Raw genomic sequence first — 70,250 nt, forward strand, 5'->3', positions numbered from 1 at the left:
TCTCTGCAAAGGGGCAACCCTGGCTGAGCTCTGAAGTGGCTGTGGGTGTTCCCATTTGTTTCACTATTGTTCCCCGATCACTCGCCCCATTTTAAATAGAGCTTTGTTTGGTTATTTTTGCAGCCTCGAAATTAATTTTGGAGAGTGTCTCATTGTAAGCTTTCAAAAGGATTATGCCTGTGTCTGCCCAGCTCTATAATTAAGTCTCTTTGAGATTTCCACTTCCAGCAGAAACAAAGCTCTTGAAATAAAGCCGGCAGTTTAGGCAGCTATCAGTGCATTTTGTCGGCAGTGCAAAGGATGTCTGAGAAGGGGATGGAGGTATTTTCTGCCCATCTTGTGGCTATGCCGGCAGCACCGGGGTTTGGGGCCAAGCAGGGACCTTTTGCTTGGGATGGCAGAGGCTGAGGATGCTGGAGGGTGTTTAGACTTGCTGTAACGTGCTGCAGGACCTGGAGGTGGCTGGTGTGGGTTGTTCTGCTTTGCTTTCAGTCTCTTTGCCAGTGTCCAGATACAGGCTTAACTTTTGTCCTGGGAGTCCTAAGAAGAGACAAACCATGGAAGTGCAACCTCTGATCCTGTGTAGGATTTGTGTCCCAGAGCACAGCTAATGGGGTTTTGGGTGCCTCAGACAGCACTTGGCTCATTGCTACAGGAGAAACCTGATGGTACAGGCAGTGTAAAGACAAAGCTGGTGTCAGGGAGCAGAGCAGTGACCGGCTGTGCAAACAGAGGAGGCGGTGGTGGGTGGCTGGGAATGGGGACTGAGGTGCCACTGCCATCTGGCAGGCACAAAGCAGTTCATCTGTCCATGAGGGATAAAGCCCCGGAGACAGGAGAGAACAAGCCATGCACAAGAAAGGAAAGAGCAAGGACAGAAGTGAATGAAGACAAACGTGTGGAATAAATTGGGAGGAAAAGCTGGGTTCAAGAAATGCAAGGGGTACCCCAGAGCAGGATGACACTGGGGTCCCGTGTGGCAGAGGGGTAGTAAACTGGGTTGCAGGCTCAGCTGTCCTGCAGGGACATTGTCCTTTCCCGAAGTCTAAGCGTTTCAAACCACCTGCTTAGCCCACAAAGCCATTCCCTCTGGCAATATCAGAGCTGCTGTGCTCTGGAGACTGGGATTAAATACATGAAGCACTGCCTGGGATGGTGTCCGCCCCTGTTTTATTAGCTCCAGCTGATTTTTATTTGTTTGTACCAGCCTTTCCTGAGAGATCGCTCGGACTGTCCCTGTGTCCCTTTCTTTTCCAAATGCATGTACAGTGGATGGGGAGAGGGGCCTTCAACTGGTCGATCCATTGCCTTCCTCCACGCTTGCTGACTCTCACAGTACCATGGGCAGCTTTGTGTTATTTTCAGATGCTTTCAAGCCCCGGCTCCTGGAGGCCTATGATTATAACAGCAAAGCCTTTGGCCTCTATGACCATGCAGAACGGACCCATGTGCATGCCAAGGTCAGAAACTGGAAGCCAAAGGAGAGGTATTAAGAGCAACGAGGTTTATTTGTAGCTCTTGTGCCATTTTAGTGCCTGATTCATGGGTTTTGTTTCCTGATGCATCTTCGAAGTGCTTGGACTTGACTGCATTGCATCTCTGCTTCTTCAGCCAGCAAAGCATCATATCCAGAGCCTGTCTCAGTCTTGTCTGGGTGTCAGAACTGTAAGTGTGGGTTGGAGCTCCTGCAAGTGTTCAGCTGGCCACGCCAGCACCGCGTCCAGGCTTGAGACCCACTGCAGAGCACCCCAAGACCTCTGCCATGGACTCTGTGTGGCCCCAGCCCTGCTGTGTGCCCATGCTGTGCACTGCCTGCTGTGATGGCTTTCCTCCAATGCTCTCCACAGCAGTCTCCCCCATGAGGGATGGTCCCTGAGGTCATTACAGCACTGGATGCGGGGGGATACTTTAGAAGGGGGCAGTGACGTTCCCCAGACCTCCCTTCAGACAGGGCACAGATGCGTTTTTCTCCATGCCTGGAGATGCCTGGGGATCACCAGGACTTAACTGCCATATCCATCTCCAAGGGGCAGCACATCCCTCAGCATCCCTCAGGATAAGGTCTATGCTATTACCAGGCTTGCAGGTGATGCTTCGAGCCTGGGCCTGGGGGTATTGCAGTGATTTCACTTGGGCTGAACTTCTGACTGCCTATCTCCTCTTCTCAGGACCAGGCTGCCCCATCAAGGCATGAGCATATATCTCCTTTTGGGCAGCATGGACATGGTGGGGCTTGGAGAAGCTGGCACCAAAAAAAGTGTTCCCTGGGAGGACCTTGCTTTGCATCTCTATACAACCCTCATCCCTAACAGCTTCGTAGCAACCGTGCGCCCACCTTAGGGAGCAGGGACCTAGTTCCACTTCAGCAAGATGGAAAACAGGAAAGAAGGCAAGCACAACCCCAGCCTTCTTGGATAAAAGAACATTAATGCCATTAATATCCAGCAATCAGAATTTCTTAGAGAGAGAACAGTGCTGCATCCCCTTCCCTCCTGCTCATCCCCTGCTTGTTTAATGAAAATCAGAGACAGCCATTAAAGAGCTGCTTAGCATTTCAATACGTTTAATATCCTCACTGATAAGGGAACGATGGATATTACCAAAAGGCCTTTCTTAAACTCTCCCCTTCTGCAGCCGGTGCTCCTGGCTTGTGTTTGTCTCAATTCCAATTCCAAACCATCTCCTTCAACGAGGAAAAATTATGATAAGATTATTTTTTTTAATATAAAGGATATTAATACACAGCATTTCTGATAATGACAAGGAAGAAAGGCATGCCAGGCCTCCCCAGCCTTGACCTGAATTAATTGGGCACTGATTGCTCAGCTGGCCAAGGGCCTCCCACAGTTGTGCCTCAGCGTGACTGATGCCGAGGGCTGACCCTCTCCACTGGTGTTAATGGAAGGAACTGGGCACCCGCCTGCAGTAACGGGGAGGGACGCAGCACCCTCTGCCTGGTCATGGTGACGGGCCGGGTGGGATGCTTGGCCATGGCATCTCATGAAAGATGCTGGCTCGACGGCTGCTCTGTTGGGGAAGAGGCCAGGTGGTGATGGGGATACTGGTGAGCCCCAGAGAGCGTTGGGGCAAGCGGGGAGGGCACCACTCCGCCTGCCCCTCAGGGCAGGCACCTTGCCAAAAAAGGGGCCCGATACATTCAGAAAATTAAAATCCAGGGCACTGGAGAAGGAAGAGCCCGGTGCAGGATGCCCCAGGGGGCAGGGAGGAGGTGATACGTGGTTCCTGCGATCCTCAACCTTGCTGCCCAGCAAGCTGTCCCATCCCTGATACAGCACGAGGAATTACGGTGATTCTGATGTAGCATGGATATTGCTCCAGATGACCTGATGCATCTGTGTAGATAACTTGTTGGCATGTTTATATAGTAGGTGTCTGTCCACATGCATCGTTACACAGGGTGCACTGAAGTTCACTGGGAATTACTGCTAACAGGTCAGGCCAGGGCACCAAATGCAAGTTTTGCTGGTGGATGCCACAGCCACATGAAAGTGCAGAGGGGGATGTAGCACCTGCATGGGTCCAGCACCCCCCTCCTGTCCTGCTGCTCCTGGGGCTTTGCTGGGGAGGCCTGAGGGGGAGGGCTCAGGGCAGGGGAGCAAAAGCGGTAGGACCCCGACTTGTTTAATCAATCCCATTTTTATGGATTCAGGGCTGTTGCCTGTGCAAGAGATGGAGGGGGTATTGTGCATGGCCATCTGTGTGTGGAAAGCCCCCCAGGACTCCTGTCCCCCCACCCACAGGGGCGCACTGCTTTGCCAGGAGTGTTGCCTGTGCTCAGGGCTCAGGTCATCCTCCTCCTCCTCCCACAGACACCTTGTGAGTGGCACAGGGATGTACATTTGGTTTGGGAGAGGGCACCCATGTCCCATCATCTCTTGGCACTCTTCCTCCTGTGAAAGAGATGTACAGCAGGGGACAGACGGATGGGCAGGCATCGGGGGGTTACAGACACCTGCAGCATGGCTCTTGTCCCTGTCCTGAGCATCCCCTTCTCTGCAGGGGTGGGAGGGGGGGTTCTGGGTCTGCTGGTGGCCCATCACTGAGTGGCATGTGTCCTGGAGATGGTGCAATTACCTTAATGACTCTGCCACCCAGGCTGCCTGCACCAGCCCTGACCCAGAGGTGCCTCGCCCTCCAAATGCTCCAGAAGACCAGAAGTGCCTGGACATTGCTTTCCTGGCCAGGGAGGAGCAGGGTCACCAGAGGCAGGCAGGGCTGCCCTCCCTGCTAGCTCAGGCATGGATTTGCTCTTGCAGGGCTGTGATGGGCAATCCCTGGGTGCAAAGCTGGGTGAAAAGGGCAACAGCCACTCAGGTCTGAGCAGCTGAGTTAGTGAGGAGGCTGTGGTCTCCCTGGTAAGCGTGCAATAACCTGGATTGTGCTAAAAGGGGTTGGGGTATAGCCAAGCTTGGCTCCCCTCCTTTGCTGATCCTCCCTGAGCTGCACTTTCCTCTATCCGCAGCATCTATAAATATCCTCCCCATCTCCGTGACAGACAGGTGCGGGACCATGTCTGAGGGACGTGCCGATGGCAAGAGACTCACCGAGGTTGGAAGCAGCAGCACGCAGTGAGATGGGGGAGGCAGCTGGTGGGTGCACGTCGTGCCCCATCCGGCTCAGGCCAGGGAGAGGTGATTGGGAGCCTGGGGAGGGATGCAGGTGGAGAGAAGGGCCAGGAAACCTGTCATGATGCCCTCCATGTGTCTGGTTCCTGGGCTGTTTGGTGTTCCTGGAATGCCTTGTGAGTGTGTCCGCAGCTGCATGTGGATCCTGGTATGGAAACAGTCCGTGCTCCAGACAGGAGCATCCCAGGATCTTTGAACAAGCATTTGCATCCCGTACCAGCTCACACACTCCTGACAGTGCCCAGGCTCCAGGCACACATCCTAATTATGCACGTGTGGCACATCCTGAATGCAAAACCAAGCGTCCAGTGAAACCAGGATGCCTGCCCCTACCTCCACACCACTTTGTTGCTCTGCGTGCATGCACTACGTTACGGTACGCAGTTCACACTGAGCCAGCACAGTCCTGCGCCAAGGCTCAGCACCCTGCTGCACCCACCACAGCACACAGGCACCCCAGTACATGTCATCCTCTCTCCCCAAAGCTGACAGTGTATCTGAGAGGCCTCCCGTTCCCTGGGAGGAATTTGGGGCACGCTATTCTGGATTCAGTGTGTCCTGGCTCCTGCAAAGCCATTTTACACTCTGTAACAGTGCCCAACAATCACAGCTTCTCTAGGATCTCACGTCACAGCAAAGCCAAAAGCTATGGGGAGGTGCAATATCTGGTAGCCCTGGGCATCTCTGGAAGACCTGGAGGACCCACATTCCTGGGATACGTGGGGCTGGGATGGCACCAGGGGACTGGAGTGCCCGTGTGGGTGCCTGGGTTGTGTTGGAGGTTTGCAGGGTTAACCTCCACGTTAGAGCATCACACTGGGAGTGGGCGTCACTCAGTACTGCAAGTTCAAAGCCGTCTTCTGCTTCCCCAGAGGTTTCTTTCCAGAGCTTGGGACCGAGATGGTGGCTGTATGGATGGTGTCCCTTCAGCATGCCTGGCTCTGCTTGGGCACTGGGTGACAAAGAGTTGAGGGATCCCCATCCCTGGAAGTGTTCAAGGCCAGGGTGGATGGGGCTTTGGGCAACCTGGGCTAGTGGAGGGTGTCCCTGCCCATGGCAGGGGGGTGGAACTGGATGGGCTTTGAGGCCCCTTCCAACCCAAACCATTCTATGATTCTATGATCCAGCACCAAGCTGTGACAAGCCCTTTCAGCACAGGGTGGTTGCTGGGTTGGAGTAGCAATGCAATATCTGGCCAAAAATGAACTCTCCCACCAGCTGCAGGGGTGCAATCATCAAGGCATCAGTGCTGCTCTGGGGCTTCCTGGTGGCTTGGTGCTGTTCAGAAACCATCAGCCCTGCCCCCTTTGCTCCAAGGTCCACTGCAAAGACCACTGCTTAGCTGCACAGCACCGCTCAACCTCTGTCAGCTGCCTTGGGAGCTGCTGGAGTCCTCCCCAAGCCATGGCTGTGTCCCTGCCTGAGCCTCTCTGCAAGCCCATCCCATGATACCACTGATGACAGGATCTCTCCATCGCTGTCTCTGGACGGACAGCTTCCCAGGCCGGCAGAGCGAAAAACCTGGAGGAATCTGATGCCCTGGGCTGTTCCCAGGTCCTGGTGATGAGTGGTGCAGACATGTCCCTGCAGGCATAATCCTCATCCCTTCCGAACGCGGAATTGTTGCCACCGCGTGCTGTGAGGCGGGCAGGGAGCCCCTTTCACCCCAGCACATAGGAAGCAGCTGGCAGTGCCGTGGGTGCCCAGCATGGGGTCCAGCATCTCCAAGGAACACACTGCCTCCCTCACATGCCTTTTCCTGGGGTGAGTTGCTGGGGGCAGGGGAGTGCTGCAATCGCACCTCGGTCCCCTGGCCTTGAGTGCATGGAATACCCCCACTGCACGTGGCATAGGTGGGAGTCAGCATCTGTGGTTACCATGGGCAGGTATTAGTGATCGTTCAGCATTTAGATGGGGAAACAGTCGTGGCCGCTGTAGGGGGTCTGTCGACAGATGCCGAGTGTTTAATGCTGAGCAAGGTACTCACCCAGCTCGGCAATTCTGGCAGCTCCAAACAAGAGGGACGCAGAGGCTTCCTCAGCAGGGCTGTGGGGAGGATGCTCTGTGCTCCCGAGGCAGGCCAGACCCCCATCACAGGGTCCCCTTGCCCGGCGCCTGGCCTCGCCCACCCTGGAATGACCGCTGTGTCCTCCCTAACTCTGCTTTTGAAGGGGTTTGCCCTGTCTCAGGTGGCCAACGCGGCTGTAAACAGGCTGGGTGTTGTGAGCCCTGGCCGTGTTGTCCCTTGCTCCTGCTGCCCCAGCTCCAGGGTGAGCAGGGAGTGTCTGTCTGTCTGTCTGTCTGTCCCAGGAGGATGTGGCATGAAAAGCATCAAGGGGGACAGGTTCTGCCTGCCTGCCCGCCCCAGCCCCAGCCATGCAAGGGGAGCACAGACAAGGGGTTTTCCTCTCTGTGCCCACTGGGACTGAAGAGTAACCCCATCCCCTTCACGCCTGACCCTGAGCGAGCAGGGAGCTCTCCACCGGATCACAGCTCAGGCCGCAAGTTTGACTTCAGCAGCAGCCGGACGAGAGCAGCGAAGAGGGATGAGTGTGAGAAGCAGCGGGGGCTGCTTGAGCGTCGTGAGGGAGGGAGGACGGATGGCAGGGGGGAGTGGGAGCCCGCCGTCTGGATGCTCGGGCTGGGTACAGCGTGCGCGTATAGTGTGGGAAGGGGGGCTCACTGCAGAGCCCACCCACCCCATTGGCTTGCGAGCGGTGACAGGCAGGCTGCTCCCTCCCTGCCGAGCCGCTTGCCTGTGTGGATGCGAGCAATGTGCGCAAAGTGCCTTTGCATTAGCCAGCGTGTGTCGTAGCTCTGGGCGCTCGCTCGCAGAGGTGCTGGGACGACCGAGGTGGCCCTGTCCCGTGCCTGGTGGCCCCGCCGGACCATGGCATGGGCACAGAGGGATCTGACATCCTCACTCTCCATTGTCATCGCTTTGGCTGCCTGCCTCTCCGCCACCACCAGTGAAGGTAGGAACCGGGGTGGCCCTGTCACGACAGGGCACTGTTGGGGGGACCCGCAGGATCTCTGCAGCGTTTGGATGCATCCGTATGGGCTTGCTGGGTCTGGTGGGCTTAGCTTTTCCCTGCTCCCAGGGGAGCACAGCTCCAGGTTCCTGCCTGCCTGAGTTTGCTGATCCTGGAGCTTTTGCACCGGAGGCTAAACTTCAGAGCTGGGCAGGAGGACTTGATTTCTGCAGCAATGCCTGCCAGCTCTGCCTGGCCTCCCCTGCAAGGGCTCTGCTGCAGCGTGCAGGGGTGGCTGCAGAGGGGACAGGGACGCAGGCACCAGCTCAGCCATGGTGATCCCCATCACCAGAGCTGCCGGCAGCGCGGGGCCGTGCGTGCTGGCCGGGCGGCGTGGGCTGTGATGGATCAAGCGGGTGGGCACGGGAAGGCATGCAGAGGGTGCTGGAAGCTGGAAGGGCACTCAGGTGGGAAACTTGTTGTGAGGGAAAGGGCTGGAAACTTCTGAAGTGGGAAGCAGGGATGCAGCCAGGGACCATCTCTCAACATCTCGGTGTCAGCACTGTCAGGCCTGCTCCTGCCACCCAGACGCTCCACACTGCTGCCGGCTGTGCTCATCCCTGGCCCTTGTCGGCAGTGCAACCCTGCTCCGGCATCCTGGGCCCCCCTTGGCTTCAGCAGCGCTGCTCCTGCTGCCTGCCACCCACCCGCTCGCCTGCATCCTTCCACACTGGCAGCGGTGGCATGGCTGCTTCCCAGGTCTGCTGATCTTCGTCACCCGGAGATCTGCCGTTCCCACTCCTGAGTGTGTCCTTGGCACTGGCAGCAGCATCCTTCCTCCCTTCTGCTATGTCTGAGAGCCGTGGCCAGCACGGCGCAGCCAGCCCCCGTGCCAGTGTCCCTATCTGGCAGTGGCAGTTGCATCCCTCCCTTCTCCTGCCCTGCATCCCTGACGCCCTTCCAGCCAGCCGAGGCCCACGGGCTGGCACCACAATGCCTTGTGCACTTTGCGACACCCCGCTGGGCAAGGTCCCTGCTTGTGCTGCCATCTTCCAACACTCACCCCCACCTTCCCTCCCACCCAGCCCGTCTTCCTCACTTGTATTTCCCGTTTCCAGCTATTTGCTGGTCCTAACCCTGTTTTCTGCCAGCTGTCTGCTTCCTGGTGCTCATCCTGCTCCTTTCCCCACTGGTGTTCCTGCCCTTGCAGGGGGGATGCATTGGGTCTCACTGCTGGGGACGGGCTGCGTAGGTGCAGAATGGGAGCCCAGCACCCCGACACCTCCAGTCCTTGCTCGCCCTCCACTCCACGGTGTAGCAGCTGCCTGCGTCCTGAGCCCTGGGCTGAGTGCTGTGCAGGATGCTGCCCATGCTGCCCCAGGCTCTCGGCTAACCCTGGGCATGGGTGAGTGAGGCTGGGGCCTCTTTGCTTTCCTCCACGGAGGAGATCGCTGGCTGCTGGGGTGGGTTTTATGGCATCTGTATGGACAGCCAGGCCCCGGACTGCTGTCTGCCTGTCCACAGCTGGGAAAGACCTGAGTTTCCCGCAAGACTTTTTGCAAAGGAAAGCTTTCCCCGACTTGGGCAGGGGGGTGCATGGGGCTGGGGGTCAGCCAGGCTCTGGGGAGGACCAAGCAGGCTGGATCTGGGTTAGACCAGGCAGAAGGTGCTGGGTGGCACCACGACAACGCGTGGGATCCTGCAGAAAGCTGGTGGTGCTCTGTCCGCCACCCCAAGGATGCTCGTGCCTCCGCGGGTACTGGGGCACAGCTCTGGTGGCACAGGGCAGCTTGGTGCCAGCCAGGCCCCACGTTTGGGCAGCGGAGCTGGGGATGTGGCCGCAGGCTCCTCCAGCAACCACATCTCAGGGTGCTGGGACAGGCTGGTGGCAGCGTCCGTGCCGGCGCAGTTGCGGTGCAGATTGTTGAGCACGCTGGCATGGGGATGGGGCTAGAAATGTGGGGAGATGCTGCAAAGTGCAGCACAGCCCTGGTGTCTCCTGCACTCCAACTGTGCTGGGCTTTGCTACCCCGTTTCTACAGCGTGTGGCACGTGCGGGCACAGTGTGGGTGTAGCAGTGGTGCACTAAAGTGCCCCGCTGCTGCCGACTGTGACCTCTGCCCGCTGCCACAGCCACGGGCTGCTTCTGGCCGTGCATCTCTGGCCGTGCTACCCAGCAAGCCCAACGCTCGTTTAAGAGCTGCGGGGTAGAAAATTACAGCCGCAAAGCAAATTTAAGGCCGGTGTGTGCTGCATTCTGCTTGTGCGTATTGGGAGGCAATTGGTATATAAAGACATGCATTAACCTGAAGAAACGGCTTCAGTCTGATTTTCTTCCTGTTCCAAGAGCTCCCAGTGTCTTCCTCTTTCCTGAAAGATTTGTTCCAAGAAGTTTTGAGCTTCTATTTTTTATTCCTTTCAGTCTTGCATGCAGTGAGTGTCCTGGAAATGGGAGAAAAAGGGAATCGCCATTCCATGGGAAATCCCCACATTTCAGCGCTGCAGCCATTGCGAAATGCATTGAAAGCCTAAACTCAGATATTTTCTAGATGGGTGAAAATTCGCAGGATGTGGAAGATTTTCATTTGGATCACTGAAAAAATTTTGTCTGAAATATTGTTAAATTCCTTTAGAGCAGGGAGGTAGAAACATTATTTTCAATAATATGAAGATAGTGTGATAGATTCAATATTTACACTATTACACACCAAGTTGCATAGGCAAAAATAGTCAAGTGGTTATTTTATATGACACCGTGAAGTGAAGTTGGATAATAAAATATGAAATATTTTGTATAGAAAGAAAATCAGAAGAGTAGAAATTACCACATTTTGGGCTTGTCTGGGGGGGTGACAAAATTGTATTTTCTGCTAGAAAATGGCACGTCAAATGCTGCTGCTGGGGTCTGCTCCCTCTCAGGTGATGCCTCTGGCTCAGTTCTGCCCTCCATCCATGAGGTGGGTGACCTTCCTCCCCATCACAGCACGGACCCTGTGGCCCATGGGTGAGCTTGGGTGCTAACTTGGCAGGGAACATGGTGCAGCAGGGAAAGGAGACCTGGAGACATCTCCCCTGGCTTTTCGGGGCACATAGAGATGGCCGAGGGAAGCAGCAGGGGATGGGTAACAGGGTGATGTATGGGGAGCGCACTGGGGAGGATGCAGAGCTGTTGACACAGGGATGCTCGCCTTTTCCCTGCACCATGGGGTCGGTGATGGAGATGTTTTCTTCTTCCCCGCAACAGGGATGGGGCGCGGGAGAGACCAGGGTCCTTGGGAAAACCCAGTGGCTTGCTGCCTGCCGAAACGGGGGCCAGAGGAAGGGTTTGCGGCAACCTCCCCCGCTAATCTCTCGATTGTAATCTCATTAATTGCCCCTCTGCTCAAATAGAAAAAGAGGTAAAAACTTGTCTGTGTGTTTATTCAACACCACTTTTCTACCCCTTCTGTAGCAATGATGAAGTCGGGGCTGCGGGAGAAGCCAAGGTCTGAAAGGGAGAGGAAATAGGTTTTTCAGTTGTAAAAAGGCTGTGAGGATGCCGTGTTCCTCCCTAACAATAGGAAACAAGAGGGTTTAGGTATACAGAGTTTTGGTGACAGGGGATGGAAAAGCATTAGTTTAGAACAGTGAGTTGATTTGGGCTATGTTTGAAAAAAAAAAATCATTTTTGGGGTGTGTAATTTTTTGACTGCTCTCAAAATGCTGATTTTAGGTAGGCTCATGGGGGATGTCTTTCTCATCTAATTTTCATTTATGTCCTTCTTGTATTAATAGCTTACAAAACTTCTGGAAAACCAAACCCCAAAATTTGCAGGAAAATAACACAACAGCATGCAAAATGCACCTACTCTGTGAGCGTTTTTCATTCTCCTTGAATTCTTGTTTTCTGAAATTGTGAAGGGCTTATTTACAGTGAAAATAAATGGGCACCCATTTTGGTGATGGTGGAAGTAGATCTGATGAATCCAAATTTAAGTACAACTGAAAACCTGATGAATTACTACAGGGACGAAGGAATTCCCTATTTTTTTGATTGCTGAGAAATGATTAGAAAAATATTTTACCCAAAAGAAAAAGAAAAAGAAAAAAAAAGAATTAAAAAACAACGAACCCCAGCCCCAAAGGATGCTTAGGCCGGGGGGAGGCAGAGAGGCTCGTCCCATGCATCTCGCTGGGGTCGGTGCCTGCGGGTCCGGGCAGGCAGGACTCCGGGGAGCGCCGGTTTCATCAAGACATCCTGACACCTCTGCTCTTTGTTTCGGTCAGGTCCTGTGTTTCCTACGTCCTTGCTCGCCTCGCTGGCAGCCTTCGGTGCTGCCTTTATCTCCGGGGGCAAATCCATTCATATGATAACTCTATTCATACCCTGACAGTTTTTGATAGTTCATTCTCCTAACCCCAGTGTGTTTGCATGACCAACAGTCAAAATTATTCCTCTGTCACAGAGAAACGATTAACCCCTTCGGCCCTGGTAGTTCAAAAGTGAGCGGTGGGATCACGGCGTTGTATTTTCTTCAAAAAGAAACAAAAAAAACCCCCTATGTCCTGCTTGTGTAAATGTACTGTACTTAAGGTCATAAATAACCACATAAAGGATGTAACTCTTTTACGGATCAGGTCCAGCCGCACCAGTAAAGCCTAATTAACTGTGTTTGGCCCAGGGATACAGTCTGGAAAGGTATTCAGCATCTATCTGAAGATGTCGGCAAAGGCAGACCCATCCCTGCCTTTAATGATCCGTTCCAATGGCTCATCAGCCTCAGCCTTAAAAAATTGGACCCCTCTTTTCCCTAATACAAATTTGCCTGGCTTCACCCTCCAGCCATTTGTTCTTGTTAGACTTTTCTTGCTAGATTAAAGAGCCCGTATTTTTTTGCTGTGAAAGTACGCTGAGTGCAACCGGGTGCCTCGCTCCCCTTGTGGGCACGAGCAGATCGGGCTCTGCAGGTTCCCCTCTCTCTGTTTTTTTCCTCCAGCCCTGGTATCACAGCTGTGCCTGTATCCTCTGCTCTACCTCCAGTTTCTCATATTTAAAATGCCTTAACTATGCATGTGAGTGGCAGCAGTACTGTCTGCAGATGGACAGACCAGCTCCATCCCGGCACCAAGGGCACACACAAGTCACTAGAGCCGTCCTCCGATGTGATACCTTTTGTGTTAGAAAATACTCCTGTGCAGTTTTTAAGGTCTCTCATGATATTTCATTACCGGTGGCATGAGATATTTAGCCTGTCCCCTCAAATGTTTTTAGTATTGGTATTTTTGTCCATGAAAATGTTCCGGCTTAGAAAGCTATTTTTAAGAGAGCAAAGTAATTGCCTTTAAAAGAAATTAACTTGCTTTAAAAATGCCACTGGGGTAAAAACAGCTAAGCATGGTTTAGAGTGGCCAACTGGTGTGAAAGCAAAAGACGTCCTCAGAGAAGGTAGGGGAAAAGCATCCGACAGCCTGAAAAACTGCCATCCAAAGCCCCTTCAGAAAATCCAGATAAGTGAGTACATTTGCAAAAATCCACATTTCTCTAATGAATACTCCAGAGAGGATAAAACTCAAATCTTTGCCAGGACTGCTGGGATGCAGGAGTCAGTGGAAAGGGCAGGGTGTCTTTTTTGGGGTGCTGCAAGGTTTGTCCCTCTGATGGACTCACAGGCTACAGGCACAGGTCTCCAGCACTGGGTCCACCTGAGTCGCTGTGAGTGGCATGGGAAGCGGCTGGAAGCGACACCGGGGACTCTTGATTTTGGGTGAGAAATCTGCAAAGTCCCAAACAGGCAGGAGATAACTGAATGGGCGTGTGGTGTAGAGGTGGAGAGATGCTCTGCGATAAGGACCTGGGATGGCATCAGGGGCTTGCCTGGTGTGAGTTTTGGCTCCCAAAAAATGTAGATGAACTTGGAAACCTCAGTGGCTAAAGCTGAAGAAATGCATTTGTGCCTATTTTACTATACGAAACAAATGTGAGAAAAGAGGAGAGGGAGTCAGGACTGGTGTGGTCCCAGAGGACCCCAAAGGAACCACCAGCACAAACCCCTCTGGAGAGGGCTCCCATTTCCCCAATCTATACCACACAGGTTTTGCTTACCACAAGCAGAAGGGTGTATTTTGTGTTAGAAAACTCTCCTGTCTAATTTTTAGAGACTGTCATGATATTGCATTACTGGTAGCATGAGATATTCCCCATGTCCCTGCCGCTTGGTGGAAAATGGGAAGTCCTGGTCCAGGTGAAGGTCCTTTAGCTGATCTTCAAGCTTCTGGGTTTGGGGACACTGGTCAGGGATGCGAGCGGCTGTCCTTTGCGTGTGTGTGGGTTGGACACATTAAATCTTGCAGGGCTTTAGCCAAACGTGGTGCTGAGGGGTGGCTGTGCCGGCTCTGCTGATGGACGGGTCCATGCCATCTTGCCGTCCCTTAGGCTGGGGACATTGTGGTGGAAAGGACCCGCATGGCTCCCATGGCCAAATCCAGACCTGGGCACATCAGCTCTGCAGAGCCATCCTCCAGAGCTGCAGGGACCTTTCAGCCGCCCTTGGCTCTCCCCAGTGCCAGCCCCCTCCCCAGCCTCGCCGCGGTCCTGCTCCTTCCCCTGCTCACATCGGATGTTTCCATGGAATTTCTTGCCTCTCTGACCTTTCTCACCGCCCCCATCCCCAGAGCCTTCCCACCTCTTCCTCTGGCTTCTGCCCTGAATTACAACAAGCCCAGCAGCCCCTTGAGCCCGAAATATCTCCTTCCCCACCGGCACCTGGACTAGGAACATGGAAACATGTGCTCACCCCTCGCTCTGAGCCTCGGGTCTGTCCCTGTACACCTCGTCCTCAAGCCCTGGGACAGCCCGTGGGTTTTCAAATTTCCAGTCAATTATTTATGTCCAGCTCTGACCATGCACAGTTTGCACTAAAACCTGTGTGTGTGGAGATGCACACCGGTACCACAACCCCCTGCCCGGTGGTGGGTAGTGTGTGTGCTTTAATTTGGGACACCTAAGCCAGCGTGCCCAATTCACCCTGGCTGTCCCACCACACACAAGCATCAGGATTCTCAAAGTAGGAAACATGAGCATTTTACATCTATATTTTCTCACCTATATTTCTGAGAGGGAACATTTTTTTGTTGTTTAGCTTTTGATTTTTTTTTTTTTTCTGGGGAAAAAAATGCTGCCCTATAATTTCAAGGTTTTTAGCCTTGGAAATACTTTATTCAGGGTGTTTTGTTTTGTTTCATTTTTTTACATTATTTCATGACATCTCAGTCCTACCACAGGTTATGCTCTTGCGCTGCACATTATCTTACATGATATCATGCAGGGTCTGGTAGGATCAGGTTGATCATTTTATTTTTAAAACCTGAACTGCGGCTTTTTGTTAGCACTGATTGAACAAACAAGCTTTCTTCCTACATCAAAGTATCTTCTGCTCCTGGTATACTGAAAAGGGGTGACCCTCTGGGCAGTCCTTATGGGCATTACCACTTCTGATGCATTACAAAATGATATAAAATTAAATATAGAAAGTTCACAGCAACAATCCGGAGGTCTGAGAAGAAATCCTGAAATGGGAATTAGGGCACATCCAAAAAGCAGCACTGCTTTTTCACAGCAATTGTTTGAAAATGTTTCTTTTTAATAATTTATTTTTTTTCAGCCTGATTCTGGCATTTCCAGAAATGTGGAAATCCCACGTTCCTGCCAGATTTGGTGATATGTTTTTTATCTACCCGCAATACCTTCCTAAATTTCCTCTCTGGGCAGCCAAGGCAGCGGGTGCCGATGCGAGCACCATCCCTGCTGTGTCCTTAGTACGTGCAGCCTCGTGGACAAGCAGCCGCTCGACAAAGCCTGGCTGGATGCGGCCGCTTGCGCGGCTGAGCACTGCTGAGCATCGCCCCACTGCCGCGGTGCCGACCCGCATCCATGGGGCACATCCCCTGCGCACAGCTCCCACATGGGAAGAACTGACCTCCCCGCCAGGCTTGCTGCTTTCACCTTGAAGCCCCAGTTCTTGGCCTCGTGTGTTGGTGAATAAATGACTGTTTTTCTTTCTTTTAAGATAAATATTGTTCCGGGGAGGGGGAAGCTGAAAGCGAAGCATCCCATCCCGTCCCCCTGCAATGCTCCGAGGCCAGTAGGACACAGCTTTGTTGCTCAGCTTTGCCTCCCAAGTTGGAAAGGTCACGGCTGGCTATTCAGCAAGCCCCTGGATTAAACGGTGGGACACAAATAGCTGACCCACCCCGGCCCCACCTGCCCCTTCAAAGTCCTGCCTGCGCTGATGGGAAATGAATGCCAGTGGCTCTTGTCCCCCTCCTCTCTGGGAGCCTCTCCCTGCCCCTTTCCCATATCCTGACACTCTTCCCGCTGCGGATAACCCTCCCTGTGTCCTTCCCCCACCGAGTCAGGTTGGGGCTGTGGGGCTGGTGTGGGGTGTGCAGACCCACATGGGGCTGTGGGGGCTGAGCCCGCTGGTCTTTGGGTAGCAGGCAGCTGGAGTGCCTAACCGTGCTGATAAGAGTTTAATTATCGATGCAAAAGGCGTTGTTGCATGGGGGGGAGCCTTGCTGTGAATCTTGGGAGGCCTTTGAAGTTGTGATGGAGAGGAACTGAAGCCCAAGGGAACAGGGCTGCTCCCACTGACCCTTCCTCCCCACGCCTGCGCTACAAAGCCCCTGCCTAGGAGGGAGACGGCAGAGTAATTAGAGTGAGGACCACAGTGGGTTAACAATTAGCGAGGGAGCTCAGAGCCCTCTTTGGTCCCCCACTGCTGTCCTAGAGGCCGGGGTTCAGCGCATCCCTCACCGTGTCACTCCTGGGCTTGTCCCACCGCCCCACCATGCACCCACGGGTGGGCTGAGGGTCCACAGGCTCCCCTGAGCTGGGCAGCCGTGGATCCCACGGCACCCTTCCTGAGCCCGGGATGCTTGGATGTGGGACCCCAAGGTGCCCGTGCCTCTGTAGGGATGTAATACATCCCTGCAGGAGCCACGGCCACCAGCACAAGTGTAGGGAAGGGTTTCTGAGCATTCACTCTATATATACAGATATATGGACCCAGGCAAAACGCACATCCTCTGAATGCTAGACCCTGCTTTGGCTTCCTCAATCATCCCAAGTGATGTTTAGAATTTGGTAGATATGGGTATGGGTACAGATACAGATATAGATATATAGATATAGATATAAAAATAAAGATGTAGGTATAAATAAATTATACTTATATATGTATACATCATATACATACACCTAGTCTTCGACTCCTGCATAATCTGCATCTATGAGATTGCCATGTGCACTCCTCATGCAACATTTACATTGATGCAACTTTATAAAGGAGCAAGTAGGTCTGCCTTGCATGAGGCTCCGTCTCAAGACCCCAGTTGGTGCTGGGGAAGCGACCTGCTTGCTCCTAGGTGCTTCCATTTGAATGGGCAATCAGGCTTGACAGCTTTTCCACCAGTGCGAGAATTTCCCCTGACACCTCCTGGTGTTTTGGCTCAATACGCCGAGTCAAAGCCAAGGCACAGAATAGGGAAAATACAAAATGGTGCTCGGAAAACAAAATGGAGCTTGCAGTTTGAGATTGATACGTGCAGACAGTCCATAACATCAAACAGAATTGCCCAGCTGTAGGAGAGAGGTCTCCCAAACCGGCACATTTTCTGAGAAAGGTTTCAGCTGAAAGGGGTCCTTTGTGGTGGTCTCACTTGCCCCCCGGCATCAAGGGCGGGCTCTTTCTGAGCATCGCCCCTGGAGAAGTGACACAGCCAGGAGATCACCTGCAAGGGGCTGGACGGGGCACTTGTCGCATGCGATGCAGCAGGTTCCCCTGCTACAGGCGTTGGTCTGTAGCCTTTCCCTGAAACGGGCAGTTGGGTTTCGGGAGGTTTTGGCCTCCGCATATCTGAGCATAACATGTAATAGTGCTGCTATATGGATGCTCATATCTACAGATGTGTGTGCTATACCGTAAGTTAACACAAGAGCTCTTGGACACGCAATGCCTTTGTATTTGTGCAATGCTCACTGCAGTAGGCTTAATGCGCAGGACTCCTATGCACTTGGCTGAAACACCGGCTGAGGAATAAAAGAAATATCTTGTCCCTCTTCCTGCAGAGAGACATGAGCAATCTGCTGCACAGGCGTGTTTGCAGGGAATGCAAGCATGTCTAGTTATTTGTGCACCAAAGCACCCGAAAGGTGGGCTCCTTTGTCTGTATGAAGTTGGGTGACACCCATACGATCCATATGGTGAGATGGGGTGTAGCAAGCTGTCTCCAGGTACCATGCACCGCTGTGCAGACAAGCCTGGGGTATGTCCCACCATGCCTGCTCTGTTCTCAGCATCGTTCCCCACGGCGTGATGCTCCAGCTGGACCCCGGTCCGCGCAGGCTCCTCGTGCTGCTTGAAGAGCAGCGAGAGGCAGCCACGTCCATCGCTGAGCATCTCAGCGTGGGAAAGAGGGTGCAGAGACCACGGCAGGGGGGAGAGAGGGTCTGCGAAAGCGGTCCCCTCTCTGCAGCCTGCCTGCTGAGGGTCACCGGGACCGTGCTCCTGCACTGTGAGCAGGAAAACTCCCGAGCCCAAGCTCCTGCTGGGTGAATTACCCAGGGAAAATAGGCAGAAAATCTTCAGATTAACAATAACAAATAAAAATGGATTTGAGATCTCTGAGGTAATTACTCCGTGCTGAGGGCAAGGGGCCTCTTTAGCAGTGGGAGCAGCACCGTGCAGGGAGTGGAGGGGCTCAGCTTGCTGTTGGGCCAATGGAGTCACATAAGAAACCCTGGAAATTCTTTCAAATTGTTCTGCTAACATTAATAAATGCCTCAAAAGCTCCTAATCTGCTCTGTCAGGAGCATGACGTCCGGGCGTTTCACAGCCAGCTCACGTCTCTGCTCCTCTCTCCCCCTCCTCTCTCTTTCCCTGCCTGGTAATAGTAAATGAAAGTGGCACCCGTTCCTCTGGCTGCTGGGACCAGCGTCACGCTGAGCTCAGCCTCTGCTGGGGCTGGAGCCGCTGTCCCGACATGCCCCATCCCTGCTGCGACAAGCTGGTGCCTTGCACCAAGACCAGCATCCCCCCACAGCCCTGTGAGCAGCTGAGATGCAGTACTGCAGCAGGGATGCTGCACCAAGTTGCCTTGAGGTCCAGTTTGATCCTGCTCGAGGGTGAGGAAGAGGAGACAGCAGGGACACAGCATCCAGTGTGGACTTGACCTTGCTGGGTGGCTGCAGGGCAAAGAGCACTGGGAAAAGCTGGAGGCACTGGAGATCCCTGAGGGACCCTGGTGCTGATGAGGGGTGATGAGGCATGGACACGCTGGTGTCGGTGCAGTCACTCCCAAGGGTGAGGACACCTTGCCGGCACCCTCTCCCAAGCCTCCATCCCTCTGGACCTGTACCCTGGAGCTGGGGATTGGGCTCCTTCCTCAGGTGCTGAGGAAGTTGGGGGAGGATATCAGGCAGTGGCAAGGCTCTCTGCTGCCTGATGCTGCTGGATCTGGGTGTGCGGCTCATGGGCAGTATATGACACTCAGGGGCAGCTCACCCTGTGCATGCAGTGATGTCACGGCATCCCACTTCCCCTCCCTGCTAACACTGCACAGGTCTCAACGGGAAGCTCCTGAACACATTCAAAGGCATCATCACCTCTCCCCACGCAGAAGCTGCTCCCCTCTCCTTGCAGATTTGCCCGTGTCTCCTCATTAATCTGGGCTCCTGGTGGTGGCAGGGCTTTTGAAGGGTTGGCTTTGATGGACCTGCTCAAGCAGCCGGTCCCCCACGGCCGGGCCTCTCCAGTGGGGTGTCAGCCAGGACCATGGGGGATCACTTTGTGCTGGAGCCGGGCACCGCAGTGTGTAATTACAGCGGCTGCTGGAGTGCAGACTTCAAACTGGTGATGCTGGGAGGGATGTGAACCTAAAGGGCTCAGTGGAGCCTCTGGAGGAGAAATGTCCAAGCGAGGAATGATGCTCTGATTGCATCAGTGTTGGCTCAGGATGGGACTGGTGGACAACCTGATGTTCAGAGTTTGTTTCCCCAGGTCCTCCTTGCCTTGCATCCCCTCTGACCTGCTCTGTATCCCCTCTGACCTGCTGTTTGCAGCCCCCTCTCCTCCAAAAGGACACATTGCTCTCAGTCCTATGGCCAGGATTGATACAGCCCAACCCAAACTCTACCCCAAACCAGTTCCGGGGAGCATCATTTGTTGCCATCCCCTCACTCCATATCTGCCTTAGCTGCATCCAGGCAGGTCCCTGGCAGCAGCTCCATGGATTGATGAGTGCAGGGGACACTCAAGTCAGTGGGGTGCAAGGAGGGGTCATTTGTGGTGGCTTGGTTTCTTGCCCTCAGGGATGGGGACAAAGCTTTCTGACGCAGCATTTTGCTCCTGTGTTTTCCAGTGAACTTGCTAGACACGTCAACAATCCCGGGGGACTGGGGCTGGATGACTTATCCCTCGCACGGGGTAAGTATGAAGCGGCTGTTGGTGCATGGGGGACCCCAGTGGGACAGGTGACCATGGGTCACTGTGGGTAGGGTGAATGGACATCTCAGCCCCAGGCTGGTGCCTTGGTCAGTGCTGATGGGTCAATCATAGAATCATAGAATCATAGAATGGTTTGAGTTGGAAGGGATCTCAAAGATCATCTAGTTCCAACACCCTCCACTAGACGAGGTTGCCCAAAGCCTCATCAATGAGACCATGTCTGTTGGGAAAATGTCAGCCTGAAAGACTAGCAGTGGGATGCGGCCAGTTTGGAAATGTCATTTAACTCTCCATGTCCCCTGGTAGGGACCAGGTTGTCACCAGGTTCTGAGCTTTGAGGGAACTCAAAAGCTGGATTGCCCTATGGGCACTCACGTTGAGAAGCCTCTCATTCCTGGCTGCACCGGGGGAGCATCAGGAGGAACAGTCCAAAATGACTGGGAAGCTCTCAACCACTCTCAATCAGAGTTTGCTGTTGGAACTGGGCAGGAGGGTCAGGGGACCATCCCCTGCGGATGGTTTCTGAAAGGGAATGGGGATGTAAATGCACAGCCTTGCGAAGTGGCTGGGAGGGATGTCGAGGTGGTGACCCCCACCGAGCCTGCCATCTCTACCGGCTGGATCCTCTCCTCACGCTCCCTTCACTTGCATTTCCATGTCCAGGTTTTTCTGCAGCAGCAGCAGCTTTCTGGAAATAGCGAGTTTCAGATGGCAGTGGTGATCTGGCTGTAAGGATTTTGCTCATTTGTTTGGTGAACAGAAACAACCCCATAAATACACACAGGACCAACTGCAAGGCACAGTGGAGCCTGCTGCATGCACAAAACGTGCAAAATTGGGGTGCCTACCTGGCTTTCGCTGCTGTGTTGGTTTTTCATGTCCACTCTTTTTTCATCCCCTCTCTGAACTAAATGGTCCTAATCTTTTCAATTCCGCCTCCTACAGAAATCTTCCCAGGCCTCTAATCATTTTCATTGATCTGTTGCTTAAGACTTTCAGTCCCCACGCTGTTTGAGCAGGAGTGTTCAGAACTGTGAATTCATAATAATAACAACGATCAGATTTACATCAGACATTATCATATAAGTAAATATATTAAATAATTAACTCAGCTCTAATTTTAGCAGTTAGCTGTTGCAATGATGACTATCCTGGAAATGTAATAGATTCAGAGGTACAAGGTCAGAGGGGACCGCAGAGCTAATGTGATGTGATCTCCTGCATAAATACAGGCTTTTGGACCTGTCAATCCACTCGCATCTCAGAAAAGCCCAGCTTTTAGAAAAAAAACATCCTTGACTACAAAATTACCAGTGGTGGTAAATCCTCCAGGTCCTGTAGTGATGTTGTTAACAGGTTGCTGTTAAAAACCCATCCTTACGTGGGTTTGCCTGGCTTTGGTTTCCAGCCACCAGCCTCTCTTCTGCCATTGCCCGGATGAGGGAGATGTTGTCCTCTTCATGGTCATGCACAGGCTGCCCTTGGTAATGTGGATCCCTGCCCTGTCACCCTGCTCCTGCCATCTCATGCCAGCCCCGCTGCCAAGTCCTGGCATCCTGGAGGGGCCTGATGCATGTTCAGGGGATGAAGGACCAGGGCTTCCTCTGCTCCCCTGGGAGGGAGGATGTTTCTGGGAGTGAGGGCTGTTTTCCTTTGTCTGCTTCCACTGCTCTGCCCTTCACCACATTCTAAGCAATTCCTGCCCATAGTCAGACCCTCCACTGCTCGCAGACTGCCCAAGACCCTCCTTCTTCTGGATCCTCCACCATGAGTCCAGCTCTCCAGATGCCTGTGTGAGCTGACCGCATCCCCAGACCCATTGCTAGCTGTCAGACATGCAGCTGGCATCCATCACATCACCTAGGTGATCTAGGTGAAGATGAATCCACCTGAGCTGGCTGTCTGGGGGACACATGGGCATGACTGGGCAGGGCCTTGCACTCCTGAAGCAGACAAGGGATTGAGCCCGCAGGTGTCTCTTTCTCACCACATCAGGGACTTCCATGACCAGTTAAGATGCAGCATCTGTATTGCACATCTGCAAATCCAGGGGATGAATCCTGAGTTCCAGCCCATTAGGGTGCTGGGGCTGGCTCACAGGGCAGTCACCGCTGTGCTGCTCTCTTGCACTACAGCAGATGCCCAGCAGCCCTTCACCAGCAGCCCAGCAACTCCTGCATCCTAGTACATGTCTGAAGTCTCCACGTTATTAGTGATATTTATTAAAAAGTTAATATTGGATGCCAAAATAAAAAACAAAAAGACTTGTATAATACCTAACACCAAAGCCACCTCTTGGACATGCTGCTGTGTAAGTGTAAAAGTCATGGGGTAACACCACCCTTCACTTACCCTGTGCTTTTGCCCAACTCATGGCCTTGTTACTGAGAGTGCAACCATATGGCTGTGTGAAAACCGTCTTGAACACCTTCAAGGAGGGTGCTTGGGTTTCACTGTGAAGTTCTTGCACAAACAACTTTGCCTATCTTTTTCCAGCTGGATGTTTTAATGGCTCCTCTGAACACTTGTCTGGACTGTGGTTCTTCCTCCATGGGCCATTGCATCACATCATCCCAAAAGAGCATCTCATTCCCTTACTCTCCTGCTGCTCCTTCAGCTCCAGGTGCTTTTTGAGCAGTAAATTTGCACTTGGATCCAGTTGCCATCACCGGAAAGGAGGTGGGATAGGGTGCTGGTGTCTCAGAGAAGCTGCTATGGCACACTCGCTCTCGGTGCCAATGGTTTGGCACTGAGCAGATGCCTCCTGAGCAGCCCCTACAGCAGGGTTCAAATCCAGGTGGGAGAGATGCCGGGTGTGATCTCTGCTCTGGGAAAGGGACTGAGTTTGCTGGTCACCATCTCAGGAGTGCTGCTGGTGTCCCTGGGACTGTCGCTGCCCGCTGCAGCGTGCTGTCACTCTGGCAGCCCTTGGCTGGGTACAGCCCAGTTGCTGGTGTACTATGGAGGTGGTGTGCTGTGAAGCCAGATTTTATTTGAGGTCCCTTATTTTTGCTGCTGTTTCCTTAATTCATATATTCCTGCTGGAAAGAAGGTGGCAGTGCCCCCCACCTCCCCGTGCTATCCTCCCTTGCTGCCTGCTGGCTGTCCTGCCTGAGCTGCAGCTGGAGGCTGCGCTGGGTGCCGGGGGGTGCAGGATTTCCCCACAGTGTCTCTGCTCCGTCCACGAACAGACACATCTGTCACAGCATCCTCCTGCCAAGGGACAGCATTGCTGACCCTGGCTCCCCAGCTGAAGTCGTGTTTGGTTTTGCTTTACCCACATCTTCATTCCTCTGCCCTGTGTGAGCCCAGGGCCACTGCAGGGGTGACAGCGGGGAGGTGGGTAGCTCTGGCTGGGTCTTTGCATGGCACAGAGCCCTAGTCCCCAGCCTGAGGAGCTTAAGGAGGGGACTTGTGTCCGCTACCTCAGACCCTACTGCCCTACAGCTCGCTTTTCCAGCACCTGCAGGTCCTGTCCCACCTCTCTGGGGCTCCTGGGGAGGAGAAGAAAAGGTGACCATCTCAGAGGTTTCCTCTTCTGGACTGGGAGATCCCAGAGCTGCCCGCACAGCCAGGGCAAACGTCCAAATCATCAGCAGGGCAAAACTGGAAGGGTTCCCCTTGCTAAGTCCTTATGTTTTCGTCACACCTGTGGGCAAGGTAAACTCGCCTTACAGGAAGGATTTTTTCTCTCTAGGTTTGCTGTGTCCAGCAAGAGCAGAGGAGCAGGGGGCTGGGAGCAATGGGCACAGTGGGGGTCAGCAGCACCGTGGCCCTGGGGAGTGTCAAGCCATCAGGGAGGCATGCGTGGCCTGTTTTGACATTTCCTCTTGCCAGACAATTAACTGAGGGGTAATTGGCTGTAATTGCCGCTCAGGGGATTAATTGTGTCCCCCCCCCTCACCTCCACCCTGGAGACACGTGCAGGAAGCAGAAGGGTCACCAGGAGCATCCCTGTCCCGCAGGCTGCGGCTCCTCTCAATTATAACTTCAAAGGGCTCCCAGGAGCTTTGCAGCTCGCTCCATCCCCAGAACAATTCCCTTTGCATTGAAAATTAAACTCTTATCAGCGCCGTCAAAGAGGCTGCCCCTTCTCCTTCTGTGCCTCTGGTTTCCCAGCTCTCCCCAGTAAAACGCCCCAGTGCCCCACTGCCCTTCTCTCCCCTCTCCTTGCTTGGCATGGGAACTGCTGGATCAGAGGGAGCCTGATCGGCCCCTTTGCAAATTGCTTTTCTACTGACTAATTAAAACGCTGATGAGATAAGTCAACATATTATTAATAATTATTGTATCATCTACTTTGATTTACAAAGTCAAACAGAAAATGATTTTGTTCAGACACAGGGTATCTAAGGAGCTTGAATGATGCCTTGCAAAAGCTAATTATAATGGGAGCACCTTGAATGCTGGAGAAGGGCCCCCCATGCTGCCCATGGCCTTCCGTCTGCCCCCCAGCAGCACCTCCGCGGACCGACCCCCCAGCACCCTCTCGCTGCATGGGCTGGGGTCAGCCCAGAGAGCTGGTGGGTATCTGCCACCCGGGCAGCTGCCCCAACGCCTGGCATGCTCCATGTTGGCTTTGCTGGTGGGACCTTCAGAGGTGGTTTGCACCTCCCCGTCTCTGCCCCTCCACTCTGGTAAAGGGACGAATCCTGAGGCCCCTGGGCACAATTAGCCAAGAGTGCTCTTCCCTCATTCTGCAGTAGCTTAGAAAGAAAACTGGCAGAAAGGCACCAGATTTGCTTGAACAACCAGCTTAGAGCATGGATGACACATTTCTGCCCGTAGGATGGTCTCTCAGCAGTGTTTGCACATCAGGGATGGGGATTTCACGCTGGTGTACAGTGCTGTTGCAAACTGCCCTATTTGCAGAGCAGAGCCGGGTCCCGCTTTGCCCCAAGCCCACGCTGCAAAGACCCTGTCCCCAGTCCAAGCTGTGCTAGGTGCTTGCCATTTCAACCCCCTTCAGGGTCGTGTCTTTCTCCTCGGAGCACCAACAGATATTGGGGCTCTCCCCTCTGCCCAGGCCATGTCTTCTGCCCTCTGTCACTTTGATGTCCTTGTGCCATTTCTTGGGTTTCTCTTCCAATCTGGAGCCTCTGCCTAGATCCAGGAATGCCAGCAAGTTACAGGGCAAGCTGCAGCGAAACTCTATTTCTTTGAAAAAAAAAAAGATGCATAGGAATGGAACATTGGAAAATAAAGATTTAGACTAGTAGTTGAGATAAAAGCTCATCTCCCAGTGCTTGTTCAGTAAATGTTGGGTTATTGCTAATTCCCCAGATGCTGGTCACTACCAGGAGTTAATCACCTGCCGTGAAGCTCAGGGTAGTTAACTGCCTGACAAATCCCTCCTTAGCCACAGCAGTGACTGATTTCATGGGGATTATCTCCATTAATGCCTCCCATCTAATGATTTATAGCTGCAATAACGTCCCTCTCTTTTTTTTCCCCTCTCTCAGTGACAGTGGTGTGAGGGACCTGGCAGCTCTTGGGAGTGAAGGAGAGTGCTGGATGTCTCAGCGGTGGCAGCTTTGCCGTGCCAGGCAGACCTGGTATCCCTCCTGGAAGCCATCCCAGGGCTGGGGAGACCTCATCCCTTGGTTCCCTCCATGGGCACTGCAAGAGTGGTGGGAGGCTGAGATGCTGTTCCAGGGGGACCGTGGTCTCTCCTTGCGTGTTTGCCTCCTCTGCTCCTCCTCATCATCCTCCTCCTCCCTGCTCTGCTGTGCCACACAGGCCCTGGGAGACTTCTAAGACCTTGCTCAGCTGCCCAGATATCTGGTGTTTGCATCTTTTGCCTTTCATAATCTGGCAAATTTTTTTATAACTAGTGTTGACTTTAATTTAAACTATTAGGCAAGCCCCTGAATACAGATGCAATCATGTCCGTTCCCCCCTCAATGTGTGCGCTCACCACGTTAATTATGATGTCCTCATTTCCGTCTCGCTAGGGGATCTTATCGCAATGACGGGGGCTGGGCAGAGCTTTGTTTAATAAAAGCCACTTCAAACTGTCAGCCGAGAGCAGGCGATGTGGGGAGGCTGGGTGGGTGCACAGTGCCTGCGCTCTTGAACTGATAGTACCCAGCATCAGAGACTCCTCTGCCTGGCCGTAAGAGCCTGTAATTAAGGTGAAATAGAAAAACCCTTCAAGTCATGGGGATTTCTGAAGTGAGTCCCTCCATCCCAATTCCCCGCAGGTCCTGGGGCCTGGCAGAGCTCATGGGACCTGTGTTGCATTGTGGCACGCTGGGAAGATGCAACTGTGGCATCTAACCCAGCCATTCAGGTGGCCTGCCTTCCCTCTGTGCATTTCCACCGACGGCAGAGCACTCGTCCCATAGGCCAGTGGCACAGGTGTGGTGTTTTGGGCTAGTCTCAGACTGAGGTCCCAAAGCGCTGCATATGACCGTGGGAAAGAGCTGACAGTTCAGCTGCTGAGCAAAAAAGCACCAAGTTTGAAAGAGTGATGCTGCAAACCCTCCAAGTTCTCCCCTGTGGTTGATGCCAACCATTGCTGGTGCTTGGAGATGGGCATTTAGTTCCCTGCTCTCTGCCAGCAGTGAGAACGCTGCCAGCTCTGGCAGTGCCACAGGGGTGTGGGAACACTGTGGTCATGAGCACCATCTCCTCTGCCAGATTTGGGAGAGAAGTGAATGTCTGGAGACCCAAAGCAACCACACTAGCTGGAGGCCAAGGCATTTTGGTGCACACAATAACCTTGTATTTTCCTTGCCGGACATTCCTAGAGAGCCCTGAGCCCTCCAGACGTTGCAGAGGGAGCTCCCATGCATTGCAAGGAGCATCCCTGCTCGCCACCCTCAGCTCTGCCCTTGCCCTGCGTGTCTCCTCCCACGCGCAGCTCTGCCTCACTTCCCCCGGGGAACTCAGCAGGGAAAAGACAGGAAACAGATGTTGTGTTAATTTGTGCTCGATTAATTTCGACAACGACTTCCACACCCTCCGCAGCACCGCAGTGCGTGCGTACGTTGATGCAGGAGCAGGGAGCTGGCTGACTCCCACTGGCCCCGGTGCAGGGGTGTGCAGGGAGCTGTGCCGTGCCTACTACTGCACACATTTCAGGGCACCCCTGTACCCCTTGGTCACGTGCAGTAGTGTATCCTGGGTGTCACAGCACTTTCTACAGGCTCACCTCTGTGGTTGGGGCAGCTGAGGCATAGTAAGAGGGATGCTGCTGCTCACCCCTCCAGCAAAGCACACAGGTAGCCTGGCCGCTTCCCATGTTGTCTACCCCAGTGTGGGGATGCAGAGCAGGTTTTCAGTGATCCTAGGATGAACCTGGGCATTTCTGGAACTCAGAAGACAATTTTTTTTAAAAGAACCAGAAATATTTTTCTCTCCTGGCAGTGGCTTAACTTTGACACCCTTTGGCAGCATGTTCCCCTCTGAATGAGCTTTTGCTGAAGTTTGCACCTGGAGCTGCTGCCCTTTCCAGGTTGCTTTAAGCTCTTTAGGAATGAGCAATTTCCTCCTAAATGCAAGATGCTGGGGGAGTTTTGAAGATGTACATCACCAAAATGACTGCTCTGATCACCCCAGCACTAGCAGAAGGCACAGCAACCCCAGGAGCTGCAGGCTGAGCAGATTAAATGAGGAAGGACTTTCCCACCTGAAAGGGGAGAAGGGAGCGGGCTGTCTTACAAGTATCACTGATAACCCCTTTCCAATATCTCTAATGCTCTGGAGGTGTGATGTCCACATTGCAAGGCTGTCAGGTGCCTGTCACAGCAGATGTGCATCCTCGTCAGCTCCCAGAATCACAGGGGTGAAGTCTTCAGGCTCACCCTCTCTGAGCTGAGCATCAGGCTCCTTCTGTCTGGGCTGCTGTTGGTTTTGTCTGGTCACCACTCACATAAGAAAACACCATTTTTGCCCCGTCAGAGCAAGCCCAGAGTTTTATTTTAATATACTTGCAATGCTGCTTAAAAGATTTGTCTTCTTGCTCTGTGCACCGCTGCTGGAGCTTTGCTTGGCTCCCCCAGCCCCTGCCCCAGACAGCACACAGGCAGGCAGGGAACGCGTGGTGCCAAGGTGGGGTGTCCCTGCCAGCTGCCTTTGGCGGTGCAGGCAGAGCATGAGGAAGGTGAAGGCAGAGGGGTGCTGAGGCTGTGGGGGATGATGGTTTGGTAGGCAGAGCAGCAAATGCTGCAGGGGTGCCAGTACCTTCCCCAAATTCTGCAGGGCTGCACCTGGGGCTGCCCCTCACAGCTGGACTTGGGTATGGTGGTGGGACCCAGGCATCTTCAAAGTCTGTTGCTAAGTCCAGGGAAAAGTCAGAGGGTTTGATGTACTCCTCTGCTCTTCTTCCTCCTCATCCTTCTCCCATAAGAAAAATTCAGGGGTCCCAAACCCAGCACATGGGATGTGATTGGAGTGCCTGGTTTGGACAGGGTTGTGAGCTGAAGAGGTGGTGGGAAGCCCCCAGAGAAGGGAAGGTCTCTGGGTCCTGGTGAGGAGTTGGTGAGGTTGGAGAGGGTGCAGAGGGAGACATGTAAGGCAAGAGTGAGACCCCAGAAGTGTCCTGTAGTCCCCAACAACTAAATTCAACTTGTCCCTCAGCTATGGAGCTCATTTGTATCAAAAAATCTCACTACTTCTCATCAGTTAAAATCACTTAGCATCCCTCCCTTAGATGATGCAAATGTCCCTCTGAACTCACCCTGACCACCCCTCTATTGCAATCCTGCTTGCTGAAACCTGCTTTTGCCCAGCATCTCCTCCCCAAGCTCCCCCTGCTGCCACCACTACACTGAATTTTAACCCCAGAACTGTCCAGCTGCAATCCCCTGGGCTCCCAGAGCCAGCCCCCAGTCCAGCCTTCAGCTGGGCTGAGCACTGTGGGCTCACACCAAGGAACAACACTAACCTGGTCTTGCCTGGGAACAAGGGGGCTCAGAGCCCCCATGAACTCCCGTTTCTTCCTGGAAGTCCTGTGTTCACTGCATGCTTACCCTTCACCCCGTGGTATGCACCCTGAAACTCATTCTCCAGCTGGAAAGCATCCTGTTTATTTCGTGCATGGAGATTGCATGAGCCAGAAGAGACCCAGGTGAGCACCACACAGGTGTCTTCCTGCTGCTGCTGCAAATGGCAGGTTGAGCATCATGAAAAGGGACTTGCAGACATGGTCTGGAGGGTTTGGAGCTCTCCCAAACACACGCTGCCATCAGTTTCTGCCATCAGATCAGACTCATTCAAGCATTCCCACCTGCGAAGAGGGGTGCACTTCACCCAGCTCTGCATCAGGGTGGGCTGTGAGAGCTACTGCCCAAATCAGTGCTGGGTAAAATCTGCTCATCCTCATTTTCCCTTGGCCTGTGGCAGCAGTGATATCTCGTCCAGCCACAGATGCAGGAGCAGAGGGAGTTCATCCCGGGGTGGGTGATGGCACAGAGTCTTGCATGTCCTGTGCTCACCCGGTGTTCAGGGACATCTGGAATGACCTGCTCTCTCTCTGTCCCGCAGTGGGATTCGATCAATGAAATGGATGAGTTTTTCAGCCCCATCCACACCTACCAGGTCTGTAACGTCATGACCCCCAACCAGAACAACTGGCTACGGACCAACTGGGTTCAACGGGATGGCGCTCGGCGGGTCTATGCAGAGATTAAATTCACGCTGCGGGACTGTAACAGCATGCCGGGCGTGCTGGGCACCTGCAAGGAGACTTTCAACCTCTACTACCTGGAGTCTGACCGGGACCTAGGCACCAGCACCCGGGAGAGCCAGTTTTTGAAGATTGACACCATCGCAGCTGATGAGAGCTTCACCAATGTAGACCTGGGGGTGAGGCGCCTGAAGCTGAACACAGAGGTCCGGGGCGTGGGGCCGCTGAGCAAGAGGGGTTTCTACTTGGCCTTCCAGGACATAGGTGCTTGCATTGCCATTGTTTCGGTGCGGGTGTACTACAAGAAGTGCCCGGCAATGGTCAGGAACTTGGCATCCTTCTCTGAGGCTGTGACTGGGGCGGACTCGTCCTCCTTGGTGGAAGTGCGGGGAGAGTGCGTGGGCCATTCGGAGGAGAGAGACACTCCCAAAATGTACTGCAGTGCCGAGGGAGAATGGTTGGTGCCCATCGGGAAGTGTGTGTGCAGTGCTGGCTACGAAGAGCAGCGGGATTCCTGCATGGGTGAGTCCCTGCTTCTTGCTAGTGGTGCCTGCAAGGGAGGGATGGCTGCAAGGGGCTCTTGTCTCTTTGGAGAAGGGCTGAGGACAGAAACCTGCTCTCAAAAACTTGGACAGCCAGCCTCTGTGGAGGCCAAGGTCTGCCCAAGCCTTTGCTGGCCAGCTTTATGCTTCCAAAATGCGTCACTGGTACCACTGGCGAGCTCCTGTGAGCCTAACCATGACAGATCCTGGTGCACAGGGCACGGCTTTGGGATGGGGACTGGCTTTGCAATGGGGGCTGGCACTGGGACAGGGTCTGCCCTGGCTCCATCTTTCCTCACTGTGGAGCACGTGGCCCAGAGATCCCAGCTGGTCCCCAGCAGCTCTGGTTGGTGCCGAGATCTCCAGTGGTGCACTCCAGCAAACCATAGCCTGGCCTCTCCAAAATGCCCCACAAAACGCTTCCCTGTGGCAAGGGGTTTGAAAGCAAGGAAAGCAAAAAGAAAAACACCGAGCTTTTATGAAACAAGGTTATTGCGTCCATCCATCACCCCTCCCCGGGGCTGCTGCAGAGCCCTGCCATCCGAGGGTGCAGAGAGCCTTCCCGGGGGCCCTCTGTGCTGCTGGGCAGACTTCAAGCTGCCGACTGTACAAACTGTGATAAGGAAGCGGGGTGACCAGCAGCAGCCGTGCACCAGGCACAGGGATGTGTGTGTACAGAGCACGGCGCTCGGGGCTCCCCGTGAGAGTCCTCTGCACAGATTTGTTTGCTCTCGGTTTCTTTATGGGACGTGTGTAGGGGAGCAGCACAAATAAGAGTGTGGGGCTTTTGTTTGAGTTTCGTTGAAACGTCAAGTGGAGCATTTGTCTTAGGGAGACTTGACACAAGGTTAGGACGTCCGATGCCAGACTGGAATGGATCCAGGCGCTGCTGGGACCTGCACTGGCCCCGGTGGGTCCCCAGCTACGCAGACTGGGAAGGACGGGCAGAATAAATGCTTCTATCCAAAAGTCCTCCTGTCTGCAACCACTGATTTGAAAGTCATCCTGGGATAGATCTGATAATTCAGAAAGGGTCGTCTTCTCCCACGTTAAAGAGGGGATGCAAAGTGTGCACAAGGCCGCCTGGACAGCTGGATCCCAGCCCCATGACTGCAAGGAGCTGCGAGTTGGAGGTTTGGTTCAGAAGGGCCAAACACCCCTTCCCTCCATTCCCCTCCTGCAGTCCCGTACAGCAGACTCTGCCCCAGGACATCACCACCCCAAAGGCTGGAGGCAGAGGGAAGCCCCAGGGTTTGTGTTGTGCTCAGCCTGTCTCATTTTCCTGTGTTTCCTTGGACATGTTTGTCTCTCTCCTGGGAGAAAGGCTGTGTGGGAAAGCTCCTTCTCTGCCCTCCTGCCCTGTCCTGGTGGGATTGTCCCACCCATCGGTGTGGCACAGGAGGAAGCATGGTTCAATCTGCCTCCCTGGATGGGGTGGACAGAGGCAGAAGCTGGCCCTTCTGCAAGCAAATGGACTCAAACCCATGCTGCTCAGCCAGCAATGCTCTCGCGTGAAGCTCTCCAGGGCTTGTGGCATTAGAAGCAGGACAGAAATGTCACTGGACTTTCTCTGACCTCAGTGTTGCCTCACCTTCCTGCCTTCCCTGTCCCATTTGTCCTCAGCAGCTCCTGGCACAGGGCGTTTGATAGCCCAGCATCAGCGATCATGGGCAGCACCTCCTTCCTAGCATCTCCTTTGGTGGGTGTGGAGCTGGAGTACATATATTTACACACGACAGCAAATAGATGCAAATCTCTGATCTAAGCTTCTCGTGCTTGATTGGGGCAGAGTTCATTTTTCACAGTGAAAAGTGCCTTTCTGGAATGATTTATAACCCCAGCGGATCTGTCGGAGTTGGAAATTAGCCGTTTTAATTGTCAGGCGGACAAAAGCAGGATTCCAGTGGCTGTCGCCCCAGCAATTTTTCATTCTCCGTCACAGGGATGAGATGATATAAATCACTCCTTGTGGCCCTAATAATCTTTCTATAAATATCAGGGAAATTCATTTTTTGCTTGGGGGGAAAAAAATTAGAGAGAAGATACTTTGCCTCTATGGCAGTGTTTAAAATGTGATTCCAAATTAATTTCCTTTCGCCTTTCACAGCCGGACGCCTTATTTGTCAAAGCTAAAGATGTTTGAACAGTGGAGGTTTCTCCCCCTCCTCTTTAACGTTCATTTTTCTAAGGACCTGCCAGAGTGATGGAAGACAGCTCAGGAAACCAGATCATGGCCAGAGCTGTTCCCAGCCCTTTGGAGGAGAAGGAAGGCTGTGCCACAGAGCTGGGAATGATGGTGTGAGGTGGGACGGGGTGGGGGATGCGTAGGAACCCAGGGAACTTCTCTGCCTCTCATCCCTTTTACTCTCAGCCGTCACCTCGGATGTTCCTTTGGGCAGGAGGGTGGTGGTGGGGATCTCTGACCCCTTGCACTTACCTGGGCAGGAGGCACACGTTTCATCTTCTTGTGATGTCCTGGTGTTTGCCCTAAGGATGCCACTTTCCATGGGAGGCGGGGGGCAGATCTCAGCCCAGGGTCACCAGGGTCAGGACCACGCTAAGGTTGCCAGCCAGCCTGGCATCAGATGTGTCACAGCCCTGCATCGCACAAGACATTTGTCCCTTACATCTGTCTGATTTATCTTCAGAAGCACAGGACCCCCTTTTCCAGCTGTGGCTGAGCATGGGTGCTGCAGTGCCTTACTGGGCAGAAACCGGCTTTGAGCATGAATTGCCACAGCTGCTGATGGGGTCCTGGGGTCTGCTGGCTCCCAAAATTCCCATCTTCTAGTCCCATGGCATCTTCTGCCACAGCCACCCCAAGGATGAAACCCCTCGGTGTCTGTCTCCCGGGGCAGCACAGCCCTGCTGCCCCACTCGCTTTTCCCCTCCGGTTTCAAGACTCTGAAGGACTTTGCTCCCCTCATCCCCCATCAACCACAGCCGGCCTCAGATCTGCTGCTCTTTCCTCCTTGAAAGGTATCAGTCCACAGCAAGACACGTTAGTATCTCTTACACACAGCAAATAGCAACTGCTCTGCCTAAATAGCAGAATAAGCAATAGCGTAAGTGAAAAGGATCTGTCCCAGCAATTTATCAGATAAGACGACAATCAGCATAATTCACCTTATTTATATGCAGCTGCTGTACAGGACAAATAGAGACCCATTTCAATAAGGTCAGTGCAATTAGAGAAATGAGAAGGGAGCACTTTAACCCTGGGTCTGCTTCTGTGGGAAGGGAAGGAACCCACAAGCCACCTCCTCAAACAGCCGTGAGGTTGAGAGCCAGGACACGTGTACCATGTCCTGCGGATGGATGGAGAAGTGGACAGGGAGGCTCAGGCAGGTGAGGACAGTGGCTCTTTCCCCACACTCCTCCTACCAGCCCTGGCCAGGTCCTCTTTGGGGTGGCTTTGGGACCATGGCCCTTGCATCGGGCCTTTTGGAGCAGATCTGAATTATTCCTTGGGCTGTACCTGTCACCAGCTTTCAGTGAGCAAAACTGGAAAGCTGGGGTAAAAGCTATTTAGCTGATCATAAGTTGTACATGCACAGAGTCGGTTTGGACCATCGGTAGCAGTGCCATGGCTACGGGTCACGGTGCTGCTCCCTGGGAGCTGACACAAACTCAGCCAGCCAGCCAGCCACCAGTCACGGAGACCTCCAGGAGCGGAAAATCTCCCAGGAAGCTTTTTCTTTAATGAACAAATGAAAAAGGGTAACACAGAAGGGACAAGCCCCCTTCCTTGCTGTCAGAGCAGGTGGATGAGCCTTTGGCAGAAATGCAGATCCCAAAGAGCATCTTTGCAGTATATCCATGGGTTTCAGGTGTGGGACTTGCTGTTTAGACATTTTTTGTTAAAATTTGGGACCAGACAGCTTAGCCTCCGGGTGTCCTGATTGCTCCGGCTGCTTTCCCTCTGCTCGGTGCTTAGGGGCTTCAGCTTGGCTGTTGCCTTTGGCTGGAAAACAGTGATGAGGGAGCAACAATTAAGCAATTAAGCAATTGCTGCTCCATCAGCCCATTTGCACATGAGGACGGGTGTTTGCAGCCTGCCAGGGCTGAGCGAGGACAGCTACTAAAGAGGGGTCTGATGTGTGTGGCTGAATGAGGATCTGGCCCCTGGGGCAGACTTTACCCAGTTCTGCTTAAGCCATAAAAATGTCCTGGGTCCTCTGGACAAGGAGAAGAGAGCAAGGCTGTCACTGCTGGGACTCTCTCCCCACCAGCTCCCAAACTGAAGGAGAGATGGGAATAGGAGAAGGACTGCTGGCCCCTCATGGACAAACCCCTCTGCTGCTGGGCTCTCTCGTGCCTCCTGTGGCACACGGCTGGTGGAAATGGATCTGGAGAGTCTGGTTAGCAATCTGGAAGCCAGTTATTTTTTTTCCAGTTGGTGGGATTCATGCTGATGAACCAATCAGCAAATTTAATGTACCTTAAACCTTCCTTGTGGGCAACTTTAATTGAGCAATTAAAGCACCACGGCATTGCTAATTAAGAGGAGAAAATACCCAGCTTGGTAATTATGTGCTTGTGAATACAGTTTTGCATCCATGGACCTTTATGAAGAAAGTCAGTGGAGACTTTCCAGCTGATGGGGCAATGGGAGGGCAGAGCTATATGGTGTGAGCGGAGGGAAACCCCATCCGGCTGCACCCCATCACGCATGTACCGTGCTGGTGGGCACAACCCTAGCCACACAGGGCCAGGGTAAGCCCTGGAAACACTGGGGGACGAAATGACATGGGGGAAGCCAGGCCAGAGACATGGACTCCAGCTGTGCCAGGCTGCATGATGACCCCTGACCACAGCAACAAACCTTTGCAGCCGTGTGAACAGATGTGGTCCAGAAGCTGATGCTGGAAGGGGAGGAAAGGTGGAGGCATGTGACCTGCTCTCCTTGGGCTTGGACATGAGGGGACGGATCTCTTTGCCCAGTGTACTGCAGGTGGGGATGCTGCTTGCCCCTGGATACCTGCCCAGGGAGACCACAGCCTGTGCTTCAGTGCAGAAGGGTGGAGAAGCATGCAGGGATGAGGAAAGATATGCTAGTGAGTTAAGGGAACCCACCAGACCCTTGCTCCATTTCCGTCTGTCCCCAAATTCCATATCCCTTTCAAAGTCTGAGATGCTCTGTGAAGCCTCAGGCTTCTCTCCCCTTTTTCTGCTAACAGTGATTTTTTTCCCCACCCGTGTAAGAATATCACAGAGCAACCATGGGCTCCTTGTGTTGTCTTCACATGAAACAGCCGATTCAGGCTGCTCATTTGGAAGCAGGACAGTCTTGTCCAAGCAAACTCGCTTTTTCCTGGCTCTGAGATACACAGGGCCCCCAAAAACGTGCCTGGGGGTCACACATGCCTCTGTCAACCAGCAAACCTGGGATTTCGGGGCACCCATTACCAGGCTGGGCTCCACCTCCCTTAGGTCCTGCCTGGAGGCATACGTACCATATATCAAGGTGATAGACAAATGTGTGTCAAACTACCCTGTCATTGCAACTCCAAACAAACTTGTTGGAATATGCCTTGTGTTTCTTTGCAAATCGGTGTGGATTTCAAGGAGACTTTCTACGCAAGTCCCAGTACATGCATGCCAGCTCGGAGCCGCAGGCTTGGTGGCTGTGTTGCACCTCAGTGACGCCTGCTCAGAGTCCCCTGTGCCTGCTGGCAGGGTACCAGGCTGTCGTACCCAGAACTAGGCTGCACCAATGCCCTGGCTGCCTACCACTGAGGGCTTCTGCTGTGAGTGTACCAAAATAAACCTTTCAAGGGCAGGAGCAGTGATAGTTTCGAAGATGCGCTATGGGAGTAATGCAAATGTCCTTTCAGTGATGCCAGGCAAGAAAATCAAAGAAACTTAGTGACTCACAAGATTTTCATTGTTGGTTTGCAAGCCAGTCAGCTGCATTGTAAAATACAGGCAATACCGGCTGGTAAGATTATATCTTCTTCTGTTTATCCCATGCAAAGCCCTGCATCCAAAAAAAAAAAAAAAGAAAAAAAAAACCCCAACAGTTTGTTTTCCAAACCACGTAAGCTAGGACTGTTCAGGATCCAGGTATCAGACTTCAGATGGCAACAGACTGCAAAGATGTGTCAGAGAGACAAATTGCTGGCAAGGTTTGGGATGGACATCAGGAAAAACTTCTTCCCCTAGAGGATTGTCCAGCCCTGGGATGGGTCACTGGGGAGGCAGCAGGATCTCCTTCCTTGGGGATTTCTAAGACCAATCTAAACACAGCCATGAGCACCCTGATGTAGTATTATGGATAATCCCAGCACTATCAGGAGATTGGGCCAAGCACTAGAGGCCCCTTCCACGGGTGCTGCTGGGATCCTTGGATTCACTTGTCTTGTACCAGGGCTTCCATCTTACAGTCCCAGACGTGGCTGCTAATTAGTCTGTTTGGATCCCAGGTCTGCTGGGCTGTGTGTGCATAAATAATTTAGCACAGTGAGCATGTTGGGGAAGGCAGGGTTCAGGACAAGGTGATCTCAGTATCTTCAGCACCTTCACTCCCTCTAAAACTCAAGCAACCGGCCAATTGCATTTACTAGGAAAACATAACAAAACAGTCCTCCAACATGTAAAACCATTTCTTTTTTTTCTGGTTAGGAACAAACAAAAAGGACAGAGATAACTGCAGAGCTGCCCTTTCCCCACAAACAGGAAAATATGGTTTTTGTCCCTGACTAAATATTTTATTGTTTGCCAGTTTTCCTCTGAGCTTGTTGTGTTTAGCCACTGACACAGATGAAGGGTGAGAATGATGCTAGGCTAGAGTTCAGGGTATTGATGGGGATGAAAGAAATTTCATTTGTGCTTGGTAAGTCTCTGCAGTCCTTAAGTATTGAAGAGCAGCTGGACTGTAATGGATGGATCTGGTAGCATTCAAAGACCTTCACCAATTTTGGAATGTGTTTCTTTGATTTGAACTCTTCTTTTGCACAGAGCTTGGCCAGGTTCAGGTGATGAACACAGGTTGTTGTGCTGAATTACCAGTGTGCAGGTGCCTGGGAAGCTGTTGGGGAGTTTAGAGAAACTGCAGGGAAGACCTGGCATGTTGCACCAGTGCTTACACTGGAGATGGTGCAATGCAATGGGAATTTGGGGACTTTAAATTAGCTACCAATATATTCAGAGGCTTGGTGTGATTGCCTTGCATGGGGAAGATGTTCATTATCCCACAGAGCAGTAGGACTGTGCCAAAATTCTGTACTTGGCATGAGGTCCAGATCCCACCCATGTCACCGCTTCTTGTCTGATGACTTCTTTCCCTTCCTGAAAACAAGATGATGCTGCTGACACTTCCCCATGAAGGAGAAAGGGATCCAAAAGCTGGTGGTGCTCAGCTGTGTGGGGGCGAGGGCTGTGCTGGCCCCTGCCATGCTCTTCACTTGTTTCTGCTGGAGTCCTGGGCACCCTTATTTGAAGCTCACCCACTGTATATATCCATAGCCATATGCATGTGGTGAGAGGGATCACATACCCTTCAAAGCTGCACACTCTTTCCTGCAGGGGCGAGGATCAAATTCTTGGTGTTTTGTGTGTCCTATTCTTCATTTATCCATCTTTGCTCCCTGGAGCCTTACAGCAGGGATGCGGGGTTGCCTCCAGCACTGTCATCCGCAGGAGTGGCTCCCACTCAGCCCCGCTCCTTCCTGAACACAGCGTTTTTCTGGTTTGGTTTTGGTCTGGTGAAAACTGTACTTTTTTCAGAAGCTTTGGATAGTCCTGTCTAAACCCCTCAGACAAGACTGAGTTTTGGGAACAGCTTTTTTTCTAATTCTAGCATTAGGCTGCCTGTTTGCATCTGACTCCTGCAAGCTGTAGCGTTTCCCCAGATAAGCTTTATAAAAAACCCTTCTCTCCAAGAGCGTGCCAGGCTGTCTCACCAACAGAAGTCTGCACAGCATCACCTCAACTTCCCTCCTGCAGAAGGACATTTGCACCAGGCAGCAGAGCAGCACTCCCGGCAAACTGGGATTTGGATGTTTCCTGCTTTTTTTTCCTCTCTCTCTCGGGTCGTTTTTTGTTTGTTTGTTTGTTTTTTGTTTGGTTGGTTGGGTTTTTTTTAAAGATGCAGGGAAGAAGAGCAGGGCAAAGTCAGGGGTGCATTCAACAGTACTGATTTCAAAGCAAGAAGCGAGACCTGCTGATTTTCCTATGGCAGTGCCATGCATATGTCTAGTTTGGGATGCAACCAGTCTGGACCACCATGGTTCCAGTTTGCTCAGCACTACAAGAGGAATTACTCCACCTAGAAAAGCAGGGCCCCCCCTATACTGGTGGCCCTTTGCTGCACGTGCAATTTGCTTGCAGCCCGATGTGTAGGGTTTTGCTAGCTTTGTAAAATCTTTGTGGGCGAAAATTCCCCCGTTCCCCTTTCTGCAACATCCTGGGGTGTGAAGGAGTGTGAGATGGGTTGAAATGTGTGAAGAAGGGCCAAGTAGCGGCGAGGTGACATGAGGTGGAGTCTGGGGTGATATGAGACAAGTTCAGGTGTGTGTAGAGTGGTGTGATGGGTTGTAATGTAGTATTGGGGGTGGGAAGGGTTGTGAGCTGTGCAAAGGCGGTGCAAGGTGTGAACTGGGCTGTGTGAAGGGCTGTAAGGTGGTGCTCAGGGGCTAGAGGTAAGGCAGTGATTGGGGGTGTGAGACAGTGCAGGGGCAAGCAGCACACAAAGGATGCAGAGAACATCAGCAGGGCCGTGGGGCGATGCATGATCTGGGGACCAAGATTTTGCCTGAGAGAACCAGCTCAGCCATCCCCCCAACCCACCCCAACCACCGACCGAATTGGAGACAGAGCCTGGGCTGACCTGGACTGCAGGGAAAGGGCAGCACAGCCTTGCAAAAACACAAGGTTTGGAGCAATGAGGCAGATGCCTCTTTTTAAGACATGACTGTGAATAATGTGCTTCTGTTTCAGTGTCTGTGTCATGTGCGAGCTGAGACTGGAGGCATCACTGAATTGAAAGGAGCTGGGATTTGTGTGTTAGCTTCTCCCGCAGCCTGAAGGGCTCTGGAACTGGTGCCTGTCTCTGGCTGTCACAGTGGCTGTGACACCCTTTTTTCCATCTCTGTCTCTTCCCAGCACCACCAAAGGGAGGTACATGGCAGCTCTTCTGGTCCTTGCTGATGCTCAGCTTTGTTGCAGGGTCAGGGAAGGGGGCAATTGATGGCACCGGTGCCACGGAGCTGCCCCATGGCACCGTCCCAGCTGTGCCCTTGCCCTGCCTAAACCTCCTGGGCTGAGGATGAAGCCGAGAGGGAGTGACACGGGGTCGATGCTCACATTTGCACCCTATCAAAGTAGCCCTTGGTGGTCCCACCAGACCTCCTGCAGAGCACTGGTCCCAGACGGCAACTTCAGACTAAGAGCGACTTGTTCCCAGCTAGCGTATCCTCGACAGGTTCATCTATCATCTCCCAAGCTCTGCCAGCTTATTAGCAGATGTTGTCCCGTCCCCAGAGGACAGAGAGGGAGGGAAACAAATGGACCGAACTACAGATGGCTGGCAGAGCCCTCCCTATGATCACTGTTTCTGAGACAAGCCTGCTGCTCAGGGTCCCCTTGGGCAGGCGATGCGTGAGAGATCCAGGGCTGGTGGGCTGGGAAAAACAGGCAAGATGTGCTGTGCAGGGAGGATATCAGTGGGAGCCCCATGGTATTGACCCCAACAGGCTAGGGTGATAATTGGGGACCTGCAAAACCACACCATGAGATGAAACTGCAAGGACAGGCAGCCTTGGCTGGGTTTTGCAGGGGGAATGGCACTGGGGACAGAAGGAGGTCACCAGTAGCAGGACTTCTGGTGGTCCACAAAGAGGCAGGACTCAAGATCCTCAGACACAGAGCAAAGGTATCAATTGCATAAAATAATAATAAAAAAAAGAAATCCCCACCTTCTGCAGGACTCCTGAGGGGGCACTTCTGGCAGGTGGCAGTACCTGGTTGCAGTGAAGACAGCAGGACAACAGTTCTGCACCTCCATGGTGGGTGGCTTCAGATTTCGGTGGCTGCAGTGTGTGTTACTACCATAGCTGTGGAGCCCTGTAGATTTTAGACCTGGTGCTTTTGACTGAATTTTTCTCACTGGACACTTCTCTGCTGGTTTGCTCTTCCCAGAGCTAACCCAGGAGGTCCACATGTCATTGGCTTGGCATGAGAGAGCTCAATCCAGAGCAGGACATCCCTGTCATCCTGTACTGTAATGATTCCATGTCTTGTGCACGTTCTGAGTTGGTGCCCTGTCTCCCATGCCTGTGAAAGGCTTTGCATGACTTCCATCTAAAGCAAGCACCGAGACACACGGAGGTGCGTGACCCCATCCAGAGCACGCCTGCCCAGCCCCAGTTGCTCTCCAGGTCTCCTCACGTGCTCATGCTGTCCAGGTGCTGGGATGTGGCTTTCAACAGCTCTGCCCTGGTGCACAAATTCACCTGTAATTTGTCATTTAGGATAATTTTCCCCCTGAGTGCATCTAAAATAATTGTGAATCATTGCTACAGGTAATTAATGTGGGTTGTTGGGGTTTTTTTACAGTATTAAATGCTAAGTGATTACAATTGCTTGGTGCAAATCTGCTACGCTTCGTGTTCCCTTCCTTCCTGCTGGCCTGTCTCTCCATACCTGATACAGCACTGATTTCTCTGCCCTTAATTAAATATTGGTGGGGGAACCACTCCAGTGCCTCTTGAATCAAGAGTCCCTGGTTGCTGGTTGCTGCATGGGTAGAGATGACGGTGGTTTGCAGGTCTAGGGGAGATTTACACAAGTTGAAGGCAGCAAATCCCGACATGCATGCTGCCCAGCATGGACGGTGGGGCTGTCCCATTGCTCTGTTCCCATCTGGTAGGCCACGCTCATGCCATGTCTTCGTCCTTTCCCACTCAGAAAAACTGGGAACTTTTCTTTCTGAGACATTTGGGTGGGTTTTTTTCTGCAGCTGGCTACCTTCCAAATGTGTCTCCATCTGAGACTAGGGTGTAACAGCACTCGTCTTAGTCTCACACCCAAAACCAAGGGGTTGCAGACTGGATGGTGTTGCAGCATTGGGCAGCAGGCATTCGGTAAAGGCAGAGACTCCCTGGCTCTCTTGGAGTGTGGCATCACAAGGACCAGTCAGCACCAGAACTTGGCAAACATCCTGGGCTGGCTGGGGACAGCAAATCTCCTCCCCAGCTCTGCCTCCCCTGCTTTCTCTCCTCTTCTGATGCCCTTCAGGAGGTGAAAGGTGTCGAGAGAGAGATGGGGAGGAAAGCCAGCCCCAAGCTGCTGCAATGTCCTCATGAGTCACATCTGCCTTCCCTTGCATCCCCAAGTTTGGGCATTTCTGTTCCTTGCTCTGATGTCCTCTGGGGAGTGGAGGACCAGGAATTTGGGAACAAACTCTGGAGCTTCTGGCCTTTGCTTGTTCCAGCCTGCTATACCAAGCTGTGATACCAACCTGTGGTACCAACACCTCTGGCACGTACAGCACATCTACATCCTGCTGGTGGTACTGCTCCCCTGTCTTTAAAGTAGCACTCAGTGCAGAAGTGCCACAGAAGCTGGGGACAGAGTCTGAAGAGGAACCAGCAACACACCAGGATGTGTGTGGCCGGAGCACTGCCTTCAGCCGCCATTGCTGGAAATAGTTTGGTTATGAAGAGGCTGTTGTATTACTGTGCAGCGTGTGATACGTGAAATATGTTGGTAGCAATCAGTCCAGGGAGATCTGTGGCAAGGAAAGGGGTGTTATTAATAAGAAAACAAATCATCACCTAGAAACAGAACAGACGGACAGCACGAAGGGACCCAAACCTCTGGGGATGCTGGATTGCAAACAAAACCCTTCTACATGCTTGGAAGTAAAAACTGAAGCTGTATGCAGAGCTGGACACTCGGGGTAAAGATGGGAAAATGTAGGTATTACTACCTCAGTAGGAAAAACCAGAAATGAGTCAGAGCTAGGAATAATGCTTGAATCACTGGAACTGGTCCTAGAAGTACTTGATGAATATGGGGACTCAGACAGAGCCCGTTTCTCCTTACTTGGAATTGAAATCTGCAAGACGACAGCTCCTTCCACCCCCAGACAGATACCTGACATGCCACATGTCACTCTTGAGCTAATCGATTTTCCTAATGAGATACGAGTTGTTTGTTTGTGTGACAAATGATTCACCCCAGGGGCTGCTGGGAGAGGTGGGGGTAGGACGGAGCAGACCAGTGCCAGCCCCGGTGTGGGATGAGCGTGTGCTCCTCTGCACAGCCCCAGGACCAGGAAGAGGCAGAGCAACTGAAGGCAGGTCGTGTTGCCAGAAAAAACTCAGGCTGACTCATTTGGCCTTGCTGTCCCTCTGCAGAGAGCAGGCAGCGTGTGTGCACTGCCATTTTGCTGCAACATGAAACAAGAGAGGGTGTTTTCCTTTGCTTTGTGCGAGGAAACTCATCGCTTCATATAAACAGCACAATTGGGGCTTGCAGAGGGATGTGGTCCATGCCACAGGTGCAGAGCTCTTAATTTTTTAAACCACCCATATGGATGCTCTTGAGCACCCAGGCACATCCAGCACGAGTAGTGTGGCAAGCACTGTGAAGTGATGAGTGTTGTTTTCTGCATAAATGACAGTTCTTAGAAGGGCTTACAGGGTGATTTCCAGTGCTGCTCAGTTTGATCTTCGCAGTGCTCCCTGCCCTGGGGCCAGGTGGGGCCCAGAGTGGGGGCTGCAGTGGGGAGAGCTCTGGGCAGCAGGCAAAGGTGCAGGAAAGCACCTTGAGCTTTGGAGGCAGCTCACAAAAAGCAGAGGCACCCAAGTCTGCTTGTGAAACAATGGGGAATGAGCACCAGGATGGCAGCAAGCACACCCTGGGGAGTGAGACAAAAGCAGTTTTCGCAGAGCCCATTTTGCAGCTGGACAGTTGAGGGGGAACTCACCCAGGCACTGGGAAGAAGGGCTGGTTGATGCACTGGGACAGGGATGAGAGTGGGGTCCAGCTTTGCGCTGGAGGGATTTGCCAAGCTGTGGGGTGCTCCTCATCCAGGCGCATCCCTCTGACCTCCTTTGCAGCCTGCCAGCTGGGATTTTACAAGTCAGCACCTGGGGACCAGCTGTGTGCAAAGTGCCCCTTGCACAGCCATTCAGAGAGCCGGGCAGCCCGTGTGTGCCGCTGTGACAGCAGCTTCTACAGGGCGGTGCAGGACCCCCCCTCGGCCGCCTGCACGCGTGAGTACCCTGGCTGCCCAGGTGCCCGTCCGCACTACAGCGGGGCAGGTATCGCGTCTTCAGACACCGCAGATGCTCCCTGGCTGAGCCCAGCATGCACCCTCACCTCTGTGCATGTTGCCCAAGGCGCTGTAGCAGCCCTTCAAACCCCAGGTCTCCCTTCAGCGCACGAGCCGAGACCCCTTTAGCTGCACTCCGTCACTGCCCTCTGTCTCATCCTCGTCCTGCTGCTCTCCAAACATCCCTGGCCTGTCTCGGAGGTCTGCTCCCCTCCCAGGGCTCTCTCTTGCAATGGAGCAGGGCGAGACCATGGCTCTGCCAGCGAGCTCGCCCGCTCACGCACCAGCCAGCGTGCCAGCCACTTGCTGGCTGCTTTCCTTTGCAGAAATACCCATGGAGGCCATGGGGCAGTGCAAGTGCTGCTGCACTGTCCCTCGCTGTGGGTGGACTGTGGCAGCAGGCTTGTTATATGGTTTCCTCTCAGCTCTCTGCAATAGGCTGCTTCAAGGGTCCTGATGCTATTAAAAGGGGACAACAGCATCCCAGGAGGAGTCCTCCTCTCTGCAGTTGGTCCAGAAGGGCAGAAAGGCTGCTAGCTGAAGCCAGGGTGAAAGACAGGTCAGCAACATCTGACTTGTGTCCCTAGGGGATGTCCACACAAGATTTTTAGTCTCCCCAGGAAATGTCAGTTTACCCTTCCCTTTAGATGAGCAGGTCCAGCTCTCCACCCTCCAGCCCATGGACACCTTGCTTCTTCCCCCAAAAGCTTCATGCTTCCCCCAGAACAAACATCAGCTCTTGCCCACCTGGCCCTTGCCATCCTGATCCAGAGCACCTTACCTCCATGGCATTTCACCCCAAGACCTGTCTGTGTCTTTGCTGTCTTCTCTTTGGAGCATTTCCTCCTCTAGGCAGCTCTGTCTTCCCTGTAGTATCGCTTGCATGCACAGGTACATGCTGCCCAAGGTGCATCTCCCCATGGGTCCCAAAGTGCTTCAGCAGCCCCTGCTCTGCCTGAACCTCTGCTTCTTTTCCAGGGCCCCCCTCTGCTCCTGTGAACCTCATCTCCAGCGTAAATGGCACCTCGGTGACACTGGAGTGGGGCCCACCCCTGGACAAGGGGGGACGCGCTGACATCGTGTACAACGTGGTCTGCAGGCGCTGCGCGGGGGACGCTGGCCAGTGCGAGGCGTGCGGCAGTGGGATCCGCTTCGTGCCCCAGCAGATGAGCCTGGTGCAGGGAGCACTGACGGTGACCAACCTCCTGGCCCACACCAACTACTCCTTTTGGGTGGAGGCTGTCAACGGCGTCTCTGACCTCAGCCTGGAGTCCAGGAGAGCTGCAGTTGCCAACATCACGACAAACCAGGCAGGTAGGAGGAATGGACACCCCCCCAGTCTTTGCCTGTGTGGGTGATGCTGATGTTGCTCCAACGTTGCTCCAGCCAGTGTCTGCAGGAGCCAAAACCTGCCCTGGGAGCCAAGGGCTGGTTTGGTGATGGGCATGGGACCCCCAGGAGATGTAACCCCTATCCTCTCTGCTGCTGGAGGTGGGTTCAGGGAGCCAGGTGGGCTGGAGACAAGCTGCTGCCCCGGGCAGCTCTTGCCCTTCTCTGGTTCATGGTATCCTTTTTCATCCTCCTTTGCCTCCACTTCAGCCTGCAGCTGCTGGTGGAGGCTCCTTTTCAGCAGGAGACAGGGGGCACAGAGAACACTTGTTTATTGACAGGAACACTAAGTGGAGCATGAATCTTTCAGGCTGTTCCTCCAGCCTTCTGTCCCTTCCCAAAGGGCCAAGCAGCAGTTCATGCTCTGCTCTGAGCTCACACCAATGCCAGCCCCTGGCAGGTGACAGCAACATTTGCTGGTAAAAGTCTCTTTCATGCAAAATCCCTTGCAAAGGGATTGCAAATCTTTGCAAATCCCTTGCTGTAACATGCTCTTTCCCCAGGAAATACTTCTGAGCAATGCTGTAGCCCAGGTGGGCCAGGACCTCGCTCCAGGGTCACCTGGCCAAGTCCCATAGCAGAGCCCAGCTAAGCCCCTTTCCATGGAGCACGCTGTAGGCAGCGGGGACGGTGCAGGGACTGACCCTTCTTGTTAATCCTCCCGGTTGGAAACGAGCCTGCAGGAACTTCCCATGATGCTGAGCCCCTTCTGCTCTCATGGTGATGGTGGCAGCAGGAGAAACCCGGGGAGCCTTGCTGGGTTAGCTCATGGCTGGCACGAGAACAAGGCTCTTTTGTTACTAACGCCTGCCCGTAGCACTTCTTCACCCCTCCGCCAAGCCCACGTGGAAATGGCTCACTCCTGCATGATCCCTCCAAGTGCTGACGAGCAGCGTTAACCTAATGCCTCGGAGGGGGATGCTCTTGGGAAGTGCTGAATATTCCCATTTCATCCTCTCTGCTGGGAAGTGGATGCTGAGCAAGTGCTGTGAAACCAGTGGGGTTGGGAATTTGATAGTGGTTGAGGTTTAGCTGCCATGCCTGTGTGGTGCTCCAGCTGCTGCACACCACAGAGCATTCCTGCTCACCACGGGGGGCTGAGGGACCCCTGCTGCACTGCACAGGGTGGCTTCCCCATGCTGGGTGCTGATCACTCCTGTGCCCCCAGCCCCGGGCAGCCAAGCAGAGCAGGAGCAGGTGAAGTGGAGATGCCCTGGGGCTGGTTGGAGAGAAGGTGCTGCATGTGCCTGTGGCGTTTGGCTGATGCCCTCCATCCCACACTGTCTCAGCTCCCCACGTTCCTGTGTCCTGACAGTGATTTCTGCTTCTCAGAGGAGTGGGCTCAAAGATGAACTGAGCTAAAACTGCTGCCTCTCAGTCCCTGGGTGCCCCACTGCTGCTGCAGCCCCTGTGGGGGCTGTGCTGGTCTCTGTGCTGGTCCCGCAACACACCTGAGCTGCAGCCACCACAGACAGCAGCTCCGTCTTCCCCAGAGCTGCCACATCCCATTTTTCATCCAGCAGTTAGGGTCATAAGTGGTGCCTGACCCCTTCCCATCAGTTGGACCCAATGGTTGGCACTCTCTGGGGTCCTTTCAGGGGGGATTTTCCCTGTGAGAAAAAAGTGGCTCCTGCAGCTCTGGCAGCTCCAATGCAGGATGCCAATTTGGACAAGGCAGGTACACAGACCAATTCACAGCCTCCCAACGCAGGCCCAGGCAGATGACAAGTATCTCGGGGGAGGAGAACACCCCCAGGGCACCTTTTAACTGATGCTCAGTCCCTGATCACCCCTCTCAGCCTTTATCATCTCCCCTTTCCCTCTCACCCTTCCCCAGGTTGGGCAGGAGGGGTCAGGGTCCTTCCAGGGATCTCCAGGACCTCCAGCCCCACAGCCCCTTCTCCTTTTGGGCAGCAGTGTCCTCCTCCTGCCCGTGCTGGGACAGTCCTCTCCTCTCCTTGGAGCCTGCTCATTCTATGGGAAAAAGATTGAGGCAACTGAAGCGAACAAAAGCCTGTTTGCAATTCTCCTATTCTTCACAGCACTCATCCCCACACAATTGTAATGAAAGTGGAAACATGGTTTAAACTGTTTTCAGGGGGCCTGCACGGGGCTCCAGTTCCACCCTTCCCTGCTGCTGTGTCCTGCTGCCCCCACCCATGCAGGACCCCCACCAGCAGACACCTAATGACATGCCATCTGCATCCCCAGCCCCGTCCCAGGTGGTGGTGCTCCGCCAGGAGAGCACGGGCCAGAACAGCGTCACCTTGCTGTGGCAAGAGCCAGACCAGCCCAACGGCATCATCCTGGAGTACGAGATCAAGTACTATGAGAAGGTAACGCTGAGCTTGCTGCTGCAAACCAGTCCCAATGTGGTGGATTTGGAGCATAGCTCAGTTTAAATCCTGCTGGTGCAATTGCTGCTATCAGCCAGCCTTGCACAAAGGACTATTTTGGAAGACTTTGTCGTTGCTGTGCTGATGCATCAAGGTTTTTGGTGTTGCTTTTCCCCAGGACAAGGAAATGCAGAGCTATTCAACTCTGAAATCCAAGGGCACCACTGCAACCATCTCTGGGCTCAAGCCTGCAACCCGCTACATTTTCCAGGTTCGGGCTCGCACCTCAGCTGGCTGCGGGAGGTTCAGTCAGACTGTGGAGGTGGAAACGGGGAAGCCAGGTGAGTGTGCAGTTGTGGGATGTGGGAAGTGTTGGGCAGGGAGCATGGGGGATGGCGATGCCCTTGTCCATGACCATTTTTCCTCTGCCATGTGGGAAGGGAGGCTGGAGGCACATCTCCTGGGGTTTCAGACTGCAGGGCTTGCTTGAAGTAGCCCTCCTTCAGAGGTGCTTATACACTAGAAAGAATAGGGAGGAAGGACATAGCAGTTAGGGCCAGGAAGACCTGATGAGATCCTGAGGCTCCAGACTCCTCTCTGCACTGGTTTGCTGTATCGCCATGGCTTTCCCACATCTGCACCAGGTTTCCAAACGTGTAAGTGGTCCTTGTAAACTGGGAGACCCTCAAAGCTGGGGCTGGATGGGGGATGGTGCTTTATCTTTGAAGACCATGACCCCTTTGGGGTAGGGAAATTTCTGAGCTCAGCAGAGTGCTCCTCACCCCAGCTCACCTCCTTCCTACCCTGCTTCTTCCAGTCTCTCTCCGGTACGACACAATGACAATTGTCTGGATCTGCCTGACACTCATCACTGGCCTCGTTGCATTGCTGGTGGTCCTAATCTGCAAGAAGAGGTAAATATTTCCTGGTGGTCAGTGTGGCTTGCCACCAAGTGGGGCAGGAGGGATGGGAGAACTTGGGTGCAACTTTCCTCCCCTCAGTTGGTCACAGCATCCATAGGTCAGGGGTTAATAAGCAACCAAGAGGCTTCATTAAGGGGTCACCCTGCCTCCACTTTCCCTGAGGCAGAGGCAGTCTCCAGACCTTCCCTTCATGCCAGCAGGCTGAATAGCAGTAGCAGTAGCAGCAGCAGCAGCAGTAGCGATAGCCATAGCAATACCAGTACCGCTACCAGTGCAAGGGTTGACTGGATGAGCTAGGGAGTAGGTCAGGAGTGGAGATTGCTCCTCTCCATCAGAAAAGTCCAAGGGGACTGTGTCTGCTACATCTCAGCATGGCTGAGCCAGGCATGTGGAGCACACCTGCCACTGCGTGGAGGAGATAAAAGGGCTGCAGCTTTTAGCACTGCCAAGCCTTGGGGAGCACCTGGAAAATACCTTGCTCCAGGCCAAAGTGTCAGTCCAGCAAGATGCAGGGATGCAGCTGGTGGAGGACCAAGTGTTAGCTCCAGCTCCTCCTGGGCTGCCTATAGCCACTGCCTTCCACCCTGCCTTTGGGCTGCTTGTGGGAGCGAGAGACAGGAGCACCTCTGCTGACCCTTGTGTCCCTGTGGCAGGCACTGCGGGTACAGCAAGGCTTTCCAGGACTCTGACGAGGAGAAGATGCATTATCAGAATGGGCAAGGTAGGACCCTCCCTGCTGCTGCCCCTGGGCCGTGAAGGACCTCAGCCCTGTGGGTGGGCAGGGACCTGGACCATTACCCCCTGGCACGGCTGTGGTTTCCAGGGGAAGGGTTTGACCACTACCTGCCTCTGAGGATGTGTCTAGGAGAGCTGAGTGGGGGCTCTGATCCCGGGAGCATCCTGGTAATGGGGTTGAAGGGTTGCACAGCGTGAGATGGGACTGCGGCAGGTTCATCCCAGACAGCAGCAGGCCATAAGAGAGGAAAATTCATCACAGGCAAGGGATGGGGGTGGGGGGATGATGGAGGAGGACAATCACATGAAGGACACCTGGGCAGCCAGGTCCTGGACTGCTCTGAGGATACTGCTATGCCAAAGAGTGCCTTAGGTTTCCTTGGGGATGCAACTTCTGCGGCTCCTCAGCATGTTGACCCAAGAAGTCCTGCCCCTGCCCATCCTCTATAGGTGGCCCCTACTTCTCAACAGGGCTGCCTGAAATGCTTATCTTCTCCCTCCCCTTTGAAACCTGGCAGTGAAGTTCCCTGAGTCCAAGTTCTATGTGGACCCACACACGTATGAGGACCCCTGCCAAGCCGTGCACGAGTTCACCCGTGAAATCGAGGCCTCCCGCATCAAGATTGAGAAGGTCATTGGGTCCGGTGAGTCCCTGGGCCAGGCTGCCTCTTTGCATCGCATCTGCTCAGGGAAATTCACGGTCTGAGGTTGTGCCGTCCCTGTGGGACCACAGCAGGCTGCGCAGCACTGGCACAATGCTCAGCCAGGGCTTCATCTGCTCCTTATGCTTTTGAGATCAAAATCATGGGTAGAGTGGGGGTTTTTTAGTGCATGAAATAACCTCTTTGTAGGCAGCCTGGTGCAGAGGGTTGCTGTTCAGCCGGCGTGGCACCGACGGCTCAGGCTGACACAGCAGATGGCTCAGCCTGTCCCGTGTGGGTGCTCCAACGTGGCCACCCTGCCTTCAAACCTCAGAGCAAGCATCTGGGGTGACAAGATGAAAATGAAAATGCAAGCAAAATGGTAAATTTTCAGAACAAAAGGAATTTTTGCATAGGGACAGGGGCTTATAGGGAAGCACAGGGCAGAGACAGAGCTGGAACTTCAGCAGCAGCACCCCAAGGGCTTACCCCAGAGCAGCATTAGGAAGCCTGGCTGATAGACATACCTGCCGCTCTAAGAGACTCTCAAATTTGTAATTAAAAGCGTTAAAGCAAGTGCCACTGTAATCACTACTCTTGGCCCATTGCCTTCAGTAAAAGGCACCAGAAGGAAGTGGTTTCTGATATTTCTGCCCAGTTCCTAGAGGTGGCACTGGAAGCAGAGATGGACAATCCTTTCTGTACTCGGAGGCAGCGATGCACAAAGAGCCCAGCAGTCCTGAGGGGCTGGAACATGCTGTGAACATGCCAGAAGACTGGGAGATCCATGGTGCTGGTGGGTCAGTGCAAGAAGCTGAGCAGCTCCCCGTGCCCTCACCTTCCCTTGCCTTGCAGGGGAGTCTGGAGAGGTGTGCTACGGCCGCCTGAAGCTGCCAGGGAAGAGGGAGATTCCTGTGGCCATCAAGGCACTGAAAGCAGGCTACACGGAGAAGCAGAGACGGGACTTTCTGAGCGAAGCCAGCATCATGGCGCAGTTTGACCACCCCAACGTCATCCATCTGGAGGGGGTGGTGACCAGGAGTATGTGGCTGGTGGGGGCGGGACCCTGTGGTGGGGCAGAGCTGTGATATATCTCCCTGTGGGCACCCTGGGAGAGGGAGGTCAGGGATCACTTTGAGGGCACTCCATCCTTCAGCTGCCCTGGTTGCTTGCTTGTCCGTTGGCCTGGGGTCCCCTCCACCCCCTTGCCTTCTCTTACAGGACAAACTTTCCACGTGTCAGGTCCCTTCCTTGCTCCGCAGTGCGCCCCAGGTCAGGGACATTGATTTAGGAGATGTCCTACCCATTAGCATTTATTTTAAAGTCTGCCTGAATTGAATCATAATTTGAAGTCTTCCTTCGAAAAAGCACATTCTGATGCAAAGCGTTATGCTAATGGCATGCAAATTTCAGTGGGATAATGAAGCTGACCTAGCCACATCAATGGCACCTGGAGGGAGGGGTAAGTGTCGGGGTTATTGCCACATCCCCACCATCATGCCCATCCTGCACGGGGTGAGACCGCTCTGCGGGGCTGCAGGAGATCCACAGGCCTGGATTCATGTCTCTCCCAGTGAAAGCCTGGCACTGGGCTTCCCAGAGGAAGGTGACTGCTCACTTGACCTCCCTTGTCTTCTGCAGGCAAATTGGTAATGATTGTTACTGAATACATGGAGAACGGCTCGCTAGACACCTTCCTCAGGGTAAGGAGCTCTTTTGTATTTTTATTCATTGCACATCCCCCTGGGCTGAGTCACTGGAGGAGAGGCTGGTTCCTGCTCCTCAGCCTCAAGGCCACTGCAACGCCTGTGTAAAAGAAGAGCAGTGTGCTCAGGGCTCTCACGTCTCCAGCAGACCCAGACTCCAGGGCATTGTGGCCAGCTCCCCGGAGCAGCACTGCAAAGGCAGGGGCACCTGCCTGAGCAGTGTGTCGGAGGTGCTGTGAGGGCAGGAGGTGGGCTGAGGGAACAAGAGAGAGGCACCGGGGTTGGAGGAGGTACTAAGCCAAAGATAAGAGGTACTAAGGGGTTAGTTTAACAGCAGCAGGATGCTGGTGAAAACCACAAATGGACTCAGGGTTATTTCCTTTCCAGAAACATGATGGGCAGTTCACCATCATCCAGCTGGTGGGCATGTTGCGCGGCATCGGAGCAGGCATGAGGTACCTGTCTGACCTGGGCTATGTGCACCGGGACCTGGCTGCCCGCAACATCCTGGTGAACAGCAACCTGGTCTGCAAAGTGTCTGACTTTGGCCTCTCCCGCATCCTGGAGGATGACCCCGATGCTGCATACACCACGACGGTGCGTGGCTCCTAGCGTTGCAGTCTCGCTGATCTTTACTGATGGTGATTGTCCCAGGCCACCAGCAGATGGAAAAGTTAAACACTCTCAAGTCAAGATAGGCAGGGCAGAATGGAGATGGTGATATCTGGACCAAGAGCATGAACCCAAAGAGCTTCTGAACCTTAATGCATTGTCCTTCATACAGGGACATACCCAGACTGAAGTGTGCAGTGAACAAAGAGAAGCAAGATAGGAGAGCAGGGAGCTGATTAAACCTCCCCGCCAACAGCTCCTGTGGGTATGTGTGCCCACCGCACAGGGATGCTCCCATGTCCCCATTGGAGTCCTTCCCTAGACTGCATAGCTCCATCCACTCCTTCAGTTGTCCTAGAGCCGTTGGTCAGTAGGTGGGTGTTATGGTACGGTGCTGAACTGAGGATGTTTTCTTGTTCAGAAACTTGTGATAAGATAGTATCCTGTGTTCCTCCTCTGTGGTCCTCAAACTGCTCAGGAGAGACCTTCCCCAAAGGGACTCTCCCAGAGGACATCATTCACCTTCAGTCCCCATCAAGGACTGCACCAGAGCAGGCAGGACTCAGCTGGGTGGAAGAAACTCACCCTAGACAGGGATACCTGAAAGGTGTTCCCAGGCACATCACGCCTGCCCTGGCTGCTCTGGGAAACCCACCCTGCATTCTCTGGGCCACAACTTTCCTCTTCAAATGGCCGGCAACACATTTCCAGCTTAAATTTATTCTTAGCCCATTTATTGCTGATTTTTGTCAGCATGGTCCTTTAATTGAACAAGTCCTCCTCTTCAGTGCTTGCCTGCCAAAGCAGTAATGGACAGGGAGCACAAGCCATCGCTCTCCTTGTCTGCTCAAGTCAGGCTCTCTGCCTGTGCCCAGGGTCAGCTCCATGCTTTTGTGCTCTGGTAGCCCTCAGCTCCCCCACATCACTTTGAATTCCTCTCTCGAGCACTGAGGGCCAGAATTGTGCATGAAGATGACCTTGTAAAACAGCATAGCTTTCTTCTTGCTCTGCTGGAAATACCTTGAAGTCATCCCTCAGGTACACCTCTAGGCTTATATCAGTCCTTTCCAGAAGATGCCATCCCAGCGTATCGATTGTCTAATCTGCTCTCCCAGCTGCAGAGGGGTAGGGATGCCTGAGCCTCCACTGTTGCTCACTTTTTCAGGGGGGGAAGATTCCTATTCGCTGGACGGCTCCAGAGGCCATCGCATACCGCAAGTTCTCCTCGGCCAGCGATGTGTGGAGCTATGGCATCGTCATGTGGGAGGTGCTGGCCTACGGCGAGCGCCCGTACTGGAACATGACCAACCGGGACGTGAGTGGGCGTGGGGCAGCATGGTGGCAAGCCTACCTCTCCTCCTGCCCTCACCCAAGCCAGCCTATCAGGGGGTGCTGGGGAAAAGGGACTCAAAGAGCAGCCCTTGCCTCTTCTCACATCCACATCTCCTCACAAGTGTGCTTGTCCCCTCAGCGGGGACATCAGTGTGTTGCCCATGATTGCACCACACAACCTTTCCCTTTGCAGCACTGTGACTCCTGGCTGTGCCTGGTTGTGTGTGCCGTGGGTCTCCCCATCCCTGTCTGCTCCTCTGTACAAGCCCTTCTGCTGGCTGGAGAGCTTCAGCACGTGTTGTGCCACCTTTCCCGTTCCCTGGAAGGGGTCAGGGCTTCCCTAGGCTCGCTGCAGGCCCACTGTGTGAGCCTGCCAGTCCCTCCTGCACCCCAGGCTGGGGGTCCATCCCTTCCACTGCCCACATGAGAGCTCCAGGCTCTGGACTACTTGCAGTAGGCTTTGGGCTTGTCAGAGTTTTGTGGAGCCACCCTTACCTCAAGAATATCATAAAAACTGTAGGAAAATGTAGGCTATATTCCTGAGTTCAACCTGGGAGAAAAAATTTCCAAAAGGAGGCAATAAAATGAATATTCTGGCTCTGCAGAACCACAGGACTCCTTTTTTTTACCTACAGGGACTATAAACCTACCTGCCTTCTCCCTGCTCTGGGAGTCCTGAGAGTCCCCCCCTCTCCCTTCTGTTTGTATTAGTCACAGGGCATGGATGCAGAGGCTTACGCTACCTCCTGCACATAGCTCCTTTGAGCACGGTTTCCTCCAGCCTTGCTGAGTGGTGGCAAGCCCAGGTTGTAGAACACCTGAACGAGAGTGCAGCTCTTGTGGCTTGTCTGCTGGAGGGAGGCTGCAATATTTGAGGCCTGTTGGACCACTTAATGAATCCGCTGTCATAGCCGTGATTTTTTGTATGTGTATGGTATCCAGCCAGCTTCCAGCTCTCCACAGAGACTGCATGCACCTCGCTGGCAATGCGCTTGTCATTTAGCATGAATTTGTGTACAACCCCCTGCTCCCTCATCTGATGGCCTCAGCACCAGGGATCTTCCCTGCGTGCTACTGTCTGGGGTGCTCGGAGCCGGGTGGGAGTGCAGGTCCACTTCGGCATGTGGCTTCCTTCCAGGTCATTAACTCGGTGGAGGAAGGCTACCGCCTGCCTGCCCCCATGGGTTGCCCCACAGCCCTGCACCAGCTCATGCTGGATTGCTGGCAGAAGGACCGCAGCGAGAGGCCACGCTTCGCCCAGATCGTTGGCATCCTGGACAAGCTCATCCGCAACCCTGACAACCTGAAATGCACAGCCACCGTGAACCGGTAAGGGCTCCCTGAGCTGCCACGATGAGCAGGGGTTGACAGCTGATGGTGGGCAGAGCGTGTGGGCTGCAGGAAACAAGGGGTATTTCTGTCCAGCTCCAGCGGTGGTGGCTTCCCTGCAGCCATGGACATGCACAGGGCCCATGGGCACAGGTTGTGGTAGGCAGTGGGAAGCATCTCGCATTTCACTGCCTTCTCCCACCGTGTCATCCCCATGCCAGGGTCTAGTCAAACGTGTGCAGTAGTGCCCATGCAGCGGCATGCCTGCCTTTACCAGCCTGCGAGGGCCCTCTCTGTTCTGCTGGGTCATGGGCTCTTTGAGGTGGACCTCACAGCCTGACCACCTAGGACCCTCACCTCCCAGGCTAACCCCTTCTGTCCTGCTCCCAGGTTCACCCAAACGCCCTTTGACAGGGGTCTCCTCGACTTGTCCAGCTGTCTGACAGTGGAGGACTGGCTGGATTCCATCCGGCTGGGGCACTACCGGGACAACTTTGCCATGGCAGGGTACTCCTCCCTGGGCATGGTGATGCGCATGAACATTGAGTGAGTACCAGAGAATAAACACCACTGGCAGGGTTGCCCTGCACCATCTCGCTAGTCCCATTCTGCCTTGGCTTGTTCAACCTAGTTGGCCCCTGAGCCAAAGACACAGGCCTAAGAAAATGTAGCCAGGGTAACCTAACCATACCAGGTTCATGTTGAGATGTGGGACAATGTCCAAAGCTGTGCTGACCTTTGAGAGAAGGTACGGGAGTTGTACTGAGAGGGTGTGAGTACCAAGTCATCTCTGGTGCTCCGTGGTCCAATGTCATCATAGGGTCATAGATAATTCAAGTTGTAAGGCACTTCAGGACATCATCTAATCTGACTTCCTGCTCAAAGCAGGGTCAGATATGAGGTTGCTTTCTCCTTGCCTTTCTCCCCTTTGTTTCCTCCGCAAAAAGCATATCTGGACCAGAGTGTGGCTATGCCATACTGCGCAGCTTCTCTGGGATCATGGGGAAACAAACAGAGCTGGGGGGCACTCAGAGCTTCTTCAGAACCCAGTGTGCTGGACTGGCTCCCTGTTCAGTGCAGCTGGGCAGGGAGGCACCATCCAGGGCCTTGGTGCGAGTGGAAGGTCATAGCCAAGTGCCCAGGGCTAGGATAAGGAGGGCCGGGGAAGACGTTCCCACCACCTGTCCTCATCCTCCTGCTGTGAGGAACTTGCTCTGCCACCTGTCTAGGGGTTCTCTGGGGTGGGTGATGCTCCAAGTGTTACTAGAAAGGACAGCAACTATACCTGCTCCTAGCCTGGGCTTACATTCCCCCTCCCTTGGTGTTAGCATTAGTGCCAGGGCTGGCAACAACCTCTCCTGCCTCTGAGGAGACTTGTTCCCTGTCAAAGGCTTGGGGCTGCCGGACGTTAGTTCCCATGACTAAGTACGTGGCAGTGCACACCTTGGTCAAGATGGACAGGTAGAGAAGGAGACAGTGAAAAAGAAGGTGGAGAGAGGCAGGCAGAGGGCTGTCATCTGCATTGATCAGGGGCTGTACCTGGGGCCTTTGCTGTGGGATTGAGCTGACACTGATCTTTGTTTCTGATGCACATTGGGGAACCTTTTGAGTGGGGAAGGCTCATCATCCATCCGTCTTTCTGACTGAGTTATCTGAGAGCATCTCGCTAAAACTGAATCCAATTTCAGAGCATCGATCTTGTCACCTGCTAACCTGTCAGGAGTGATCCCCCTTCTGCTCCTGCTCCTGCTCCTCCCTGGGGCTGTCGGGAGGATGTGCCCAAGTGAATGGCAGCCTCTCTGTCCCTGGAAGGATGACCATAGTCCCTCAGCAGCAGCAGCCTTGTGCTGGTGGGCGAGTGGAGACAAGCCAGGCGCAGGGTCCTGGACTGCTCCCTGGGGTGCGCACATGGGGAGGAGCAGTGTCTCTGTGGGGTCCGGCACAAGGGCAGGCCATGGGGTGTCTGACAGTGTCCTTGATCTCCAGGGACATTCGGAGTCTGGGTATCACCATGATGGGCCACCAGAAGAAGATCCTGAGCAGCATCCAGGCCATGAGATCCCAGCTGTTGAACACAAATGGCCCTAGGAGGCATCTCTGATGACCAGCTTTGCAGACCTGCATTGGGCATTCCTTGACACTTACCCTGGCAAAGGGGCAGCAGGGTGGTGAGCAGGAAAAAGGGCACCAGACCAGGACCTGGAGCCCTGCCAGCATCTCTTTGATTTCAGCATCAGTGGAAATGTGGCTTTCCAGATACCTCGGTGGTCCTGCTGCCTCCTTCCCCCATCTGAAGGGGGGAGCAGTCTTCCAAGTGGGCTAGGGACACTGTCATGCCTCTCTCCATCCTCTACTGTGTTCCTGTGGGACTGGGGGTCCCCACACAACTATGCAGGACAGGTGGTAACCCCTTCACACAGCAGGAACAGCAATACCAGGAGCGGTGGGACTGGGCTTGCCGTGACACACAGCTCCTTTCGATCTGACAAGTGGGGATTTTGTTGGATCTCTGAACTGAGGAGGGCCCCACAGGCTGCCACACAGCAGAGACAACCCTGCTGCCAGTACCTCCCGGTTCCAGTGTACTCCAGCCTGGACCTCCTGAACTGCACCAGCCTGCAGGGGACTTCATGGTTCACCTCTACCAAGCCCAGGAGGGCAGGGGACAGTATAAGCTGGCAGTGCCAGGAACTCTGCATGCAGAGGAGACTTCCCCAGCATGGAGAAGAGGTGGCCAGGGTCTGCTGTCTGGATCCTCAAGAAGCCCCAGGGTGCTGCAGGACTCTCTCCACCTCTTGAACCCACCAGCACTGCTCCTCTCCGGATCCAGCACAGGCATCCCAGGGCAGCCCAGGCACATTTTCTAGGGCCACAAGCTCAGGTTTCTCCCCCCCATAGAACAACCATCACCCCCCAAAGCTGTATCAAGGCAGAGAGGAGTGGGAGAGTTTTCTCCCATCTCACTTGATGGAGGGACAGCGAGACTTCTGCCAAAGTCATCTTTGTTCTTCCCCTAGATAAACCCAAGAGCTGTCCCATTACCACACTACCTACCTATGCTCAGGTCATCTGCAGAGGAGGGGTCCTGAGCAACATTTCCAGCTGTAACCACACAGTTCTATGGCTGGGGACAGGGGCACTGGGCAAAGGATCTTCAGCACTACCCAGCTGGTGAGCCTGGTGACTGGGAGGTTGGCCTTTCCTCCACAGCTCTCCTCTCCTCCACAGGAGCATCTCTTTTGGTGAGCTTGCCTGGTGCGGAGCAGTGGCCTCCAAAGGTCTATGGAGCTGATCTGAGAGGCTGAGCTGGCTGCAGAGATGCAGACGTGCCAGGGAGGTGGGGCAGGCTGTGGGCTGGAAAAGTTTCTCTTGGGTGTAAATACAATTTTCTATGGGTTTGGGAACTGTTTTAGTGAAATACGATGTTAAGTACACAAAAATGGTCTCAAAGCACAGAAGCTTCAGTCATGGGGCTTAACTCACTGCAAAAAAATCTGCTGGGAGCATGGCTGGGCAGGGGTCTGCTGGAGGAGAAGTGCTGGAGAGGAGCCATGCTGACTGCCAGGGACCAGCCTGGCCCACAGCATCCTGTCTTTAGCACTGGCACGCAAATCCAGCATCACTCAAATGCAGGTACTGGTAGGATCTGTCCTGAGGTCTGTTCCTCCCAGTTCTGTTCGGGCACACGGGGCGTGGGGGTGGGGGGAGGGTTAAAGCCATTTCTCAGATGCAATAATCCTGGCTAAACTTGCCTTTCTGGGGCTGGCTTAGCTTTCCATCCAGGGCGCTTACGTCCTGATGGATTCTCTGACTGTGGCGGGCACTTTACTTCTTCCTATGGAAGCTCTTTGCAATGGGGGAGAGATGCAATGTGTTGTTTAATTTGTATTGCACCCTGCGTCCTGCGCTCAGACCTGTCACATGCCCACCCTGCAGTCAGCATCATTATGGAGATCAGTCCAAACTCTGCAGCACAGGATGGCGGGTGCTGGCTCTGTCCTTTCTTCCCAACATTTGGGACTCCCTGGAGGGTGAGTCCATCCTGGACAAACTGGGAAGAGCAGAGGTCAGGCCAGTGCCACAGACCTGTGTCCTTGGGGTTTGCTGGGCAATCCTGGTAACGTGGGCTGCAGGATCTGAGGTTGGGAGCTGCCAGATGGCCCCTTTCCAGGTGGTTCGTGGGTCAGATCTTGCAGTGTGGGGTTGTTGGGCTGCTCCCGGCTGCAGGCACGGAGGGGCAGGGTTTGCCTTTTATGTTCAGAGTGTGCACCTCCTCCTGGACAATAAAACTCCTTCTTCCCACGGGCCATCTCCTTGCCTGTTATTGTCCCTGTGCTGCAGAGAGCTGTTTCACCACTTGCAGAGGGCATGGGGGCCTCCATGGCTGCTTCACACGGGGATGCCCAGCTAGCCAACAACTTTCTCCACCTGAAGGATGTTTTCTGGGGAGCAGGAGTGTCGGTGGATTGTCCTGTGAGTGCAGGGAAGGGTCAAGGGACTGATCATTCATAGGGTTCCTCTGGGGGGTGGATTGCTGTGCTGGGAGAAGCCTCCCCAAAACCACCAAGTCATTGTTATGTAGGGCAGGAGATCATGCAAGCACAGGAGATCTTGTGTGCAGAGGCTCCTCTGAACTTCAGAAGTGTCTTGCAGGTTTTCCCAGACTCAGGCTTACCCTCTCCTGGAAATTCAGGAATTGTTAAAAAAAGCAAAAAAAACCCAGTAAAACTTCAACCATTGTCCTCCAAAGTCTGAGCTGAAGTATCTCACGGGTGGGCTTGCAAAAGCCATCTTGTAGGCATTTAGATGTGGTTCCAGCTGCCCTCCAGTGAAGGATTTGCTAGCATATGAGTTGCAGGGACAAAGACACCACCAGCATTTTCAGGAAAGAAGCATATTTTTCTTGTCATGTAAATCCAAAAGGGCACCGCAGCACACGGTGGCATTGACTCTATCCATGTCACTGCCTGCTCGCATGCCACCAGCCTTTGGAGCCCTTCAGGGATGGAGGTGACTATCCCCAGGCAGTGCAGCCCTGCTCCACATCCCCGCTGTGGGGAAAGGCCAGCCTGGCTCCCACACAGAGCCGTGCAGCCCTGTCCTCCCAGGTGCCCCAGCCCTCCTCGCACCAGCTGTCCACATGCTTTCCAGTTGTCCTGCCAGCCCCATCCAGAGCATCCTTTCTCCCAGTCCTCCCGTTCACTGTTCTCTGCTGCAGCCTCCCCAGCACTCAGGGATGAGCTCACAAGCCCTGCGCTCTGCAGCCCCCTTTATGTACCACATTTCGGTATTTGCCTCTCCCATCACCACCACCCACATCACGATTGCAGGATGCCTGTTGCTCCCCCTGTTGCTGTCCTGTCCTGGACCCTCCTCTTTTCCCTACCACCTCCCCAAACACACCCTTAGGCATCATGTTCCACCTTTCTAGTTTGCTGGAGCCTTTATCTGCCAAGACTTCAAGAAATATGGTTGGAAGGGACCTCTGAAGGTCACCTCATCCTGCAGACAGGGACAGGAACCATGTCACACCTCGCTCACAGTACACTGTTGGCACTGGGCACAGTGGGACAGCCCGGGAATGCTGGGACACGTCAGTGCGTACCACACTTCACTAATTTATTTCATTTATGAATAAAGCCTGTATCCACATTGTGAAAAATGTACAAAGTTTTTTTACCTTTCTCAGTCCTGAAGCAAACACTTGATCCACGGAAGGATGGACGATGCTGGTGCCTGGCTCCTTCCCCCAGGAATGGGCAGGGGCAGACGCACTCAGCTAGGCTGGTGTGCATTGCTCTGTGTGGGTAGGGACCCGTATTCAGAGCGGCTCCACAGCTACTAGAACATTGCTTTGGGAAAGACCGTGAGGGCATCACCCTGCTCATAACCCCCAGGAAGGCGAAGCATGGTTGTCTCATTTTTAACATGCCCTTTCTTCCTCTTCTGGAAGAAATTGCCATGAAATTGCAGTGCTGGCAAGGGCCAGTGATCGGGGGCTCCTCTCCAGGACACAGACCCACATTTCCAGACCTCGTGCACCGCTCCGTGTTCCTAACGCTGAGCCCCACTGCAGGCAGTGGCTATCGGGTCCAGCCAGGCTGGGGACAGGGCTGGCACTCAGGGATCCTGATGGTGAGAGAGGAACCGGCTCAGCAGCAAACCCCTTGTACAGAGGACTTAGGGAACCTGTCCAGGGGAAGGAGCTGGTTAAGAGGCAAACTCTTCCATCCGAGGAGCGGTGATGGAACTCTGGCTTATGTATGACAGCAAATAAACCCCTTCATGTATCAAAATAGCCCTCAGGATTTTCACACCTTCTTAAATGTCTCCCAAGAGATTTTTATTCCAACGTGCACCATTGGTCTTTCCCTGGTAAAACAGCTTTCCTTTTCTGGTCACACCCAATATTACCCCAAGCTACCAGTAAGTCATCTCTGAAGCATTTCATTTACAGCTGTCCAGGCCAAATTTGGCTGTGTCATCTGCAAGCTTTGTGTGCCTGGAGGTGGCAGTCTGGACTCGCAGAGCACCTGCAGAGCCCTGCATGGAGCCACCCGTCTTAGCTCTGCACCCACGCTCAGTTTGTGCCAACTTTATGCAGGTTTGCAGGGGTCAGATGCACTCCGTGGATGGTGTTAACAGATGGTGAACTCTGCTTCATATTTACTGATATGATTCCTGTCTGATCACATACCAGCTTAGTCTGCCAAGGAAGGCTGTATTCCCAAACCACCTTCTCTCTCTGCTTTTAGCACAGTCGTTTAGCATCATGTCCAAGCAAATTACTCAGGATAATCTGATGTAAGATAGAAATATCACCCACAGCTGCTGTATTTAACTCTTGGAAGGGTTATGGGTTAAGTTCTGCACGGGTTTTGAAGTATCCCATAGGTCATGTCTTGGAAACCACCATCAAGGATTGACATAGCAGCACAGTTCATCCCAGGATGAACAGAGGCTGATGGAAGTGCCTGTTCTGCAATCAGGGCAGGGTCTCCGCACCTCGAGCAAGCCGGGCTCAGGGAGGGATGAGTATGGATCACAGCAACCCTGACATCTGCTGCAGGGGCTGGGAACATGAGACAGGCTTCAGAGCAGAAGCGCAGGTCTCCTGGATTACAAGGTCTGCCTCTGAGCAGCCACAGTCACCTGCTGCACTGAGTGGGAAAGGGAGGAAATGGATGGCACTTCACCACCTGCATTGTGCAGGGACATCCTCTCTCCATTGGGTGTAACAGGGAACCCGGATCGGTCAGTCTGACTTAACCTTCAGGTACATGATACGTATCCCACCCCTGCATCCAGGGCAGTCCCACTGGTTCATGGGGTGCTGCCCAAAGCATCTCACTCAGAGGGGAGCACCAGGGGATCCCCAGACACACACAGCCCAAGTCACCCACCCCACCACCACTGACGTGGACTGGGAATTGTGGTTTTGCTGTGCAGCACGTGAACAGGGTCCTCGGCTCTCAGCACTTTATGGGTGCCTCATCCAGCAACCCAGGCACAATTATACCTGCTCTTCTGAGCAGGCTGTCAAACATCCACAATATCCAGACAAACAACAGAGCCTTTCAAATTTCCTGGATGAAATTTCCTGGCAGTTGTGTCTTGTGAAATCCCAGTGCACAGTTGCTGCACCTCCTGCTTATGCTGGTCCTTCCAAAAGGGAGTTGCAAACCACCTGAAGGATTTCTGTGTGCAAAGCCAGCAAAACTTCCCTTACACGCTGTGCTGCTTATTCTTGGAAGTAAAAAAAAGGCAAGAATTTTTTTACTGAGTTAAAAAAGACTAAGGAGTTGCACAGCACAGAGGGTTGTATTGAGACCTGTTGATCTAGACTCCCAGCCATGGCATGTTAGAAATTTTCATTTTGCTGATGGTGAAAGAAGGTGAAATTGTTCCCAGGCACTCATTGATGTCTTCCTGACCCCACAGTCTTTCACTCATATAGATTTCTTATTACTCATCATATGTTTCATTTCCTCCCTGCCTTCCCATCTTCCTCTCACAAAGCTGTCCTGAAAATTGGCCCTTGTAGAGAGCGGACAGCGGGATGGAGAGTGTGGGTGGGGTAGCATCTAGCAGATAACAGCAGATAAGTTGTCCTACCCAAACACAGAGAACGCTACAAAGCAACTGGGTGTATCGAGGAGGAGAGGCGAGAGTATGCAGTGCAGAGGATGGTGAGCAGTGGTCTCCATGCCTGGACAGGAGCTGAGGGAGCATGGGGTGATGGAGGCAGTTTGGGACACGTGCTTTGGGGCACTGATGGGGTGTGATCTTGGGGACTGATGGGTGCTGCAACACGGCCAGGGCATGCTCCAGAGGCAGCAGGTGAGCTTACACCTCTCAAAGCAGAGGAGACAGAGATGCAGGAGGTGATGGAGAGGCAGGAGCAGCAGGCTTACACCTCCCTGCCCAGTTGGACTGACCCCATCCCGCGTAGTCACACAGCAGGGAGGGATGAAACCCCTTTTAGTGTTGGGCTCCTCTAAACCTGTTATCAAAAGATGAGGTTCCTCATTACAATTCCTTTATTTCTTTCACATTCAGAGCTGCCAGTGAAGGGTCAGCAGCACTTATGAAATTTTCAATTCTCGCAGGTTTTGAATTTACATGTTTTTTTCTGTGTCTGAGCTGGAAGAAGATTATGAATAAAAGATTAAAATTGGAGGTCTCCAATCATTTAGGAGCAATGCAACGAACATTTATTCTGGGAGTGAGCACGAGCCAAACACCGCTGCATGCATACCAAAAATTAGCAGCAAACTTCAAACAGGGCCTAAACAAAAGGCTGTGCTCTTTGATGTGACTCTCTGCTGGGGTGCGGGGAGGAGCGAACCTGGGGAGCTGGAAATCTCTGGGGTCTGCAGGGTCTCGGGAGCAGAGCAACAGCCTTCTTGACTCCAGATGCTCCAGAGGAGAGACGAGTCCCACTGGCTCCGTCGATGCTCTTCCATCACTGAGCCCTGCTGCAAGGCATTAGCATCGTACAGGAGCATCTTGTGGTAGGGATAGGACTCTTAAAGAGGCAGTGGAGGGATGGGTGGTGGGAAAAGGAGGGCAGCTAGGATGGATTTGGGTGAACTAGGATGTGGCTGATAGACTTAGGAAGAGCTGAAGCAGGAGGAGGAACTGGGATGAGCTGAGGGGCACAGCAGAGCCAAGGTAAGTCTGAGAGGGGTGGGAGCTGAAGTGAGAGGCCAGGGCAAGCCATGCCTGGTGTGGAAAAGGGCTTTTCATAACTAAAGGCAATGGCTTATTGACTATAGGCTTTGCAAAGGAAAAACAAATAAACAAACAAAAAACCCCCCTCTAGCACAATCTTTGGCTTCTCTGCTCAGAGAGACGAAAACAGGATGGCACTTGCTAGTGCATGGCCCCTTCTCTGGCCATGGGAACATTTCTGTGCATGTTGTCACCGTGCAAAAAACCCCATCCCTTGCTCCTATTTATACCTGACCTTCCTCCCTGCATCCTCACTTTTCCAGGCACTTCGATTTCAGTTCACTTCTTTATCAACACTATACTTAAGTGAATAGGCACATACATTGCTTTGCTGGGATAAGAGACATCCAGCCTGATGCGAAATGTTAGTCTCCTCAGTGCTGTTCCCTGCCTCAGTTTCCCTTGTCCTTTCAGAGTCCTGCTCCCATGCCTGAGCCAGAAGCTCAGATCTCACCCCTCCAGCCCACAGTTTGCCCACACTGTGTCTGTGCAAGTGCCACCAGACTTTGGTGTTTGCAGTGGCCTGGGATTACCTGTTCAGTTTGCACCGGGGGCTGGTGCTGGTGGGGGGGAGGCAGCAGAAGGACTTGTGGTCAGGAGAGGCTGGCAGGACCCCAGCCGTGCACAGCAAAGGCACACCACATCCCTGGAAGGGTCTGAGGGGAAGATGGTGGTATGGGACAACCTGATCTGTGACAGGTCATGGACCCACTGTGGGCATGATGCTGGACAGGACGACCCAGAGATCCCTTTCACCAGCCCTGATGGCTCCTGTGAATTTCCAGGCAGTGAAACATCTCTAAGCAGCAGATCTCATCAATAAATGCTGTACATAAAGCACTAAAATGTTATGATACAGCTTTCCAAGAAATTTCCAGGCCTTTCACCCTTTTTTTACCAGCAAAGGCTTGGCAATGCAGTCGTAGGCAGCATCCCCCACAGCCTGTACCTGTCCTGCATCTCTCTCCCCCTCCCAGAGCAGGGCTGGGTTTCAGCCAAATGTGGCAGAGGACAGCAAGCACGGAGGAGCCCGTGTTTCTACAGGCTTTATGGAAACAGATGACAGCCAGAGAGAGCGTGCGATGTAGCAGTGCCCCTGCAGACAAGAGGGTGGCAGCCTCAGCTTGCGTCTACATATGTCCAGGAGAAGGCATGAAAGGGACCTGTGACAGCTCCCTGTCGGCAAAGCTTTGCTCCAAGCTCGCAGTGAGCCCTGAGACTGTCCTGAAGGAAAGTGCCCCTGAGACTACTTGTAGCTCATGCTCTGGTTTGCCATACTTTACCCTTGTCGCTGGCTCTCCTGACACCGTGTCTTCACCTGCTCCCTGAAAACATCCCACCACCACTCCTTCACCTTTCTCCTGGCCCCCACCGGGCTGGTCCTGCAGCCTGCTGAGGGCAATGGGCAGGGTGGTGAAGCATCCTTGGTGGTGAGGGGGTCTCATGGTGCTCATAACTGCGGGTTACACTGGGTTTCACCTCCCTGCCTATGTCCTTTGGGCAAGGTAGTGCCCGAGGAGGACAACTGTGATGGGGACGATGTGTTTGTTGTGTGCAAGAAGGTGGCACAGAGCTCCTTCCTGGGAAAAGCAGAGTCGCAGCCTCTTTGAAATTCCCTGCACATGCATCCTGGGGAGCCAGGAGGGGCACTGAGCTGGGGAGAGTCTGGGTTTTTGTTTTCTCTCTGCAGAGTGCCTGTCAGAGATGTCCACCTCTGGGAGGACAGGATGGACAGATGGACGTGGCTGGGCTGAGCAATGCTCGTGGTGGGCTGCTGGGAGCTCCCTGCGCTTTGATAAGCCCTCCGGCATCGGTGCTGACAGACGCAGCCACCAAATCTCTGCCCTCTCAAAGCAGAGCTTTCAGTTCCATCCTCTCCCAGGACTGCTCCCACCACTGACAAAATCTCTTCCTCAGCTTTTACACATCCTCATTTTAGTAGTCAAGCCCCCAATATTGCTTCTTTGGCACGGGGGCAGAGCCCTCCTTGCCCGCCCTGCTCTTGTTGAGCATCCCCAGGCTGCTGGTCCTGCTCCGTCTCAGGGTTCCCGTGCATCCTGGCAAAAACTTTATTCTCGCAGCCTGTAACTATGGCTGATAAGCAAGCTGTTAGTGGCAAAACGAAGTGGCTCAAGGATGAGCTGCACCTGGTCCACTCCCAGTTCTCCACCAGCCTGGTGAAACAGCCTTGGGAAGACGAGTGGGTCTGTGCCAGCTGCTTCTCTCCAGTGTCCTGCATCCTCTTGTTCTCAATTTTCCAAGCCCGCTACCATGTCTATATTCACATTTACTTTTCAAGCCTCTCTAAAATCCCAATGCATTGCATTGGGATTTAGGTGGGGAATTTAAGAGCAGTTGATGAAAGGGACTCAACAGCACATGACGCTTGAGGTACATGGGGCTGGCACCTGGCCTTTCAAGGGCCAGCATTACAGCTGGGGTGAGATTCCCCATTTTTTTAAGGATGTTCAGTGTCCATGGGAAGGCATTTGTGATGACTGCCCACAGCTCTCACTTCTGCCAAGTGGCTGTCTCTCGCTAAGCCTGTGTTTTTGTGTAGGTGCTGGGAAGTAGAGCGCAGGACAAGAGAGCAGATCCAGGCAGACGTGTTGTGGGTTTACAGACTCGACGGCAAAAGGAGGTAGGCAAGTCTCCATCTGGAAGTGTTGTGCAGGAAATTGCTAGCATTTTTGCTTGTTTACCCCAAACTTTTCTTTTCACTGTTGCAGTTTCAGCATCTTTCCATGTGGGGGAGGGGGGATGCAAACCTGCAGCTTGTGGGGGCCAAGGCAGGTATGTCCTGCCCTGGGTCACCTCCAGGAGACTGGGTTTGCCCTCAGATGAGCCCCTTGCTGCTGTAGGCTACGTGCGGGGATGCTGGTCCCCGGCCCAGACCCCTCCTTGTGCACAGGTCCCACTGCGGGACCTGCTGCCCGCACAGTGCTGTGCAGGCTGAGCGGTGCAGGATGACACCTTGCACCCCAGCCCTGCAGGACACATGGAGCCTGTCGGGTTCAATCAGTGTCTCACCCTTTCAGTCATTAGCCCAGAGCATTTTAGCATCCTCTGAGGCCCTGGAAGGAGGGTGAGGGGTGCCACAGCCTCATGGCAATCCCTGACCAGACCCAGCCTCAGCAACTGCTGCTGCCAGCCCCTCCTTTACTCCTCCATGGTGGCATTGCTCTGCTTCTGCACGGCTCGCTTACACCTGAGCCTGGATTAGCCATGTCCCTGCCTCCACATCGTCCTGGGGTAGGACAGATCTGCTTTGGGGAGGAGGGGTCTTCCCTGCCAGTGACCGTCCTGGCACCGCAGGGTTGAGGACCCGCCTGGGAATGCCTCCAGTCCTCTTTGTCTGATGCTGAAGTGTCTCACCAGGTTTAGACGGAAAGTTTTAGGAGTCCAGGAGGTGGGTTCTGGCTGAAAGCATGGTGCAGTGCAGTCCCAGGGAGCCAGCAGTGTCTGTGGCCTGCAGGGGGGGTGCAGGGGCCTCCCACATTTTTCACTGGCATCTGCCTGCACTCTGTTCCTAGAGCCTGCACCGCTGGTCTGGCAGCAGCAGGCAGCCCGTGCCCTCCTGGAGTGCAGGCTGGGGGGTCAGGACAACTGGCCCGTGGCCAAGCCATGCTTCATGGAGGGCAGGACCCACCAGCTGCCACTGAACCGTGTGAGAATCTTTGAACTGCTGCTATTTTTTGTGCTCCTGACAAAGCTGACGGGCTCAGAGGAGGAGTGGAAGCAAGACCGGGAGGGAAGGGATGGACGGAGTGTCCTGTGGACGCTCATAGGTTACTCTGAGCCAGCACCAGTGGTATCTCCACCAAAACCAGTTACTTCTCCATGCTGGGTCCCTGGAATGAATGAAAGGCCAAGTCAGTGTGTGCTATTGGGAGACGGAAACCCGGCACAGGCAAGGGAAAGGCAGCAGGGACTCCCTGGTGACAGGCTCACGGGTGGTGCACTGGTCTGGGCATGCTGGAGATGGGCACCAGTAAAGGGCCACATCTCTGGAGCTGAAATGGGAGTTTTCTGTCTTGGTCCTCTGTCGCTCTTGTCAGAGCTCCAAGAGGAGTGGAAATGGCTGCCTGCCTATTTTTCTCACTTCCAGCTTCCCTGTCCTTTAATCCTGTTTTTATCTCTCCCTGCTTATCAGCCTTGATCACGGGCTCCATCAGCCTTCCCTTCCCTGCATGCCTCCATCCCTGCTGGGAGCTTAGCGGCAAAGTACCCCACGCAGCTGCTCACATCCCCTCGCTGTTGCAGCAGAGATCTTGGTCCAGCCCTGTCCGCAATCTGCCTCTCCTACACCGGCACTAGCTCTGTGCAGCCTGCTGATGGGACCTGCACCTCACACCCTTATACCGCAGCAGTATGGTCTTTGGGGTCTCTTTCAGACAAAGGCAAAGCCTCTAAAGAGATGCTGTAAGGGGGGTGGGCAACCAGACGCTAGTCACTGTCTGCCATGGGTACTGTCTTCTCCTCATCTTGCCAGCCATGACCAGCTTGGGCTTCCCTGGGCTCCCACCCAGCACTAGCAGCACTGAGCAGCAACTGCCCCTCAACCAAGGGCCAAGAAAAGCCTCCAGCAGCCATGGAACAGATGGAGCAAAGCCCCGTGCAACCCACTTGCTTTACTGACCTTCAGAGGCCAGAACCTGAAAGCCAGTGAGCATTGACTTGAGCTTACCTGAGACATCACTGACTTGGTGGCAAGTCCCAGCCACCCTCCCACATCCTGGCCCCAGCCCATGTGCAGCTCAGTCCCTGGTTCCCCTTGCCCCTGGCCTCCCCCTGTGCTCCTGGGGTCCTACCCACATCGGGAAGGGCTCCCCCACATCTTGCACTGGGCTTTATCTCGCTGAAATGGAGCAAAGCATGAAATATGAATGAGCCGCCATGGTCTGTCGCGTGCTGCCAGGCTGGGCCCTGATTCGATTAGCACTGATGTTTCTTTCATGAGTGAGAGGCTTTCTCCTCTCCGGAGCTCTTTGCTGCAAACACTGAGCTCTGTCACGGAAGAAGCAGACGGCTGATTAACCACCCACTGCCTGCCACTGCTCCTGCCTGCTGCTCCTGCCTGCCTGCCGGCAGTCCACTCCCTCCCTCCTGTCCCTGTCCCTGCCCACCGCTGTCCCCCACCACCTCCTGCCGCTCTGGAGCCAGCCTGGCTGCCTGCAGCCTGCTCTCACCACTGCTGCTGCCAGCATCTGGCTTTCTCCCTCTTCCTAGGCTGGCATTCGCCACGGGTCCTTCTTATGCCAAACGCAGAGTTGTTTTCACATGTGATGGGGCTGGGTATGGCCGGACACAGAGCAGCACTGAGAAGGGAAGAGGCAGTCAGACCCTGCCCGGTGTGGAGGCTAGGGTTCAAGGTGTGTGACCAGGTACCTCCTGCACGAAGGATGCAGCTTCTGCTTCTGCACCAGAGACGCAGGGTTGGCTCTCAAACAGGCTGATAAATGCTCTCTCTTCAGCAAGATCTTGATGATTTTCCTAATGACCAGGCCTGCAGAATAAGCCTGGCTCCTGAGAATTCAGCTGGGCTATTTCAGGCAGCTAATTGTACCTAGCAAGGACGTTCCTACTGTTCAAATTTTTCAGTTATCTGGGACAACACAAGTGCTAACGGGCTTCCCCAGAGCTGCTCTGTGGGGCAGGGAGAAGGGGACACAGCAAAGGTCGTAGTGCATCTGTCTCTCTCTCTGTCTCTATGCTTTTGTAAGGTAACCTTGAAGCTGATATGTACCATTGGCTTTAAAACTTTGTGCATCCCAACTTGCCTCAGCTTTCTTTGTGCAAGAACAGCCATTCTCCCTGGCTCCATCCACACGCATGAGCACATGGCTTATGCTCGGCAGGATCTTGGTTGTCTCTTTGCTACACAAACAGCTGCAGGAGGCATCAAAGGCACCAGAACATTGCACAAAATTAGATGCTGGAGTATCTGGGAAGGGCTGGGTAATTTTGCAGGTGAAAACTTTCCCTCTGCCTTTTGCATCCTTGAATTGGATCTGTGCTGTTAATCATGTGCACGCATAAAATTTCCCAGGCAGTACTGGTGGGGCCAAAAAATCTCCATCTGTGAAGATTTTCAGCTCTCAGTTGGCCAAGGGCAACCTGATATGACTTTGAAGTCAGCTGTGCTTGGAGCTGGGGGCTGGACTGTGGACCTCCAGAGAGCCCTTCCAACCTAAATCCTTGGCTGAGCCTCATTTTATGACAGGCCTGGCAACTCGGACCCTCCGGGCTGTGTGGTTTTGATCTTTCCCTGCTGGAACAATCCAGTCCATCCTCTCTAGTGTTGTTTTGTCTGGGAAAAGCTCTGTCCTTTCTTACACGTGGTTTTAAATCACAGCTGCACACCGCCAGCTCTGTTCCCACCCAGACACTCGTTGACCTTCAACAGGTGCAATTCAGGAGATGGTGCAACTAGCTCCAGAGCTAATTTTTCTGTCTGC

At 53.7% G+C, this 70,250-nt stretch overlaps 1 protein-coding gene across 1 annotated transcript; it reads left to right on the plus strand.

Moving 5' to 3' along the window:
- The first annotated feature begins 7,500 nt into the window (after positions 1 to 7,500).
- EPHA8 (EPH receptor A8) lies at positions 7,501 to 56,977 on the plus strand. The gene is made up of 17 exons (XM_075773138.1): positions 7,501 to 7,621; positions 20,015 to 20,079; positions 29,590 to 30,253; positions 43,341 to 43,496; positions 44,534 to 44,869; positions 47,156 to 47,280; positions 47,459 to 47,621; positions 48,098 to 48,194; positions 48,857 to 48,924; positions 49,457 to 49,582; positions 50,435 to 50,620; positions 51,221 to 51,282; positions 51,673 to 51,882; positions 53,063 to 53,212; positions 54,368 to 54,558; positions 54,949 to 55,104; positions 56,545 to 56,977. Exons 1-17 carry the CDS (start codon positions 7,537 to 7,539, stop codon positions 56,657 to 56,659), a joined length of 2,955 nt encoding a protein of 984 aa, XP_075629253.1. The 5' UTR covers positions 7,501 to 7,536; the 3' UTR covers positions 56,660 to 56,977.
- Positions 56,978 to 70,250: the final 13,273 nt, after the last annotated feature.

This window comes from Balearica regulorum, chromosome 21 (assembly GCF_011004875.1).
Source record: "Balearica regulorum gibbericeps isolate bBalReg1 chromosome 21, bBalReg1.pri, whole genome shotgun sequence".
Classification (NCBI taxonomy): domain Eukaryota; kingdom Metazoa; phylum Chordata; class Aves; order Gruiformes; family Gruidae; genus Balearica; species Balearica regulorum.

Bases quoted from the DNA above. Each gene is read 5' to 3' on its own strand.
- EPHA8 (XM_075773138.1), top strand. From the start codon at position 7,537: ATGGCATGGGCACAGAGGGATCTGACATCCTCACTCTCCATTGTCATC. The intron at 47,622-48,097 runs GTGAGTGTGCAG...TGCTTCTTCCAG, and splicing joins GGTGGAAACGGGGAAGCCAG to TCTCTCTCCGGTACGACACA. The intron at 53,213-54,367 runs GTGAGTGGGCGT...GCTTCCTTCCAG, and splicing joins GGAACATGACCAACCGGGAC to GTCATTAACTCGGTGGAGGA.